This window comes from Podarcis vaucheri, assembly GCF_965113315.1.
Source record: "Podarcis vaucheri genome assembly, chromosome: 2".
NCBI lineage: Eukaryota > Metazoa > Chordata > Lepidosauria > Squamata > Lacertidae > Podarcis > Podarcis vaucheri.
In genome coordinates this window covers 127,008,514-127,076,435 of record NC_138760.1, presented here as the reverse complement: position 1 = coordinate 127,076,435, position 67,922 = coordinate 127,008,514, and the positions used below count along the sequence as shown (strand labels likewise).

General features: G+C 47.3%; 6 protein-coding genes across 15 annotated transcripts in view; 3 read left to right on the top strand and 3 right to left on the bottom strand.

Moving 5' to 3' along the window:
* The window catches only part of LOC309527315 (uncharacterized protein), an 11,315-nt gene extending 5,951 nt beyond the window's left edge, over positions 1–5,364 (bottom strand). The window contains exons 1-2 of one of the 2 annotated variants that reach the window (XM_082214055.1): positions 5,251–5,364; positions 2,848–3,471 (exon numbers count right to left, since the gene is read on the bottom strand). In XM_082214055.1, the coding sequence (XP_082070181.1) occupies positions 2,848–3,306 (459 nt within the window). In that variant the 5' untranslated portion in view covers positions 3,307–3,471; positions 5,251–5,364. The remainder of the gene's footprint in view (positions 1–2,847; positions 3,472–5,250) is intronic. The other variant, XM_082214056.1, reaches the window with a different exon arrangement.
* A 3,079-nt stretch (positions 5,365–8,443) lies between these two features.
* LOC309527309 (uncharacterized protein) lies at positions 8,444–20,543 on the bottom strand. 2 transcript variants are annotated; one of them, XM_082214049.1, is made up of 6 exons: positions 18,807–20,543; positions 15,895–16,500; positions 14,005–14,131; positions 12,848–12,924; positions 11,670–11,796; positions 8,444–10,470 (listed from the first exon to the last, which is right to left on the bottom strand). In XM_082214049.1, the coding sequence occupies exons 1-6, from the start codon at positions 18,999–19,001 to the stop codon at positions 9,563–9,565; spliced, it is 2,040 nt and encodes a 679-aa protein (XP_082070175.1). In that variant the 5' UTR covers positions 19,002–20,543; the 3' UTR covers positions 8,444–9,562. The 2 variants fall into 2 exon arrangements, with proteins under 2 accessions (XP_082070175.1, XP_082070174.1); XM_082214048.1 differs by having other exon boundaries at positions 8,444–10,473; positions 18,807–20,538.
* Positions 20,544–20,830: 287 nt separating this feature from the next.
* Positions 20,831–27,679, bottom strand: LOC309527295 (uncharacterized protein). The gene is made up of 4 exons (XM_082214008.1): positions 27,569–27,679; positions 23,982–24,807; positions 23,694–23,766; positions 20,831–22,356 (listed from the first exon to the last, which is right to left on the bottom strand). The coding sequence occupies exons 2-4, from the start codon at positions 24,750–24,752 to the stop codon at positions 20,942–20,944; spliced, it is 2,259 nt and encodes a 752-aa protein (XP_082070134.1). The 5' UTR covers positions 24,753–24,807; positions 27,569–27,679; the 3' UTR covers positions 20,831–20,941.
* Positions 27,680–28,490: 811 nt separating this feature from the next.
* LOC309527428 (uncharacterized protein) lies at positions 28,491–32,522 on the top strand. Of its 2 annotated transcripts, XM_082214288.1 has the most exons (3): positions 28,491–28,602; positions 30,997–31,116; positions 31,499–32,522. In XM_082214288.1, exons 2-3 carry the CDS (start codon positions 31,086–31,088, stop codon positions 32,284–32,286), a joined length of 819 nt encoding a protein of 272 aa, XP_082070414.1. In that variant the 5' UTR covers positions 28,491–28,602; positions 30,997–31,085; the 3' UTR covers positions 32,287–32,522. The 2 variants fall into 2 exon arrangements, with proteins under 2 accessions (XP_082070414.1, XP_082070415.1); XM_082214289.1 differs by lacking the exon at positions 28,491–28,602 and having other exon boundaries at positions 30,997–31,106.
* A 5,475-nt stretch (positions 32,523–37,997) lies between these two features.
* Positions 37,998–50,353, top strand: LOC309527299 (uncharacterized protein). Of its 2 annotated transcripts, none has more exons than XM_082214029.1 (8): positions 37,998–38,114; positions 38,803–38,886; positions 41,054–41,180; positions 43,372–43,452; positions 44,862–44,944; positions 45,924–46,050; positions 47,328–47,444; positions 47,697–50,353. In XM_082214029.1, the coding sequence occupies exons 2-8, from the start codon at positions 38,857–38,859 to the stop codon at positions 49,247–49,249; spliced, it is 2,118 nt and encodes a 705-aa protein (XP_082070155.1). In that variant the 5' UTR covers positions 37,998–38,114; positions 38,803–38,856; the 3' UTR covers positions 49,250–50,353. The 2 variants fall into 2 exon arrangements, with proteins under 2 accessions (XP_082070155.1, XP_082070154.1); XM_082214028.1 differs by having other exon boundaries at positions 38,000–38,114; positions 38,807–38,886.
* A 2,096-nt stretch (positions 50,354–52,449) lies between these two features.
* Positions 52,450–62,064, top strand: LOC309527260 (uncharacterized protein). 6 transcript variants are annotated; one of them, XM_082213914.1, is made up of 5 exons: positions 52,450–54,351; positions 57,133–57,215; positions 58,676–58,802; positions 59,623–59,724; positions 60,637–62,064. In XM_082213914.1, exons 1-5 carry the CDS (start codon positions 52,599–52,601, stop codon positions 61,794–61,796), a joined length of 3,225 nt encoding a protein of 1,074 aa, XP_082070040.1. In that variant the 5' UTR covers positions 52,450–52,598; the 3' UTR covers positions 61,797–62,064. The 6 variants fall into 6 exon arrangements, with proteins under 6 accessions (XP_082070040.1, XP_082070039.1, XP_082070044.1 ...); XM_082213913.1 differs by having other exon boundaries at positions 52,451–54,351; positions 60,634–62,064; XM_082213918.1 differs by lacking the exon at positions 52,450–54,351 and adding an exon at positions 55,688–55,912 and having other exon boundaries at positions 60,634–62,064.
* Positions 62,065–67,922: the final 5,858 nt, after the last annotated feature.

Here is a 67,922-nt window from a genome sequence, read left to right as displayed (position 1 = left end):
ATTATGAAATCCATCCCATCAATCCATCAATCTTGGAATGTCCCTATTTCCCCTGCCAGTGCTGCTGCCTCCAAGCTCAGGGAGGAGAATGAGCGGGCGCTTGTCCCAAGCAGCAAGCATCCCATCACCTCTCCATGGCCTCTGCTGCCAGCCTCCTCGGAGCAGTTGCTGGAGAGCAGGTAAGGAGGAGAGGCTACGCCACTGAGGACAAGCTCCGTGTGATGCCAGCTCTGAGGGGCAATCTGAACAACAAAACGCAACATGTGGGCTAATAATGTATTGGCAGTATTTATGAAACACTATCAATTGTTTCTTCCAGTAGCACCATAAAGGTAAAGGTAAAGGGACCCCTGACCATTAGGTCCAGTCGTGACCAACTCTGGGGTTGTGGCGCTCATCTCGCTTTATTGGCCAAGGGAGCCGGTGTGCAGCTTCCGGTTCATGTTGCCAGCACTCTGGCGAACCAGAGCAGCGCACGGAAACGCTGTTTACCTTTCTGCCGGAGCGGTACCTTGCACTGGTGTGCTTTCGAGCTGCTAGGTTGGCAGGAGCAGGGACCGAGCAACGGGAGCTCACCCCGCCGCGGGGAATCGAACCGCCGACCTTCTGAATGGCAAGTCCTAGGCTCTGTGGTTTAACCCACAGCACCACTCGTGTCCAAGTAGCAGCTTAGAGACCAACTAAGTTTGTTATTGGTATGAGCTTTCGTGTGCATGCACACTTCTTCAGAATTTTGTTTTTTTATTTTGTTTCGACTACGGCAGACCAACACGGCTACCTACCTGTAACTATCAATTGTTTCTTGATCCATAAACAAAAGCCATATAATACGCGCAAGAAGTCACAAACTATTAGAAGCGGATAGAAGTCAAATAAATATTCCATCAACAGGAATGCTTAGAATGGTGGGTAACCACAAAGAAACACTGAAGTTGAAGCAGAAAGCCTTTCCACAGTTTATATCTATATTGTTTGGTTGAGAATGAACTGGAGCCGGGTGGTGCTATGAGCACAGCAGCAACAAACAGCAAACAGAACAGTTCTTCTGGGATAATGAACTATTTCAATGATATTTCTTCATCAGCAAGTTAATAGTCCCCAGAGGTACGTAAGGTGATCGTGGATCAGCTCTCACTCAAAATCAGCCTACTACACTTTTTGCTGTTTGTTGCTGTTTATGAATTCAGAAACAACTGAGAGTGTTTCATAAATATTGCCAATACATTATCAATTTTGAGGTCTTAGATATATGTTAAATGTTCTTAAGTGTACCAACCAAGCACGTACATAGATCAGCACAGGAAGACGGAACTGGAACAACTTTTGATTCCCAAACTGTCCCAAACTGACCAAATGTTTTCTCTGCAAGGTCAAAGGAAAATGGAAAAGCCTCCCCATTGTCTTTTCCTTCACAAATCCTGTCTTAAGGGTATGTCTGTGTTTGAATAGGGTGTGAGCCTGAGACATGGCCCAGGAACTAAGTATTTATCATTACAAAAGTGTCCAGGCTCCCCAGGCAATCCAATCAAGTGACCATTAATAGGTAACCTAGAATCTTAGAATCCTAGAGTTGGAAGAGACCACAAGGGCCATTGAGTCCAACCCCCTGCCAAGCAGGAAACACCATCAGAGCACTCCTGACATATGGTTGTCAAGCCTCTGCTTAAAGACCTCCAAAGTAGGAGACTCCACCACACTCCTTGGCAGCAAATTCCACTGTCGAACAGCTCTTACTGTCAGGAAGTTCTTCCTAATGTTTAGGTGGAATCTTCTTTCTTGTAGTTTGGATCCATTGCTCCGTGTCCGCTTCTCTGGAGCAGCAGAAAACAACCTTTCTCCCTCCTCTATGTGACATCCTTTTATATATTTGAACATGGCTATCATATCACCCCTTAACCTCCTCTTCTCCAGGCTAAACATGCCCAGCTCCCTTAGCCGTTCCTCATAAGGCATCGTTTCCAGGCCTTTGACCATTTTGGTTGCCCTCCTCTGGACACGTTCCAGTTTGTCAGTGTCCTTCTTGAACTGTGGTGCCCAGAACTGGACACAGTACTCCAGGTGAGGTCTGACCAGAGCAGAATACAGTGGCACTATTACTTCCCTTGATCTAGATGCTATACTCCAGACAGGAGATAAACAACGACAGGAGAAAAACAACATTCAAATTTCTGTTTTAGACCGCTTTTCTGTGATGTCGGTATGATGTTTCTGGGGGTGGTCTTGATCTACAGGGTGGCAATTTCAAAAGTCCATATAAGGCCTTGTGCGCCATTTTTCTGGGTTCCTCCTCCTTTCCTGCGGGTGATGGGAGCACCCCGTTGCAACAGATCAATAAAGATCAAGCTTACTAGCTGCTTTGCTTCTCAATACAGTGGTGCCCCGCAAGACGAACGCCTCGCAAGACGAAAAACTCGCTAGACGAAAGGGTTTTTCGGTTTTGCGTTGCTTCACTAGACGAATTTCCCTATGGGCTTGCTTCGCAAGACGAAAACGTCTTGCACTTTTTTTCTCAAAGCCGCTTGAAGAGGCGCAGTTGCGACGGACCTTGCTTCGCAAGACGAAAAACATCGCAAGACGAAAAGACTCGCGGAACGAATTCTTTTCATCTTGCGAGGCACCACTGTATTCTCTGGTTGACATCTGTTATTCTCTCCTACCAATAGGGAACCTATGTAAGGACTCTATATGGGCTCTTGGATACCCCATAGGGGGAAAAGGGCAGATTTTTGTTTACAACAGCACAAGGAGTCTTGATTTTTTAAAAAATTGCTTTGTGTCTGATTTTGCCCCTTACTAAAATGGATGCTCTGAGCACTTTGGAAGGACCAGGACAAAACTCTCTCTCACCTGCTCCTCCTCCTGTTTCTTCTCCTCTGCCTGACTCAGGAGGAAACCTTCGGCCAGGGCCACCGCCTGGGAACTGGTCTCTGCTCCACATTCCCTGACCCAGTTCTCCATCTCCGGGGGGAGGACAGCCAGGAACTGCTCCAGGATCACTAAATCCAGGATCTGAGCCTTGGTGTGTCTCTCCGGCTTCAGCCACTGACGGCAGAGATGGTGGAGTCGGCTGCAAACCTCTCGGGGTCCCTGGTCATCCCAGTAGCCGACCCCCCTGAAGCCTTGGCACTCAGCATGTGGGCTATGGAGGCCCCGGTCCTTCTGCGCCACCCTTTCCCAGAACCCCCTGCTGCTCACAGTCTTGACATTTGGGGGGGCTCTTCCTGTTTTTGGGGCATCCGTGTCTCTCCCTTCCATCTTCAGGCTGCGCTTCCCCTCGGACCCCCAGCAGGGCTCCAAAAGCCTCATTGACTGGCCACCATCTTCCTCCTAACCATTGGGATTTGGGGGTAAGGGGGACAAATTGGGCAAAGATAGGCCAGACTTTTTGCAGCACAACAGTTGCAAACACCGCCGCCCACTCCCAGAAGTCAGAAAGCATCAGCCAGTCAGCGTTGAGAACGAGGCTTCTTCCTGCAAACAATTGAAATAAATAAATGAAGGTCTTATATATATAATAAATGTTCATAAATGTACCAAGCAAACACATACCGTATTTTTCGCTCCATTGGACGCACTGGACCATAGGAGGGGGAGAACAGGGAAAAAATTTTTTTCTTGTTTTCCCCCTCTAAAACAAGGTGCGTTCAAGGTACATTCACCAGAGCTTGTGGGGCTGGCGGTGGGGAGAAGCGCTGCTTTTCCCCACTGCCAGCCTCAAATATCCCTGAAGCCTTTGGAGCGCAGCGCCCCGCTGCCCTACAGAGGTTTGCGCGCAGCCGTCCCCAAGCTGGAGCAGCGAGATGGAGCCCTCCGTCTCGCTGTTCTAGCTTGGGAACAGCCTTGCTAGCTTCTGCAGGACAGCGGGGTGAAAGCACCGTCCCCAAGCTAGAGCAGCGAGAGGGAGCGCTCCGCAGTGCTCCGTCTTCCTGTTCTCGCTTTGGGCTTAGCGGCACAGCCTGCATTCGCTCTATAGGACGCACACACATTTCCCCTTAATTTTTGGAGGGGGAAATGTGCGTCCTATAGAACGAAAAATACGGTACATAAATATATAAACCACATGTCTGAAGTAGCACAGGAAAACAGCCCTGAAACCATTTTGACTCCCAAATTGACCTCAAATATTTCTCTGCAATGTTGAAGGAAATGGAAAAGCCTCCCCATTGTCTTTTCATTCACAAATCCTGTCTTAAGGGTACTGTATGTCTGTTTATGAATAGGGTGAGCCTGTGACCTGGCTCAGGAACTAAGTAGTTATCATTACAAAAGACTGGCCAGGCTCCCCAGGGTATCCAATCAAGTAAGCATTAACAGGTAACCTGCCAGACAGAGAAAAACAATGACAGGAGATAAACAACACACTCAGATTTCTCTTGAGCTACACCCCTTTCTGTGATGTAGGTATGATGCGTCTGGGGTGTTCTCCAAGGCGGGCAATTTAAAATGTCTATATAAGGGCGGACACACCTTGAATTATATACCCAGCACATGGAACCTTACGAAAAGACAATACAAGTGGACTCTTCCTGCCCTGACCACAGCAAAAAGACTGATACTGATGAATTGGGGGGAAAATTAAAATGTGGCTCCCTTCTATGATTGGATTGAAGACTTATACAAACTCGCAGCATACAAACAACTTCCATACAAACACAGACTTGTCATAGACAAATACAATGACATTTGGAATCCATTCTTACAAATACTGTAATAGGTTTAGATCTGGTGAAGCCCAATAACAACTTTGCAAAGTATACAGTTTTGGGGGTTTTCCCTCTCCCCCCTTTGTTTCCCCTTCTGTTTCTCTTCTTCTTTTTCTCTTTTATTTACGTCTCACCGTGTTTAATGCACATATACTGATGTACTTTTAAAATTCTCAATAAAGATTTTTTTTTAAGCGTTTACCACCGCAGTTTACTACAGCCCTCCAGTTAAATAGGAACACAGGAAAATGCTTTATTCGCAGCAGCCTGGCCACCTGCCCTGAATCGGAGGCAGACCACTGATCCACCCAGCTTGGCATTGCCCACACGGGCTGGCAGCTGCCCTCCAGAGTTTCAGACAGAGATGTTGGGGACAGAACCCCAGGATTTCTGCTCGACCAAGCCAGCTAAGGCACCTGCCTGCCTTTTGTCTCCCTTGCCCTCTCTGGCTCTTCTTCCAATGCCCGCTTCCCAATTTTTTTCTGCCTTGGGCTTCTCCTCCATCAACGCCCCAGTGCATCCCCCCCCCAATGCACTTTGGACTCACCGGATCCCTGGATGGAGAGGGCAGGAGGCGGAGACCATCCGTGCAGCATCTGGGGGGGACCTGCAAATAATAAGAATCAAAGCATCTTTAGAAGGAGGCGGGGCAGGATGTGACCCTTCCAGAGCCTCCTTCCAGGGCTCTCTAGGAACCCAGACACTCTTCCCCTTAACCCTTAGGCTGGATCCCTCTCTTTGAGCAATCAGTTTATTCTCATTTATGAATTGCTTCCCCTCCAAAAAAACAATTATTATTTTTTAAAAAACTACTTTTCAAGTTTATACATTTCATTAGTTTTACAATCCATTCGACATTTCAAAACTTGGCTTCCTCCCCCCCTCCTTCTGCGGTCCCCTAAATTTATTTCTTAATATCTTCCGCATATCCAAGTTCATTTAATTTCCTCATTTAATGATCTACTGTAAATATATACTCTTAGGAAACTGCAGGTTGTTACACTCATCCAGCTAATGTTTTTATCTGTTTACAATTTATCTGTAAATATTCAACAAACCCTTTCCATTCTTTTATCCCAAAGTGATTTTGCAGCAAAAAAGCAAAAAACACACACCGAAACAAGTGAAATTCCGTATGTCAAAACTTGTCTCAAGGAGACAAGTAACTGTACCTATGCCTTCTAGACATCTGAAGGCAAAGCTTTTAAAAAATGTATGTTTTATTGTGCTTTTAGACATGTTAGAAGCCACCCAGAGTGACTGGGGCAACCTAGACAGATAGGCAGGGTTGTTGTTGTTGTTTTTAGTTGGAGGGTATGCAAGGGCAGCCATGGGGAGCCTTGGCTTCCCCAGAGGACCATGGGAGCTGCAAGGGCACAAAGGGTTTTGAAGAGGTTGTTGTCTTGTGTTGTGGGGAAAGGGAGCCATAATCCATATTATCTGGAGAGCACACCAGACTGCGGGAAAATCCAGTCCAAAGTGCAGCAGAAGCAGACATCATGGATGCTTATGTGGGTGGCGCTGTGGTCTAAACCACGGAGCCTCTTGGGCTTGCCAATCAGAAGGTCAGCAGTTCGAATCCCCGCGATGGAGTGAGCTCCCGTTGCTCTGTCCCAGCTCCTGCCAACCTAGCAGTTTGAAAGCACACCAGTGCAAGTAGATAAATAGGTACCACTCCGGCGGGAAGGTAAACGGCGTTTCTGTGCGCTCTGGTTTCCGTCATGGTGTCCCGTTGCACCAGAAGTGGTTCAGTCCTGCTGGCCACATAACCCAGAAAGCTGTTTGTGGACAAACACTGGCTCCCTCGGCCTGAAAGCGAGATGAGCGCCGCAACCCCATAGACGCCTTTGACCGGACCTAACTGTCCAGGGGTCCTTTACGTTTTATGTGTCTGTGTTTAGAATGAGGAAGACTGGAGTGTGAATTTACCTTTAAAGTGAGGGGAAACTACAGTTTGGGGGAAGAGAAAGTACTTTGAATGCAGTGGGCCTCTCACGTTCATTCTCCAGCATCAACTCCAGAGATGTTTTCTGCCTGAAACCCTGGACAGTTGCTGCCAGTCAGCGGAGACAATACTAAACTTAATGGAGCAATAGCCCGACATAGTAAAAGACAACTTTCTCCGTTGCTGTTCTGCTTGGTTCTAATATATATAAAAAAAATTGCTAGGCTTTCTTGTTGTTGTTCTCTTCTCTTATCTGGGGTTGAACTAAATGACCCTCAGGGTCCCTTCTACAATTCTAGGATTAATCAACAAGCAGGGAGAAAGAGGAGTATCACCTCTCTGCTCTTCTCTCCCTGTTTTATTTGTAGTTATCTGACATCAGGCCGACAGGAGTGTACACGCACACCCAAGCTAAGGCCGGGCGAGGGAACCAGCACCCGAGGGTGAGGAAGAGACAAGTGGGTGACCCAGGTGACCTGCTGAGGTTTGGCAACGTCTAACGGGAGGGGTTTTTGGCAAGGAGAGTGGCTTTGGCGAGGAATAAAGAGCTGTGCGGCTGGGATGGGGTTGGGGTTTGGAAGAGCTGCAGGCTAAAGCAAGCAGAGGCACAGCACCAAACGGAAATGAAATTGGCTGGTTTCTCACCTGTTTCCAGGTTTCTGCTTCTCTTCATGTTTCTGCTTAGCTGCATAGAATCGAATGAGTTGGGACACCGGGGGGTCATCCAGTCCAGCCCCCTGCAATGCAGGAATCTCAGCCAAAGCATATATGGCAGATGGCCAGTCAACCTCTGCTTAAACATCTCCAAGGAAGGAGAGTTCACCACCTCCCGAGGGAGACCGTTCCATTGTTGAACAGCTCTTAATGTTTGATGTTTTATCATGTTTTAAATATTCTTTTCAGAATTTTATTATTATTATTATTATTATTATTATTATTATTATTATCATCATCATCTTACTGTCAGGAAGGATACTGACAGGATACTGTTGTTTTATGATCTTATTAATACAGTGGCACTTCGGTTTTCGAACGTCTCGGAAGCTGAACATTTCGGTTTTTGAATGCTAAAACCCCAGAAGTAATTATTTTTCTGTGAATAAGACTAGGTTTTTTTCTTTAAAAATAATCTGCAAAATTTGGGGGCGTCTTATACATGGGGACCATCTCCCCCCATTTTCTTAAATCGGAGTCCTCCAAAATAGTCTTATACATGGGGCATCTTATAGACAGAAAAATACGGTAAATGCTTCAATTTTCAAACGCACCTCCGAAGTTGAACGGCTTCTGCTGTTTTTCCATTTTCTCAGTTAAATTTGCAGGCCACCCTTTGCACTTTGGTTTTCAAACATTTCGGAAGTCAAACGGTCTTCCGGAACGGATTACGCTCGAAAACCAAGGTACCACTGTATGCTATATGAATCTGTAGTTGTAGAGTTGGAAGGGGCACCGGGGTCATCTAGTCCAACTCCGTGTAATGCCGGAATCTCAGCTATAGCATCCGGACAGGGAAGGGGAGTCTACCACCTCCCGAGGGAGAGTTCCACTGTCAACAGCTCTAACCGTTGGGCGCAGTTCTTCCTAACGCTTAGTTGGAAATTTAGAGATTTAATATTGCCTTCCCTTCTGCTGCTTTTACGCTTGTATTCTCTTACGTCTATTCAGTTTACATTTCTGTATAATGAAAATGCAATAAAAATGTGGTGTTTCTTTTTTTAAAAAAAGAAAGCCGCAATAAAATCTATCGCAGCGCTAATATTTTCAAATGCCTGCGAAACAGACACACAGGCTGCAATCCAAGTTAGAGGGGAAATCTTTATTAACACAACACACAGACAATGGAACGCCACAAGCGAGACGATGCTATCAGGCATGGGACCGATAACTCTCGGGGTGGAGAGTTAAAATGAAGCGCACCAGGAACCGAGAGTCAGAAAGTCCAGCAAAATAAATAAATAAAAATATACACCGGCATCTGCCTTCAGACAGCCCAGGGTTACTTCTCTCTCAGTTGACAGATTGTACAGACTGCTCAAATTATGGTTTCTTTACAAAGAATGTGCTGTCAACATTCTGTAAATCCTGGGTTGTCACAGCAAAACATCAGATATTGAAATCTTCCCGATACAGGACTGCCTTCAGATGTCTTCTAAAAGTCAGATAGTTATTAATTTCCTTGAAATCTGTCAGGAGGGCGTTCCACAGGGCGGGCGCCACTACCGAGAAGGCCCTCTGCCTGGTTCCCTGTAACCTCTCTTCCCGCAGGGAGGGAACCGCCAGAAGGCCCTCGGAGCTGGACCTCAGTGTCCGGGCTGAACGATGGGGGTGGAGATGCTCCTTCAGGTAAACTGGGCCAAGGCCGTTTAGGGCTTTAAAGGTCAGCACCAACTTTGAATTGTGCTCAGAAATGTACTAGGAGCCAATGTAGATATTTTAGGACCGGTGTTATATGGTCCCAGCGGCCGCTCCCAATGTTGCCTTCCACCACAGTTTCCTTCTCACTCACTGGTTCTCTCTCGTGATATGGTTTGTCTCCGTTACATTTTGAGCTTAGGATTCTCTGGGTTATTTGTGGGGCCTGCCTGGTGTTTTTACACAAGAAGAATGTGTGCTTTTATTGATAATGCATCTCTGGGTTATTTGTAGGGCATAGGAATTCATTCATTCCCCTCCCCCCCCCAAAATATAGTCTGCCCCCCCACATGGTCTGAGGGACAGTGGACCGGCCCCCTGCCGAAAACGTTTGCTGACCCCTGGTCTACAGCCTTCCTTGCTCCTCAAAGCAGAGCTTTCCGAACTGTGTGTTGTGTTATGCTAAGTGTGTCGGCTGCAGTGTTGCAAAATGATGCATGTCTCAAAAGTGTGTCCCCAACTTGAAAAGTTTGGAAAGCTCTGCCTTAGAGTGAATCCTCCATTATGAAGATCTGTGCCTTACCGGGGGACTTTCTCCAATCCAGGGATTCCTAGGATTCACCACATTCTCCCCCCTGTGGATTCTTTTATGTTCATTAAAGTTTGTACTCCACCTGAAGCTTTTCCCACATACAGGGCACGTATAGGGCTTCTCTCCTGTGTGGATTCTCTGATGTGACTTAAGATACGAACTCCCGATGAAGCTTTTCCCACACTCCGAGCACGTGTAGGGTTTCTCCCCTGCGTGCACTTTGAGGTGGATGGCGTGGCTCTTGCTGTGGCTGAAGCTCTTACCGCACAAGGAGCAAGTGTACGGCTTCTCCCCGGTATGGATTCTGTGGTGCAGAGTCAGGCCCGTGTTGCGCGTGAAGCTTTTCCCGCAAACGGAGCACTTGAACGGCTGCTCTCCTGTGTGGATTCTCTGATGAGAGTTGAGGCTGATGCTGTGGCTGAAGCTCTTCCCGCACAGAGAGCAGGCGTACGGTTTCTCCCCGGTGTGGATCCGCTTGTGAGACCGGAGGTCCGAGCTCCCCCGGAAACTCTTCCCGCACTCGGAGCATTTGAACCGCTGCTCTTCCGTGTGGGTTCTCTGATGAGAAGAGAGGTCTGTGCTCCGGCGAAAGCTCTTGCCGCACTCGGCGCACTTGTAGGGTTTCTCCCCAGTGTGGATTCTCTGGTGTTCGTTAAGGTGCGATTTGCGGCTGAAGCTTTTCCCGCACACGGCACACACGATCCGCTTCTTTTCGGTGTCCGTCTTTTCGCGCATTGCGATTTTGCAGACGCTGGAAGCAAGGAAGGGATTTTCCCTCTTCTCAGTTTCCCTTTTCTGCTCTTCCCACTCTGAACGTCTGGCTTTTTCCAAGGAGACCGCGCACGGTGTTACTTCATTCCCATTCTTCCACCCATCTCCTGCTGAAGGAAGGAGAGAAAACTAATAATAATAATAATAATAATTTTTATTTATACCCCGCCCTCCCCAGCCAAGGCCAGGCTCAGGGCGACTAACAAGCAATAATAAAAACAACTTAAAAACAAGATTAAAATACAACATTAAAATATTGAAACATTAAAATATTAAAATGTAGCCTCATCGCAGGAGGAGAAAGGAAAAGAAAAAAGAAAGGGGAGGGAATCAAATTGGCTCCAAGCCAAAGGCCAGGCGGAACAACTCTGTCTTACAGGCCCTGCGGAAAGAAATCAGATCCTGCAGGGCCCTGGTCTCATGAGACAGAGCGTTCCACCAGGCGGGAGCCAGTGTTGAAAAGGCCCTGGCTCTGGTTGAAGCTAATCTAACTTCCTTAGGGCCCGGGACCACTAGGGTGTTGCTATTTATGGACCTTAAGGTCCTCCGCGGGGCATACTGGGAGAGGCGGTCCTGTAGGTACGAGGGTCCTAGTAAGATCGCAAGGAGAAAACGGAGCCTCTAAATGAGGGAACGTCTGCTGCTGCTCACGTCAGAATGGAAGGTAGATCTGGCCAATATTAAACTAATTTTGCTGATTGCCATTAACTAAAAATGCAGAGTGACAGGCCTCTGATGCTGTTTACGGTGACTCCTGTGCAGGAACTCTAGATAAGGACTCTGTTTACACACAGTTGTACCTCTGGTTAAGAACTTAATTCGTTCTGGAGGTCCGTTCTTAACCTGAAACTGTTCTTAACCCGAGGTACCACTCTAGCTAATGGGGCCTCCCACTGCCGCCACGCGATTTCTGTTCTCATCCTGAGGTAAAGTTCTTAACCCGAGGTACTATTTCTGGGTTAGCGAAGTCTGTAACTTGAAGCGTCTGTAACCTGAGGTGCCACTGTACTGAGAAGAAACATGGTTCTCAAAACAATGTAAGAAATCTATCTGTTAATGTGGCAGCACTTTGGAACTCCTTGCCAAGTGACAGCTTAGCGCATTTTTGTTTAGGCATGTGTTTTACCTCTTAATCATCTTAATGACCTCTTAATCATCTTTTGAATGTTTTAAATAGCTGCTTTTAGTTGCTTTTCTTGATGATTTTAATGTTTTATCATTTTTGTGTGCTTAGAAGTTTGCTTCTTTAAAAAACAAAAAATGCAACCAAGCAGTATATAGGTTTTGTTAAATCAATAAGCCTTACCCAGGGAAGCCAGAATCCCATAATTCTCCACCATGACTTCCCATTGCAGGGCTCTTTGGCCCGGATCCAACAAGGCCCATTCCTCCTCCGTGAAATCCACAGCCACCTCCTCAAACGTCACCGGAACCTGGAAGGGGAAGAAGAAGAAAATAGTTTCTCCTTGCAGACTACAGAATGGATTCTCATCATTAAACAAACAATTATAATCAATTATTGTAAGCCACACCCTGGCATCTCTCACCAACCACAGGCCAGTTTGGCTGGTGGGCGGGGCTTGGCACCAGTCAGTCAGTCAGTCAGTTTTATTGCACATGGCTAAAGGCTGCCGCAATGTAAACAGAATCATTCAACAATTAAAAGAAAATATACTGAATTGGTACAAAAAACTTAAAACATTTATATTATCAAGACATTACCTACTCTAAACAGAGCTATAAAAGTACCTTATACAAATTAAGACATTAAACAATAAAATTTATAAGCTAAAATCTCATGGCTACTAATATATTAAAAAATAATGTTAACTAATACAATGTGCAATTATATTCAGAGTTCGGTGATAAAGAAAGAATATAGCTTGTTGTAGATAGGGTCAAATAAATGCATCTCCTTTACAGTTGGTGGCTACCTCGGCTAAATAATTTGCTCTAATTTTCCTAGCAGCAGTTGCAAAGAGTGCTACACGCCAGGTCACATGCTTATCTGTGTCTGAGAGGAGATATAAAATCACGTCAGTCACCCTGTGACAACTTCAGAAGGGGCTCGCTGTCCGTGCTACGTTGGAATGGCTTTATTGTTGTTTTGTTTCGTTTTTTGGCATTTCAACTCATCACTCTGAAATGCTCTGGAACGGTCTACAAGACTGGAAATGAAATCATCAGGTCTGTTTTTCCACCATATTGGTAACCAGGCATATGATGCCCCGGATTTTCTCTTGAGGGTGTTGTTCTCATCGCCCCCCACCACCAATTTTGACCAATAATAATTCTGGCAGCAGTTAAGAGGTGTTGTGTTCAGTCTGCTCTTCCTTCTAAGGATCCCAGGCAGGAAGGGCGACGCTGAGCAGGTCAGCTTTGCCCCTCAAAGGGTGTCACACAGCCTCTCGCCATGTGTCTTTTGTCCTTTGACAAGAACCCCAGGGACAGAGGCACCCAGCCTGTCCCCAAACTTCTACCTACCTGGTCAGGTGCCACAGGTGCCCCTCTACCAGCAAGAGGAGAAGGCTCAGTCTGCGTGGCCGCTGGCATGCCTCCACCTGAAATGACACAATGTATGGAAGTGAGAGCTGGACCACAAAGAAGGCTGACCGCCGAAGAATGGATGCTTTTGAGTTCTGGTGCTGGAGGAGACTCTTGAGAGTCCCATGGACTGCAAGAAGATCCAACCTCTCCATTCTGAAGGAAATCAGCCCTGAGTGCTCACTGGAAGGACAGATCGTGAAGCTGAGGCTCCAAGACTTTGGCCACCTCATGAGAAGAGAAGACTCCCTGGAAAAGACCCTGATGTTGGGAAAGATGGAGGGCACAAGGAGAAGGGGATGACAGAGGACGAGATGGTGGGACAGTGTTCTCGAAGCAACTAGCATGAGTTTGACCAAACTGCGGGAGGCGGTGGAAGACAGGAGTGCCTGGCGTGCTCCGGTCCATGGGGTCACAAAGAGTCGGACACGACTAAATGACTAAACAACAACAACAACAATGGTGGGAAGCATTGCATTGCTTTAGGAACATCTTTTTTAGTGTTTCAGGCGAGAGAGAGAGAGTGAGAGAGAGAGAGAGCACGCACAGCAGTGTGTTGCAGTGGTTAGAGTCTCAAGCTAGGACTCTGGGAGACACCAGGATTCAAATATGCCAATCAGCGTTGGACACACTAATCTAAGATAGACCCAATGATCTGAATCAGGATAAGGCAGCTTATACAGTGGTATAATAATAATAATAATAATAATAATAATAATAATAATAATAATAATAATAATAATTTATTATTTGTACCCCGCCCATCTGGCTGGGTTTCCCCAGCCACTCTGGGCGGCTTCCATAGAAACCTCGGGCTAAGTACTTACCTCGGGCTAAGTACTTAATTCATTCTGCAGGTCTGTTCTTAACCTGAAACTGTTCTTAACCTGAAGCACCCATTTTAGCTAATGGGCCCTCCCGCTGCTGTCGCGCCACTGCTGCATGATTTCTGTTCTCATCCTAAAGCAAAGTTCTTACTATTTTTGGGTTAGCGGAGTCTGTAACCTGAAGCGTCTGTAACCCGAGGTACCACTGTACTGTTATTATATTCCTACGCACACCCGGCAGAAGCTGAAATGTTCTCTGCCCATTCTTACCCGGGGAGCTGGCGTTTCCTTCGCCCTCCTGCGCGCTCCCCCAGGAGGGCCGACTCCGCCTGGAGTCCGATGGAGGCATCTCGGCTTCGGAGGAAGCGGGGACCGATTCTGCTGGCAGCGTCTGGGGCTGGAAGCGATGTAAGGGACCCAGGTGAGGGAGAGGAGAAAAATAATTTTTAAAAAGGATGCAAGCAAAAGGCAAGGTTCTGAGTTCTGAGCAGATGAAAGGAGGCTTTTCCAGCGTGAGGGCCGAATTCCCATCTGGGCAACATTCTGAGGGCCGCATAGTGAGTGGAGTGGGAAATGCAAATGTTGTTTTTGTGAAGGAAGCGAGTTTCTACACATACATTTAAATTAATATTCATGTCTCCATACATTCGTGTCTCCATACAGACAAGCAGGAATCATGCCCCGAGCTGAGGGACACATTCCACCTAAACATTGTATTTTCTACTGTGGTTTTGTTTTAACTTTTTAAAAGCTGCATTTCCCTCCCCACCCCTCACAAAAAGCATTCATTGCGCTGGGCTCTTGTGAGAGGAAGGATGAGATAGAAATAATCATAATCTCTTTACTGAATTTATTTATTTATTTATTGCATCCCTCTTCTTCCCCCAAGGAGACAAACAGATACACAATTTATTTTTTTTAAAAAACAACACCCAAAACATGGGTAATTTTTGTGATGTTTTGGAACAAGTTCAATTATAATGTCCACCTTCTGCTGCTTCCAACCTGCTGTAATACTTTGGTATTTCTGCATGCTCTTTACCTTTGGCTTATTTTGCTTATTAATAAAAATATATTTTTAACCCCTAAACATTGTAAAATGGTCAAAACATTCTAAAAACCAATTACAACGTGCCTTGCCTTACAAAGGCCCCATCGGCCCTGTGCATTTAAAGCAGTTATCGCACCACTTTGAAGAGCCATGGGTTTCCACCCACAAAGAATATCGGGAACTGTAGTTGGTTCAGGGTGCTGTGTGTTCCAAAGGCATGTTCCTCTCACAGAACTATACCTCCCAGAGTTCCATGGGAAGAGTGACTGATATAAATTTGAAAAACACAAATGAAGTAACATAAACCATCCCTTTCTTGGGTGATTTCCAGAGAAGTTGAGCCACTAGTGGAGATTCTTAGGATACCATCCCACACAAGCAGAGCTCGCTAGAGTTATTACTTACCATTACTATTGTTTAACATTGAAATATACAAAAAAATTGTCCAGTAGCACCTTAGAGACCAACTAAGTTTGTTCTTGGTATAAGCTTTCGTGTGCATGCATCTGAAGAAGTGTGCATGCACACGAAAGCTTATACCCAGAACAAACTTAGTTGGTCTCTAAGGTGTGTGTGTGTGTGTGTGTGTGTGTGTGTGTGTGTATAGACTGCATCAGACCAACACGGCTACCTACCTGAATCTATTTTAACTTTACTACTACTACTACTACTATTAATATTATTATTAGATTTTTTATTATTGGATTTATTACCCGCTCTCACACTAAGGCACAAGGGCAGCTTGCAACATTAAAACACAATATTAAAAAACAGTTTAAAACAACTTGCAATCTCAAAAATAAGGCGAGTCCTAAAAATATTCTGCTTAGGGGCAAAAACAAGGAGGTTAAGAAGAGCCCTGTTGGCGGAATTCAGTGGCCCATTCAGTCCAGCCTCCTGTTCTCACGGTGGGCAAACAGATCCCTCTTCTGGAACATCCACAAACAGGACCTGAGCACAACAGCAGGAATTTCCCCACTTGTAAGTCCCAGAAACTGCAATTCACAGACATCTACTGCCTCTGGCAGGCAGAACAAAACCACAAGCCAGTACAGACTGATAGTCTTACACTGCATGCAAATCAGCTTCTACTTGGATGAATCTCTCACCTGCTGCTCTTCCTGCTCCTTCTCCTCTGCCTGACTCAGGAGGAAACCTTCTGCCAGGGCCACCGCCTGGGAACTGGTCTCCGCTCCACATTCCCTGACCCAGTTCTCCATCTCCGGGGGGAGGACAGCCAGGAACTGCTCCAGGATTACTAAATCTAGGATCTCAGCCTTGGTGTGTCTCTCTGGCTCCAGCCACCGACGGCAAAGATGGTGGAGTTGGCTGCAAACCTCTCTGGGTCCCTCGGGGTCTCGGTAACGGGATTGCCTGAAACGCTGGCGCTGAGCATCTGAGCTGAGGGCGACCTCCTCTCCTGGGATCTCCTGTGCAGTTCTTTCCCAGAATCCCCCACTGCTCCTAGTCTGGGTGACGCAAGGGTCCTGTCTTGCTAGGGACCCCGCCAGCTCCCGCTCTCCCATCTTCGATCTGTGGCTCCCAAGAGGTCGGGAGCGGCTCCTTCCCTTGCTGACGAATCTTCTGACGGCCTGGGATTTAGGGTGGAGGCAAATCCAGCATAGGAAACAGGTCAATTGCACATGTCGCCAAGCGGAGAAGGTACTTTGCAGGAAAAACGGGAAATCCACCTGGTTAAGGATGAAGGTTTCCTCCTGTAAACAAGGCAAGCAAGAGGGAAATTAGAGGCTGGGAATGAGGATGTGGGAGCGAGGGAATTCATCCGGCACAGAATAAAAGCTACAAAATCCAGGAAGGGCCATAGCTCAGGGGTAAAGCAGTTGTCCTGCATGCAGAAGATCCGCAGGCAGCTGGATCGAGGCGGGTCGGGGCTGCTGATTCTTCTAGATCTGTCAGCAGCCTTTGACATGGTCGATCACGAACTTCTGGACCACCGCCTTGCCGACGTGGGGATCCAGGGCACAGTCCTTCAATGGCTGCGCTCGTTTCTCTCTGATCGGGGACAGAGGGTGGCGCTTGGGGGGGAATTGTCATCGCGCCACTCCTTGGTGTGTGGAGTGCCTCAGGGTGCGATTCTCTCCCCGATGCTTTTCAACATCTTTATGCGCCCCCTCGCCCAGCTTGTCCGGAGTTTTGGGCTGGGTTGCCATCAGTATGCTGATGACACCCAACTCTATCTGTTGATGGATGGCCATCCTAACTCGGCCCCAGACACACGGACCAGATGTCTGGAAGCTGTGGCTGGATGGTTACGTGGGAGCCGGTTGAAGTTAAATCCTTTGAAGACAGAGGTCCTCTGGCTGGGGCGGGACGATATGGGATCGAGGGGGCAACTCCCATCTCTTGCGGGGGTGCAATTAGTGCCAGCACTGTCCGTTAAGAGTTTGGGTGTAATCTTCGATACCTCCCTCTCTATGGAGGCGCAGATTACAGCTGTAACAAAGGCGGCATTTTTCCATCTCCGCCAAGCTAAGCAGTTGGCCCCTTATCTCTCTCGCCCTGACCTAGCCACTGTGATCCATGCGACGGTCACCTCCAGACTGGATTATTGTAACTCGCTCTACGTGGGGCTGCCCTTGAGACTGACCCAGAAACTCCAGCGGGTGCAGAATGCCGCGGCAAGACTCCTTACGGGGTCTTCGCTGCGAGACCACATTCATCCGGTGCTGTACCAGCTGCACTGGCTCCCGGTGGAGTACAGGATCAGGTTTAAGGTGCTGGTTTTAACCTTTAAAGCCCTATACGGCCTAGGACCCTCGTACCTACGGGACCGCCTCTCCTGGTATGCCCCACAGAGAAACCTATGGTCTGCAAATAATAACATCCTCAAGGTCTCAGGCCTCAGAGAGGTTAGGCTGGCCTCAACTAGAGCCAGGGCCTTCTCGGCTGCGGCTCCAACCTGGTGGAATGCTCTGTCACAAGAGACTAGGGCCCTGCGGGACCTGACATCTTTCCGCAGGGCCTGCAAGACAGAGTTGTTCCGCCAGGCCTTTGGTCAGGGCGCAGCCTGACTCCCTCCTCTGGCAACCTGCACAAAATTTTGCTTAATCGGTTGCCATCAATTTGATTTTAACTAATTTTATAATGAAATATTTTTAGAATGTATGATTATTTGATTGTTTATTTGATTGTTGTTAGCCGCCCTGAGCCCGGCTCAGCTGGGGAGGGCGGGATATAAATAAAATTTATTATTATTATTATTATCCCGGGTTCAGTTCCACCCAATGTGGGGCTTGAACCCACGAACCTCGGATTCAGAGTCTCTTGCTCCACGGAATGAGCCATGGTATCAGTTCAGACCATACAACATGGGAAAAATGCACAATTGCAGCGCAACAAAAGCAATCATAAACAATAAACGAAACACTCAAAAATACAAAATCAGATTGAACAATTCCTACGTAACCAGATCTAAAATAAAGGTATGAAAACCCCTAAACTATACCCCAGCCCAAGACTATTCTCAAAGAAGGCGACTCTCTGCCTCTCGCCTCTTCTTTGCAGCCCCAAGATCTTTGGATGAAGGGCAGTATAGAAATTTAATTAAAAAAGCGATAATAATGTTGCACATTGCCTATGATAGCAGCGTCCCACACGGAATGTAAATGGCCTGTAGAAATAACTCTATGAATTGAACACAGAGAGGCTAATATGTACTTTTATTATAGATGAAAGTCTGTCAGTGAACAACAATAATGTTGGATATGGACCAGTCAATGCAAATCATCAATTTTGCTGCCTCCGACAGAGGAAAGGGAAGCTAGCTGACTAGAAGGCTGGTGGTTCGAGCCCACCCGGCGATTCCTTGCATGGCAGGGGGTTGGTCTAGATGACCCCGGGGTCCCTTTCCAAGTCCAAGCAGTTCCACGTATCCTCTTTTGAAGCCTGCCTGACTCTGAGGCTGCCTCCTTGCCTTCCGCCTTGAAGCTCCGGCTGGGGTCCCTCCGCGAGGCCCCTTCCGACCTCCCCGGCCCTCCCCTGCCTCAGTTTCCCCACTCACCCTCCTTCCACAACAGCCCCGGGGACCCCAGTTCACCCCGAGGGGTTTGCACTCACCAGATCCCTTGTTTGGAAAGGGGGGAGGGAAGGAAGAGAGGGAGAGGAAGGCTGACGCGCGTGGGGGGAGGGAGATCAAAGGCCGCCTCCGACTGCCCCAGTCGCGGGGGAGGGGCAGGATGCGACTCTTCCCATTCATAAATCCCTTCCTTCTTTCCAGCCGCCTCTCTAGGAAGCGGGACTCTTTTGCTTTAACCCTAGCTTGCAAGCGCGCCGTGCTTTTAAAGCACGACTAAACCCCCCCCGCCCCCAAAATAAGAATCCTGGGGGCCGTAGTTTAAGGGTGCCGGGAACTGTAGCACCATAAGGGGGGGGGAACTATAGTTCCTGCTGCGGGAAGCCACGTGCTTTTCATGTATATGGAGCGCATGCAGCCGTAGACTGCGGTGAAAGTGTATTTAACAGATAACGTGCAATGAGAATGTTTGGAAGTCTTTTTTAAAACCTCAACTACTTTTTCTTCTTTCTTTTATTTTCTTTTTTCATAAATTGTAGTGTCATGTGTATTGTGAGGTATACAAAGTACCTTTGCTTCAGTTGCCATCATTTTCTTTTTTTTGTTACAAACAAAAACAGAGTGTTGTATAAATGTATATTTTTAAAAAATAATAAAGATTGAATTTTACAGAAGAAAATAAAATGTATTTGCCCACTCGACCACTTCTGTCTGCGGAACTGACAGCTGCCACATAATCCCCATTCTCCATTGGTATGAAATCAATCTTTTAGTGCGGCAGGTCCTTCACTTAGGAACTCCCTGCCTAGGGACATCAAGCAGGTGCCTTCACTGTGCTCTTTCAGCACCTGCTAAAAACATTTATTTTTATTAAACCCAGATATGTAGAGTGCCGCTGCATCCGTTTTTAGCTTATTGTTGATTTTATCTTTTGAATGTTTTAAGAGGGGTTTTTTTTTTGCTGATTATTTCACTCTTTCGTTCTCTTTGTAAACCGCTTTGAGGTGTGTTTTTTAAAACATAATCAAGCGGTGTATAAACTTTATGCTACAAAATAAAGGCTTTATAATGGAAAATAAAGGCTTTTATAATGGAAATAGCAATAGTACCTGTCTGCCAGTTACCTGAGGGGGACCCCTCTCCGCATACCATCTGGCCCAGTATTTCCCAAACTTGGGTCTCCAGCTGTTTTTGGACTACAACTCCAATCATCCCTAGCTAGCAGGACCAGTGGTCAGGGATGATAGGAACTGTAGTCCGAAAACAGCGGAAGACCCAAGTTTGGGAAACCTTGATCATGAGGTCTGCTGTGAAGGCTCTGGTGATCACATACCCAAACCTCCATCCTTCCTCCAGACAAGCGAGAGGCGTCCACAGAGTTCAAGGAAATACCCGTGCGAGGCAAAACACACAAAGACACAAACACACTCTTCCCTTTCTCTCTTCTGCATTTTTCCTTTGTATTTTTAGGCCTGAGCCAGTTAATTGTGTATTACTTATTTATACAACGTACTATGGCATGTTTTGCACTGTAAGCTTCTTCTTTTTTTTGCATTTTTCTAAATTTGAAAACCAGTAGTGATGTATGGAAGTGAGAGCTGGACCATAAAGAAGGCTGACCGCCAAAGAATGGATGCTTTTGAATTATGGTGCTGGAGGAGACTCTTGAGAGTCCCATGGACTGCAAGAAGATCAGACCTCTCCATTCTTAAGGAAATCAGCCCCGAGTGCTCACTGGAAGGACAGATCCTGAAGCTGAGGCTCCAAGACTTTGGCCACCTCATGAGAAGAGGAGACTCCCTGGGAAAGACCCTGATGTTGGGAAAGATGGAGGGCACAAGGAGAAGGGGACGGCAGAGGACGAGATGGTTGGACAGTGTTCTTGAAGTTATCAGCATGAGTTGGACCAAACTGCGGGAGGCAGTGGAAGATAGGAGTGCCTGGCGTGCTCTGGTCCATGGAGTCACAAAGAGTCGGACATGACTAAACGACAACAACAACAAATTTGGGGGAAAAAGAAGTCCGAAAATATCCAGTCTAAATTATTTATACACCACCTTCTGGAGAAGGATCATTTGGAAGATCTGCATGCCAGCACAAGTTCTTTCTGTGGTCATTGGGATTCACTCCATTTTCCCTTCCATGGTTTCTTTCACGTTAGTTAAAGGGCATGTGACTCTTTCCGAAACTCTTTCCACGCTCCGAGCACCGATACGGTTCCTCCCTTTGTGGGTTTCCTGGTGAGATGCAAGACCTGTTTTCCGACTGAAGCTCTTTCCGCACTCCAGGCATTTATAGGGTTTCTCCCCCGTGTGGATTCTCTGATGGTAAGTGAGGCTGGTGTTCCGACTGAAGCTCTTTCCGCACTCGGAGCAGGTGTACGGTTTCTCCCCCGTGTGGATTCTCTGGTGGGACCTAAGATTGGTGCTCCGACTGAAGTCCTTCCCGCACTCCAAGCACTTATACGGCTTCTCCCCTGTGTGGATTCTCTGATGTCTCTTAAGACTGATGTTGTGGCTGAAGCTCCTTCCGCACAGGGAACAGGCAAATGGCTTCTCGCCTGTGTGTATTTTCTGATGTGAAGTAAGGTGATGCTTATGACCGAATCTCTTCCCACATACTGGGCACATATAAGGTTCCTCTCCTGTGTGGCTTCTCTGATGAATACCAAGGGTGATGCTGTGACGGTAGCTCTTTCCACACTGCAGACATTTATACGGTTTCCCCTCAGTGTGGATTTTCTTATGAGACCGAAGGTTTGAGCTCCTGCTGAACCTCTTTCCACACAGGATGCACATGTACGGCTTCTCCCCCGTGTGGCTTCTCTGATGCAGAGTAAGGCTAGTTCTTCTATGGAAGCTTTTCCCACACTCCGAACATGTATATGGCTTCTCCCCCATATGGATCCTTAGATGCGAGTTAAGACTTTTGCTCCTGCTAAAGATCTTCCCGCACTCTGAGCATTTGAAGGGTTTCACCCCCATGTGGATTTTCTGATGCAACGTCAGACTTTTGCTCCGGTTGAAGCTCTTTCCGCACGCCGAACATCGGAAGAGTTTGTCCGCCGTGTGGATTCGCCAATGGGAAATGAGGTTTGAGCTGCATCGGAAAGTCCTTCCGCACTCTGAGCACGTAAAGGGTTTCTCGCTTGTGTGTATTCTCTGATGAATGGTAAGCTGTATCCTTTGCCTGAAGCTCTTTCCACAGTCCGAGCATTTATAAGGTTTCTCCCCTGTGTGGATTCTTTGGTGGATAACGTAGCTTTTCTGGCTACTGAAGTTCGCCCCACAGTCGGCGCATTTAAACGGTTTCTCCCCAGCGTGCATTCTCCTGTCTGCTCTAAGGCGTGACCTACTAGCTAAGTTTTTTGCACATAGAGGGAATTCAGTCCTGTCGCTTCCAACGCAATATTCTTCTTTGATCTGAACTTCATGCACATCGTCGCCTTCAGGAGCAACAAGTTTTGTCCTCCACGCCTGGTTTGCCTCAGTTTCCCCTTTCAGCGTTTTGCCATCTTGATCACTTTCTCCGCCAACACCTGCAAGAGGGGAGGGAGATACGAGCCTCAATTAACGGAACAGGAGCAACTTCCCATGAGAAAAGGTTGCAGCGTGAGGTAGAAATCCTATTAAACCCATTATGAGGCTAGAGTGAAAGACAACTGCAGATAAGGTCCGAGAAAGGGTCTCCACATACTGCAAAGAAAGTGGTTTGAGTAAGTGTTTCTAAGGAGTGCAGATGGATTATAGAGGTTGGGACAATGAGGTGCTTGGCCAGAGGATGAAACTGTCATGGCTAAAATCTTTGAGGGAAGAAACTCGAAAATGCTGGAAGATTCTAGTTCATAGAAGGTTCATTTCTGTTGCAAATATTGTTTTGACTATCTCAAGGTCACGCTGAGCCAGGAGAGATAAATTTGTGTGCTCAGCAAGCTTCTCTCTCTCTCTCTCTCTCTCTCTCTCTCTCTCTCTTACTTTTGTTTGTACCTCACACGTTTGCAGTTTTTACTCTGCAGTTGTTGTTTTTTGTTGTAATGAAGCCTTTTTGTCTTTAGTAAAAGTTTTTCTTTTAGTGATGGACCTTTGACTGTGTGTATTATTACTACACGAGGCCTCCATTCCAAATACAGTGGTACCTTGGTTTAAGAACAGTCCGGTTTAAGAACGATTTGGTTTACAAACTCCGCAAAACTGGAAATAGTGTTTTGGTTTGAGAACTTTACCTCAGTCTAATCAGTCTAATCCGATTGGTGGAAGAGCTCTGGTGGCAGGAGGCCTCATTAGGGAAAGCGCACCTCGGTTTAAGAACAGTTTCAGTTTAAGAACAGACTTCTGGAACGGATTAAGTTAGTAAACCGAGGTACCACTGTACACGCTTCTGGGACATCAGTGGACGAAGTGCCTAGGAATTTTAGGATCCAATCCGTCAGAAACAGCCAAGGTGATGTGCATTTTCCTATACAGTTTGAGAGCAATCACAGACTCTCTGGACTCTGCCTTCTAATGGATTACCACATTAAGTCTAATTGTGAATTTGGTGTGAGCTGTGTTGAACCCCAAAACAAATTTTCTCCCACAAGAGTTTGGGGAAAAAATCAAGTAAAAGGTGACACAAGAGAAGTCTATCAAATTATGAATGGAATAATAATAATAATAATAATAATAATAATCCATCTGCCTGGGTTTCTCTAGCCACTCTGGGCATGGAGAAAACAGATAGAGAATTTTTTTTCTCAAGTGACCATGCTTCCTGCAATACTTTCAGACATTGTGATATATTGGTATACCAGGTTGTATTGCGATGTTGAAAACCAGATATCTCCCAGCCCTATCTGACACACAGATATTTTGATCCCATTTTCCTGTAAACTTTTACCTGAAGTCACCCTGTTTTCCTGCTTTTCTTCTTCGGTGACACAAGCAGCCCCCTCTGCAATGGTCCTCAGTCCCTGAAAGAGAAGGAGAAAACATTTTTCCTATTTAGCCCCTGCAGAGCAAGAGAGAACATGTTCACTTCTCGGCATGTATAGCTTGCATTATCCCTGGCATTAATCTCCAGGGAGCCACAACCATTCATTGGGTGATCCAGGAGTCGTGTTCTTAAGCAAAATGGCCACTTCTTTAACCCCTTTGTCGACTCTGGACCCCCAAATGCTTCTCTCACCTGCCCTCCCGCTTTCTCCGCCTCCTGGTGCCTCAGGAGGAATTCCTCTGCCAGGGCCAGGGCCTGGACGCAGCCCTCTGAGCCTCGCTCCTTCACCCAGCTCCCCATTTCCGAGGGCAGCACAGCCAGGAACTGCTCCAGGATCACCAGGTCCAGGATCTGCTCCTTGGTGTGCTTCTCTGGCCTCAGCCACTGATGGCAAAGCTCCCTCAGGAGCCCGTAGACCTCGCGAGGGCCCTGGGCGTCCTGGTAGCAGAGCTGCCGGAAGAGCTGGCGCTGAGCCTCAGAGCTGCTGACGTCCTCCGTCTTGATTTCCTTCGCTTGCCTGATGTTTCCCTGGCTGGCAGCGTCTGGTCTGGAAGGTAGACTGGTCCTGTTCTCTGCTGCTCCAGCCCACTGGCTGGGAATGGCTGCTCCCTCAAATGAGAACCCAGAAGGCTTCACCTCGCCCCATGCCCCATCTCCTGAGAGTTGTGGGCTTCCTTCTCCCCCAGAGTGTGGGGCCTGCACAGTCCGGAGGAATTCCTGCCACTGGGCTTCCCATTGCCGGGACGACAGCTCCTCTTCCGGCTCCTCTTTGATACGCTGTGGCTCCGTCAAGCTCAGATGCAGTCCCTCTATGCCCCCAAGGCAGACAGTCCCTTCCGGTGCCTTCTCTGGTGCCAGCCTTGCCAATTCTGCCTGCTCCATTTTAATTCCTGTCTCCGCACCGGCCTCTGCTGCCCACTGGACCTGGAGACCCAGAGAGGCTGCTGGGATTTCTGCAGCCATTTTCACTCACAGGGTTGGGGGTGCCTGTCTCCCAACTCAGGCCATTTGTCTTGTTCTGCAAATGTAGGAAAGAATGAAATTGTGTATCATTATTCTTGAAACTCTGGAAAGCTGCTGCCAGCCAGTGTCTACAGCACTGAGACAAAAGGACAAATGATCTGAGACAGCAGCTTCCAATGTTAATAATGACCTAGAGAGCCATAGCTCATGGGCAGAACATCTGCTTTGCACACAGAAAGCCACTGGTTCAATCCTTGACCTCTCCTGGCACGGATGGGAACGTCCCCTGCCTGAAATCTTGGGATAGCCTCTGCCTGAATATAACCGCCTCTCCTGAGAAATCTCTATGTGGGACAAGAAGCTACAGTTAGAACTGGATATGGAACAACTGATTGGTTCAAAATTGGGAAAGGAGTACGGCAAGGCTGTATATTGTCTCCCTGCTTATTTAACTTATATGCAGAATTCATCATGCGAAAGGCTGGGCTGGATGAATCCCAAGCCGGAATTAAGATCGCCGGAAGAAATATCAGCAACCTCAGATATGCAGATGACACAACCTTGATGGCAGAAAGTGAGGAGGAATTAAAGAACCTTTTAATGAGGGTGAAAGAGGAGAGCGCAAAATATGGTCTGAAGCTCAACATCAAAAAAACGAAGATCATGGCCACTGGGCCCATCACCTCCTGGCAAATAGAAGGGGAAGAAATGGAGGCAGTGAGAGATTTTACTTTCTTGGGCTCCATGATCACTGCAGATGGTGACAGCAGTCATGAAATTAAAAGACGCCTGCTCCTTGGGAGAAAGGCGATGGCAAACCTAGACAACATCTTAAAAAGCAGAGACATCACCTTGCCAACAAAGGTCCGTATAGTAAAAGCTATGGTTTTCCCAGTAGTGATGTATGGAAGTGAGAGCTGGACCATAAAGAAGGCTGATCGCCGAAGAATTGATGCTTTTGAATTATGGTGCTGGAGGAGACTCTTGAGAGTCCCATGGACTGCAAGAAGATCAAACCTCTCCATTCTGAAGGAAATCAGCCCTGAGTGCTCACTGGAAGGACAGATCCTGAAGCTGAGGCTCCAATACTTTGGCCACCTCATGAGAAGAGAAGACTCCCTGGAAAAGACCCTGATGTTGGGAAAGGCACAAGGAGAAGGGGACAACAGTGGGCGAGATGGTTGGACGGTGTTCTCGAAGCTACCAGCATGAGTTAGACCAAAATGTGGGAGCCAGTGAAAGACAGGAGTGCCTGGCGTGCTCTGGTCCAGGGGGTCACGAAGAGTCGGACACAACTAAACGACTAAACAACAACATGTTTCTATCAGAGCCTGAAGGGGCAGCATCACTATTCTTAGTCGCGGTACAATATATGGCAGCACTTTGTTGTCTTTTGGGTCACAGATGGGGAACCCGTGATGGTTCGAAAATGGCTGGATTATGGAAAAGGAGTGAGGTCCCAACTAAAGAAGAATGGCAACAGTGTAAATAAGTTTTGAGGGATGGAATACTGAATGGTTTAGTTTATATAAACTATGCAGGGATTTATGCTATCCAAAATGAACCATGGAAAGAGAAGAAGGGAAGACATTGATATTATAAGGATGTTTAAATGAGTATTCTAAATTGTAAAAACAGAATATATTATATATAATGGCTGGACTACATCGTTCCTGCAACCTGCACTGCTGGGGGTTGGACTAGATGACCCTGGAGATCCCTTTCTACGATTCTGTGAAGGGACCCGATTCTGCCCAACTCTCCATTTTATGAATAGCAGAAAAATTACTGTTTTGCATTTTTGCATCTAATGGGGCTGTCCCTCCCGTTGCCACGGGTTTCTTGTGGTTGTTGTTATTCATTAAATTTGTATACCACCCTATCCCTGCAGGTCTCAGGGCGGTTCATGAGATAAAATCACAATATAAAAACACAAAACACATAATCAAAACAAAAACAACCCAATAACCCACCCCCAACACATTTTAAAAGGGCATTGGATGTTGTTGCTTGTGAGTCACCCCCTAATTTCCGAGAATCCTCTGAACAAAAGAAGCTGCCTTCTACTGAGACAGACCTTTGGCCCATCTACCTCAGCACTGCTGGCACTGACTGGCAGCGGCAACTCTCCGGGGTTTTGTAGGGGAGGCTGCTTGGGATGCTGCAGACCTGAGACCTTCTACATGCAAGCCGGCACCCCACCCTTGAGCTGTGGCCCCTTCCCTTAAAGGAAGGTGCTGGTCCTCATGGCTCAAAAGGAAGAACTTTTTTAATAGGCTCACTAGTGTCTACACTAGGGACGCGGGTGGTGCTGTGGGTTAAACCACAGAGTCTAGGACTTGCTGATAAGAAGGTCGGCGGTTCGAGTCCCCACTACGGGGTGAGCTCCCATTGCTCGGTCCCTGCTCCTGCCAACCTAGCAGTTCAAAAGCACGTCAAAGTGCAAGTAGATAAATAGGTACTGCTCTGGCGGGAAGGTAAACGGCATTTCCGTGCGCTGCTCTGGTTCGCCAGAAGCGGCTTAGTCATGCTGGCCACATGACCCAGAAGCTGTACGCCGGCTCCCTCGGCCAATAAAGCGGGATGAGCGCCGCAACCCCAGAGTCGTCCGCGACTGGACCTAATGGTCAGGGGTCCCTTTACCTTTACCTATTGTCTACACTGACTGGCAGCATCACTTCTGCACCCCAAGCAGGTGTTCTGCCACTGCACAGTGATCCCTTCCACTGCCATTCATTCTCTCCTCCTCTTGCAGCCGCCCCTCTCCCAAGTCCAACCAGCCCCCTATATTCCCATTTTTTAAAAAATGAATGCACCTTTAACACTCAGCATCCACAGGCATAAGCCTCCTCCAATTTTCTCCAAAAAGGGAACACAAAAGCCCAGTTCCTAGAAGGAGAAGGTGCAACTCTCATTGAGGCCCCCCCCCTTGCTTTCCATTTCCTTCCTCTCTAGGGGGGGGGGAAATGGAGAACTCTGTTCTCCCCTTAACCCTTAAAGGTCCTTTTCTGCTTGAACTGAACACAAGCAGGTTGAATATTAGCTATCTGCCAGCTATCTGCCAATCTCCCATTCCCACCACCCTTCTGAGTAATACCCCTCCCCACCTTCTCACTATATAGAGGGATCTGGCTACTTCTGTTTCAGTGTATCTGAAGAAGTGTGCATGCACACGAAAGCTCATACCAAGAACTAACTTAGTTGGTCTTTAAGGTGCTACTGGAAAGAATTTTTTTAGGTTGAATATTATCACTGTATTTTTATACATTAGAGTTCTGTCCCAACTTTTCTCCAAGGAATTCATGGTGGTGGCCAAGGTTCTTTCCCCCTCCCCAACAAACTCAATCCGTGGGAATTTGAACCCTGATCCCCTCGGTTTCTCCACCCCGGCTCCAAGGTGCCGCACACCCCTTTAAACACTTCGTAGAATGTGGAGTTGGAAGGGTACAGAATGGTCATCTAGTCCAATAACTCAACACTTCCGAAAGGGGTTGCCACACGTCCGGATTTTCCCGGACACTCGGCTGGTTGTGTATACAGCACTGTACAGTGCAGTGTATAATTTCCTGCCGCTTCCCGGAAATCCCACCCCCATCCTCTGTCCGGGAAATACCGGGCGCATGGCAGCCGCATGGGAAAGCTAGGAGAAGGCAGCCTCTGGCGCTCAGTCATCCGATGGTTAAAAACACTGAGCTGCGGCTCCTAGAAGGGCAGGAAGTTTGTCAAGTTGAGGGGAGGGGAGGCCAGAGTGAGCCACTTGCTTTGGTCCTCCAGGAAGGGGAAGGAGGCCCGGCGACGTCCCTTGGCCGGGAGGCAGATGCTGCACAGGGCAGGACCAAAGAGGTAAAGGGTTCAGAGGCTCAGAGTTTCCTTTTGACCCAGGAGCTCAGGTTGCAAAATGGGGGTCCATCAGCTGGGTGCCCCCCTTGCACAAGGCTCTTTTGAAGCCTCCCTCCCCCTCCCCAGGGGGCTGATTTGGTGCAGAAGAAGCAGCCTTGCTGGTGGAAGAGGAGAAAATGAGGATATAAGGAAGGCGACTCCACTGTCCCAAGAATCTTGGTTTTTGCAGCTGCAAAGTGCCATAGAATCGTGTAGAATTGTAGAGTCGGAAGGGACCCAGACTAGTCCAACCCCCTGCAATGCGGGGATAATAATAATAAAAATAAAAAAATTGATTTATACCCCGCCCTCCCTGGCTAGAGCCGGGCTCAGGGCAGCTAAACACCAATAAAATCATAATAAAAAAATTAAGGGGGAAAAGAGAGGGGGGAAAACACAATTTAAAATGCAGCCTCATTTTAAAGTAGCTGATAAATCAAGACCATAAGGGGAGAGAAACTTAAGGATCAGACCTAGCCCAAACCAAAGGCCAGGCGGAACAGCTCTGTCTTGCACGCCTTGCGGAAAGATGTCAAGTCCCGCAGGGCCCTAGTCTCTTGTGACAGAGCGTTCCACCAAGTCGGGGACAGCACTGAAAAGGCCCTGGCCCTAGTTGAAACCAATCTCTTTTAACCAACGTGGGACTTGAACCCACAACCCTGGGATTAAGAGTCTCCTGGTCTACTGGCTTCAAAACTGCATTTTTCTCAATTGCAGGATCTTCCTTCCTAAGAGCTCCATCCAGTCCCTGTGGGGGGGGGGGGTGTATCGTGGAATTGTAGAGTTGGAAGAGACCCTGAGACTCATCTAGTCTAACCCGCTTGCAATCCAGGAATCTCAGTTAAAGCATTCAGGACAGACAGATGGCCATCCAACCTCTGTTTAAAAACCTCCAAGGAAGCAGAGGCCACCAGCCACACAGAAAGAGGTGGAGCGGCTTTCATGCTCCAGAGCCAGAGGGAGAGCTGCTTTTGGAGTTCCTGAACCTGAAGAGAGCCTGTTCGGCTCCAATTTGCCTTCAAAAGCTCTAGTCTAAAGGCAGTTGTTGTTTAGTTATTTAGTTGAGTTCGACTCTTCATGACCCCATGGACCAGAGCACGCCAGGCCCTCCTGTCTTCCACTGCCTCCCGCAGTTTGGTCAAACTCATGCTGGTAGCTTCAAGAACACTATCCAACCATCTCGTCCTCTGTCATCCCCTTCTCCTTGTGCCCTCCATCTTTCCCAACATCAGGGTCTTTTCCAGGGAGTCTTCTCTTCTCATGAGGTGGCCAAAGTATTGGAGCCTCAGCTTCAGGATCTGTCCTTCCAGTGAGCACTCAGGGCTGATTTCCTTAAGAATGAATAGGTTTGATCTTCTTGCAGTTCATGGGACTCTCAAGAGTCTCCTCCAGCACCATAATTCAAAAGCATCAATTCTTCAGCGATCAGCCTTCTTTATGGTCCAGCTCTCACTTCCATACATCACTACTAGGAAAACCATGGCTTTTACTATATGGACCTTTGTTGGCAAGGTGATGTCTCTGCTTTTAATGATCCTGTCTAGGTTTGCCATCACCTTTCTCCCAAGGAGCAGGCGTCTTTTAATTTTGTGGCTGCTGTCACCATCTGCAGTGATTGTGGAGCCCCAGAAAGTAAAATCTCTCACTGCCTCCATTACTTCCCCTTCTATTTGCCAGGAGGTGATGGGCCCAGTGGCCATGATCTTAGCGTTTTTTAAATGTTGCGCTTCAGACCATATTTTGCGCTCTCCTCTTTCACCCGCAATAAAAGGTTTTTTAATTCCTCCTCACTTTATGTCATCAAGGCAGTGGCAATAAATAAATTATCCCCCTCCTTCCCTCTGAGGTTGCTGCTGTTCAAGGGGGTAAAGGGTCTTCTCCAGACCCCCTCTTGAGAGTTTGGCTGGACTCCTTTGCTCTGGAGGGGAAAATAAAAGCTGATCTGGTGGATCCTTTTGCAGAGTTGTCACTTGGGAGCTATAAGGGACCCCAGAAGTCATCTACTCCGACCCCTGCAGTGCAGGAAGACGCAGGTGGCATGCTTTACTTACAAAGTTCCTAAAGTCAGGTTTGTGCATTTATCCATGCAGCAACAAACAAACACAGACAGAAATATTGGGATGTAAAATATAGTGAAATAGCGGTCTGAGTTTGTAGCGAGCAAGGTGGGTTCACAAGATGAAAGAAAATGAACAGACTAGGAAAATTAAGTTCCTTCCAGATGAGGGACATGACCTGAGTCTAGGAATACACTTCTGTGGTCTTAACCCCTTCATGCATTAACTAGCCCTACGCTTGCTAGTTATATTTGACTGCAATTTCCCACAACCATTTCAAACTGAAAGCCCTTTTTTCTTTCTTTCAGTAACGTGGAAGGCAGCAGGTGTGCACACCCCCAAAGAGGAGTGAGATCTCCTGGATCCAGGCCAAATAACTCTTTACAAGGAAGTCGTGATGGAGGGTTTTGGTAATGAGGTCTGTACAGGTAAAGGCACTTTTTCCATGGCTGAGGGCTACTGAAGGGATGGATTTCTAGCACAGAGCTGCATGATATCCCCCAAAGAATTCTCAGAACTGTAGTTCGCTTCTCACAGAGCTACAGTTCCCAGCAGCTTTGGGACAACAGTGGTGTACTAGCAAGGACACCGCATCTCATTTACACCAGTGTAAAATGGGAAGGAGGGAATCATGTTTGCCACCTTAAACTCCTTGGAGGAAAAGGCTGTATGCAAATGTAATAAATGATTTCTAATTGTTCTGAATTAATTCGAGTTTCTTTGGTGCACTGTTCTTTTTCCCCATGTTTAACTTTTCCCCATGTTTATTTTTCCCCATGTTTATTTTTCTTTCCTTCCCTCTGCCCCCAGCGGGTGATTGGCAGGAGACTGAAAGTGAGAAGGAACCTTCTATTGAATCAATGAAGCAAGTAGCAGGACAGGAGACGTTCAAGGATCCAAAGGCATCGAAAAGGCAGAAAGCGAAGCATTCGAAGAACGAGAAAATCAAATCCTCCCTTTCCAAGGCGGCCGAAGGCCGTGAACTCCTGATCCCAAAACAAGATCCCAAAGGCAAGCGAGGGATCCAGTGTCCCGTGTGTGCGAAGATCTTCAAATGCAGATCGGACTACAATCGGCACCGCGTCACCCACACAGGGGAGAAACCGTATCAGTGCGTGGAGTGCGGAAAGAGCTACAGCGACAGCGGGACTCTTACTGCACATCAGAGAATCCACACGGGGGAGAAACCCTACGAGTGTGTGGAATGCGGGAAGCGCTTCAACAGGAGCGGGACCCTTAAGAGACATCAGAGAAGCCACGCAGGGGAGAAACCCTACAAATGCCTCGAGTGCGGGAAAAGCTTTGGACGCAATTCCATCCTCATGGCGCACGAAAGAACCCACACCGGCGAGAAGCCCTACAAATGCCTCGAGTGCGGGAAAAGCTTCAGTCGCAGCATCAGTCTCAACAGGCATAAAAAGAAACACGCTCAGGCAGAAGCGCCGGAATGCGTGGAGTGCGAACAGGGGCTGAGCCCGAAATGCGTGGAGTGTGGGAAGGGCCTGAGTCCCAGCCAGCTCCTTACGGCTCATCAGATAATCTACACAGGGGAGCACGGGAGCAACCATGTTAAGTTATGGAGGGTGGAACGGGCCTGAGACGAATCAGTGCCGGAGAAACCACATAAATGTTGAGAAGGGGGGGGGGGGCTGAATATTGCAGCGGAAGACTTAGCAGGACGAGGGAGATGCCCTAAAAGTGAACAGACTGTGGAAAGGGGTTCAGGAGGAATCCTACTTCACATCAGAGAACTCACAGGGGAGAAACCCTCTTTGCCAGAATGTTGTGTTCGAACGGTGTTACAGTGTTGTACAGAATATTTCAAGATTTCTTTTTCCTTTTCTGAAATCTTTATAACGGGGGGGGGGGGAGAGATCACCCTGCTTTGGGGTGGGAGGCACTAAATACACCACTCTTCCTTCCCCCCAGTGGGAAGGGCTTAATTCTCTTGGTACCTCACAGCTCTGAGTGCCTGAATCAGATTATCCCCCACCCCCAAAATTGTTCTCTATCCTGCCCATGGATCTCACTTCCCTGGGTTGCGAGTCTTGGGAATTGTCATTCCCATGGAAATGTGCCCTGGGCTGCTTGTTGATCATAGAATTATAGGGTTGAAAGGGATCCACGGGTCATCTAGTCCAACCCCCAGCGATGCAAGGATGATGCTTGCCTGTTCCCTTTCCTGCCCATCTTTGCCACATTGCTAGACAGGCAAGACAGAAATCCTGTTCTTCCAGGCCCCTTTTTTTCCAGCAGAGAGAACTAAAAACGACTTAGGAAGAAACTGTAAAAGCAAGAATACAAGCTAGAAGAAATACGAGCCGATCCAACTCAATCCCGCCCTGTTAAAAACTAAGCTTGTGTTTTAATTGTTGCAACCCGCCCTGGGGACTTTGGGTGAAGGGTGGGTGAATAATAATAATAATCCCAAGGTCATTTTCTTAACATTTCTAAAATGGGCAGGTAGCAAAGGATGAGGTAGCCGTTTTAAAAAAATAAGTTGATGGCAGCTAGATCTGAATGTGCAACGCAAACCTGGTACCCAGACTTGGAAGCTGGGATATGACAGACATCATGAATTTGGCACCCTCCAGTTGTACTAAAACTCCCACCAGCACCAGACTACATGGGAATTCTAGTCCAAAAGCTCCGGAGGGCACCAGGTTGGGAACGACTGGGAGAAAATTGGAGAAAATTAACCTGGGCTCGTCAGGGAAGCTGTATTTATTCCCCACTCCCCCCAGGTTTGAACAAGGCTGGAAGAAAGTTTAAACAACTTTGGAACGACCAGATGATTTGAAATGTTTGTTAATATCCCCCAAGCCCCTATAACCTCCCCGGTTTTATATTAACAGTTTTGTAAAGCTATTGTAGAGACGCGGGTGGCGCTGTGGGTTAAACCACAGAGCCTAGGACTTGCCAATCAGAAGGTCGGCGGTTCAAATCCCCTTCTCCTGCCAACCTAGCAGTTTGGAAGCGTGTCAAAGTGCAAGTAGATAAATAGGCACCACTCCGGCGGGAAGGTAAACGGCGTTTCCGTGCACTGCTCTGGTTTGCCAGAAGTGGCTTAGTCATGCTGGCTCCCTCAGCCAATAAAACGAGATGAGCGCCGTAACCCCAGAGTCTGTCACGACTGGACCTAACGGTCTGGGGTCCCTTTACCTTTACCTTTACGGCTATTGTATGAATGTCTGTATATATTTTTGGTAGCAGCTAAGGGAAATAGTTTCCCGGTGAAGAATCCTGAGAAGGATAACTGGCATCAATTTAATACAAGGAGGACTAAAGTCAATACGTTTAAAAAGGGTCAATGTGGGAATTTTATACGGAGAACATGTAAGGGGTTATTTTCCATTTTCTTTCCTTACCGCCTATTCTTCTCTATTTCCTTTGCAAAAACCTGGAAATTTGGTGGTGATGTAACAGTTCCCTGTCTTGCTGTTTTACATATTATGGGTGACATTCAGCTCAATATTTCCAGGAGTTGTCCACAAATCAGCTCTGGCGGGTTGGGGGGGGACCCAGAAAATATTTGAGGTGGGGGAGGGGGCATATGGAAGAGAAAAGGATTTTTGCCCCCACAAAAATAAAATGACTTTTAAAAAGAGTTAATCTTGGTTCAGTTGTTTCTGAAAATTCCATTAATAACTGTCACCTGTTTTCCCCATTCTTCTTTCAATGTTGCCATTTAATCCATCTTTCTTTCTTTGGGTATTCGAGGGATGAACCGGGACAACGGCAAAAGTGTGTAGCAACTTGCCTGCCTTATGTTTTTAAATAACAGTGGAACAATGAGTGGGGGAAATAAGCCCCGCAGCACCTGAAAGAGCAACAAATGCATTGTGGGATCAGGTTTCATTGTGTAGAATCCAGTGATGTTTTTATTATGGGATGTTAGGGGATTCAGAGAGTTGGATAACAGCCCGGATTGGAATGGAGCCAGATGAAGCTGCGCTAGCAAAAAGACAGTCGGAAAAGTATATTACACAAATAAAGTTGTATTCAGCGGACGAAAGGATACTATGATTTCTGACACGACTGAGAATCGTAGAGTCAGAGACAAGACGTCAGAGTGTTAAAATCGAGATGTGGGAAATATGGAAACGACAACGAGAGGCAGGATTGAGATTTGGAGGTATGCTTCAAGGTCCAGACTATGGGAAGCCCAAAAAATTAAAAATTATAATTTGGAAAATAATTCAACCTTTTTTATTTATTTATTTTATTTTTATTGGATTATGATATATGTTAATTGGATATTTTTTATTGGAAAATTAATAAAAATGATTTAACAAAGGAATGTTAGGGGAGAGGTGGTACCTGGGGGGGGGGGACGGGACACCATGCTCCTTCTGGGGTGGTTTGTCCACATTTGGTCCCCAACCTGCACTCAGATCTCACCTGTGGCTCCTAGAAGCTGTCTGCATGCAACAGCGGCCACAATCCCAGGAAATGGCTTTGACTGGCTGGCTAAACCAGGCGAGGGCAGCTGATGGGTCTCAAAACCTCGGTGAGTTAGGGATGCCCCCTGCATGCGAAGACAGGCGGCTTGAGTGGATAAGACCAAGAGTGGTTCCTTTTTTAAAAATATTTTTTTTTATTAGGAATTTCAACATAACAATTTATCAAAATTTATCCTTAATTTATCTATCTATATACAGTGGTACCTCGGGTTAAGTACTTAATTCGTTCTGGAGGTCCGTTCTTAACCTGAAACTGTTCTCAACCTGCAGCACCACTTTAGCTAATGGGGCCTCCTGCTGCTGCTGCGCCGCCAGAGCATGATTTCTGTTCTCATCCTGAAGCACTATTTCTGGGTTAGCGGAGTCTGTAACCTGAAGCGTATGTAACCTGAAGCATATGTAACTTGAGGTACCACTGTATTACCAATACAGTGGTGCCGCGCAAGACGAATGCCTCGCAAGACGGAAAACTCGCTAGATGAAAGAGTTTTCCGTTTTGGAGGTGCTTCGCAAAACGAATCTCCTATGGGCTTGCTTCGCAAGACGAAAATGTCTTGCGAGTTCCTGCGGGTTTTTTTCCCTCCCCCCCTTTTTCTAAGCCGCTTATCAGCTGATCCGATAAGCCGCTAATAGCGCTAATCCGCTAATCCGTCAATGGGCTTGCTTCGCAAGACGAAAAAACCGCTAGACGAAGAGAATCACAGAACGGATTCTTTTCGTCTTGCGAGGCACCACTGTAAAAAGTTTGTGAATGTTTATTCAAAACCTGCCAAGAGACCAAGACAGGTTCCAACGGTCAAGAAGGTGGTTTCTGCACGTGCTGTTGGGGCCGTCTTACCCATAGGCATTGGGGGTGTGGGGCACCCAGGCTGCCAGGGGTGCCAGGCCAAGAGTCCGGGGCTGAGATTTGGAGTCCGGGGATTGGGAAGAGTCGACAGCCGCTGCTGAGCGGAGCAGAACCCATCGGAGCTCCTGGGATTGGCGGACCATCGAGAGAACCTGCCCAGCGCACGCTGCTCACACAAGGTGCCTGGCTTCACTCAGTCGCCACCACCGCCTCAGGCTCGACTGTTGTTGCGCTGGGCTGTGCTTGCCCACCCCCAGGCGCCCGGCCTTGCGCTGCTGCCACCGCTGCCGCCTCAAGCTCCTCTGTTGCTGCTGAGGCGGGCGGTCAGGCCAGCTGTGCCGTACGCGCTTTGCCAGCCCGCCCTATAAAAAGGTCAACAACTTTGGTCAACCTGGAGGGGCGGATCTCTGCACCCCGGCACCACATATGCTTAAGACGGCCCTGTGTGCTGTACAGTGGTACCTCTGGTTGCGAACAGGATCCGTTCCGGAGCCCTTTTTGCAACATGAGCAGAACGCAACCCATATCTGCGCAGGTCGCGATTTGCCGCTTCTGCGTGTGCGCGTGATGTCATTTTGAGCGTCTGCGCATGCGCGAGCGGCAAAACCCAGAAGTAATCCTTTCCGGTACTTCCGGGTCGCAACCTGAAAACGCGCAACCTGAAGCAAACGTAACAAGAGGTATGACTGTATAGGGAAGTGAGGGGCAAATGGGGCTCCTCCACCTAGGATGGGAGCCCATCTAGGAGAAGGAAAACACTGATCGTAAACCGCCGCTGCCTTGTGGGATATTTTTGGGAGAAGAAAAACTATGGAGTAAATCCTACACAAATCCAGAGTGGAGTCCCTAAGACAGTTGGGTGGCGCCTTGAGACCTCCTTCCAGAAACTTCTGCAGCCAAGCTGGTGCCAAACATATTGTTCTGCTTTCCTTTGGGCCGCCTCAGAGAGAGGGGGACTTGCTTTAGGGTTGTCATAGGTCCAGAATTTCCCGGACGCTGCCAGGATCCGGCTGTCGGAAACAGTGTCCCGGCGGAAATCACTTTAATGTCCGGGGAAATCCAGCAACCAATGTCGGAAGTGTAGATTTTGGTTAAAATAGCTCCAAAACACAAAAAAGCAACTTGGGGAGGGGGAACTCAACAACTTTTGTGCCTGAAATACTGCATTTACCCATGTATAAGACTATAAAGTACAGTGGTGCCTCGCAAGACGAAAAGAATCCGTTCCGCGAGTCTCTTCGTCTTGCGGTTTTTTCGTCTTGCGAAGCAAGCCCATTAGCGGATTAGCGCTATTAGCGGCTTAGCGGATCAGCTGATAAGCGGCTTGGCGGCTTGGGGAAAAGGGGGGGGGGAGGAAAAAAACCCCCGCAGGAACTCGCAAGACATTTTCGTCTTGCGAAGCAAGCCCATAGGAAATTCGTTTTGCGAAGCACCTCCAAAACGGAAAACCCTTTTGTCTAGCGGGTTTTCCGTCTTGCGAGGAATTCGTCTTGCGGGGCACCACTGTAAAGGTAAAGGGACCCCTGACCATTAGGCAGAAACAACAAATTCTCTTTGTGGGATTGGAATAACACTTGTAATGCAACGATGAGCTATGGACATAATGGAGGTATAAAAATGTGGGTTAATATAAAAGATGCAGAGGGAAAGGATTAACAAAAAGACCCACAAAGGGAAGGAGGTAAGTTCAAGGGATTCTTTGGAATATTGTTCTTATATATTATGCTATTATGTGAATGTAAATATTAATTTGGAAAATAAAATAATAGATTTTTTTAAAAAATCTCTCTGGTTGCAAGGGAAGGGGGTGAAATAAGGGCTTCCAGGAGGCCTCTCTCACCGTTTTCTCAGGGGAGAAAAACCGAGGAGGACCCAGCAGATAAATGATGCTTCAGGTGCAATAATTGCAAAGCAGCTGGCAGGCAGGGGAGGGAGGGAGGGATAGAGAGAGAGGCAACCTGGTCCTCCAGGGGCTTCCTAGAGAGGCAGGAAGTTCTGAAAGTGAGGTTGAGGTGGCGGAAGACAATAGGGAGCCCCCATTCCCTGTTCCTTTCAGGCAGGGAAGGAAGAGGCCTGGTGACATTCCTTGGCCAGGAGGAAGACATGGTGCGGGCAGGTATCTTGCATGGGGAGGGGAAGAATTGGCCTTTTTTTCTTGGGGGAGGGGGGAGAGACATAAGATTCCCTTCCTATTGAAATCACACAAATACACCCCAAAAAATGGGAGGGTGTGGGTCTGACCTCTGCAACCCAGGTGCAAAAATGGGGGGCCTTTGCAATGCTTTACTTGTTGTTGTTAGGGTAGCTCAGCCGGTTAGAGCAGACCTCAGGTTCGACCCCTTTTGGGGGAGCTGCAGATTCCTGCATTGCAAGGGGGTTGGGCTAGATGACCCTGCGGACCCCTTCCAACTCTGCAAGTTTATGACTCACTTTTCTCCCACCACCACCACCACCAACTTCATCTTCCATGGAAGATGGGGAGACCCTCTGTTTGCAGAGGAAGCAGCGTGGGCGGAGGGGGCGGGGAGAGAAAGGACGTGCCTGCCTCGCAAAAAAATAAAAGAATAGGATTATCCAGTTGCAAAGAGCCCCCTTTCCGCCCCAAAATGCATTGATTGCATTGCAAGATCTTCCTCTCGCGCTTTCTCTCTCTCTCTCTCTCTCTCTCTCTCTCTGTGAGCTCTGTCCAATATTTGTAGGTGCTGCAGAGGAAAGCTGTTTTTTCACACCAGGGACTTCCAAGGGAAACAGACACACAGGATTAAAAAAACTATCCCCTTCATCCTTCTTTGTCTCCCTTCCAGGCAGCAGAAAAAGCCCCAGAGAGACCTTCTGGGTCTCCTCCTCTTCACAGTGAAATGGGAAGAGACTCTACGCAGCCCGCTCAAGTAAGAGATGGGGGGGCTTTGTGGGCTAACTTTTATGGGATGCATCTCTGAAGACCCTTGCCATGCATTTAAAGCTCTTTATTAGTAGTAGTAGTAGTAGTAGTACAGTGGTACCTCAGGTTACATATGCTTCAGGTTACATACGCTTCAGGTTACACACACCGCTAACCCAGAAATAGTGCTTCAGGCTAAGAACTTTGCTTCACGATGAGAACAGAAATCGTGCTCCGGTGGCGCGGCAGCAGCAGGAGGCCCCATTAGCTAAAGTGGTGCTTCAGGTTAAGAACAGTTTCAGGTTAAGAACGGACCTCCAGAACGAATTAAGTACTTAACCCGAAGTACCACTGTAGTACTCTGCCCATCTGACTGAGTTTGAAGGCACTAGTGAATTTCACTAGTTTGCTCACCTGGACCTTTTGAACCACAGCAAAACAAACAAAACAAAAGAAACCCGAATCATTATCGTTATTCTTATTTTCATCAAAACCTCCCTCTCCTCCCCTTGCCTTCTGTGGCAGGAAGATGTCAAGGCTGCCCAATGTAAATCCTGGGCAGTTTTGCTCAAAAACGGCCCATATGTTGCCAGGCCACATACAAGGTTCATGTCATTAATTTACAAGGCCCTCAAAGGCTGCTTTATCCCTTATATCTCTGCTTGACCACTGAAGTCTTCAGGGGAGTCACTGACTCGGTTGTGTGGCTCGGATCCACCAGAATTACAGGCCCAATCTTGTGGAAATCCCTTGCAGTTGAGGACAGAGTAGAACTCCTTCCCTGTTGAGGTCTAGGCACTTAACTGAATACTTTTTTTTATTCCGGCAGGTTTTTTAAATATTGAACTCCCGATTGTATAATTTTAATTCATGTTTTAGTCTTGTTGCATTGGACGACTAATAAAGTGGTATGCAAACAGATTTCACAGTAAAAACATCCAACAACAGAAACGATTTCTGGAGAGTTTCCTATTAAATAATTAAAAACGATTGCATTTCAGACACAGTGACGGATAGGCCTCCCTGGTTTCTGCTTCTATGTGGATAAGTGAGGCAAGACCTCCCCAGGCGTAGAGCAAAAGAAGCTGGGATGAAATCGTATTTAGGACTAGTTAGCAGGATCAGTTCAAACAAGGGCAGAAAAACAGAACGCTTGTTTGAACCAGTTGCAGCTTAATCACACAGTGTATACAGTGGTACCTTGGTTCTCAAACCAGAAGTCTGTTCCAAAACCAAAGCATTCCAAAACCAAGGCACGCCTTCCCATAGAAAACAATGCAAAATGGATTAATCCGTTCCAGACTTTTAAAAACAACCCCCAAAACAGCAATTTAACATGAATTTTACTATCTAACGAGACCACTGATCCATAAAATGAAAGCAGTAAACAGTGTACTGCAGTCACACAATCAATTAATCAGTAGCTGAACTGGGTTCCACACAGTCATGAAAACAAACAAACAAAGCCACAAAAACAAAACGCAAAAACAGGCAGACCTCAGTGTAACACTCAAAATGGAAGCATAAAACCGAAGTGTGGCACTCAAATCAGAAGTGTAACACTTAAAATGGAGCATCTTCGGCCTCCGAAAAAAGTTCGCAAACCGAAACACTTCCGAGTTTGCAGTGTTTGGGTTCCAAGTTGTTTGAGTACCAAGGCGTTTGAGAACCAAGGTACCACTGTAGTATCTTTTGAGTTGCCTGCATTGCTTCCCCTCTCTTCCGACTCTCCTTCCTTGGAGGTTTTGAAGCAGAGGTGGGATGGCTATCTGTCTTGGATGCTTTAGCTGAGATTCTAGCATGGCAGGGGGTTGGACTAGATGACCCCAGGGGGTCCCTTCCAGTCCAAAGATTCTATGATTCCATGAATAACATAAGGGACCTGCTGGATCAGGCCCCTCTAGTCCAATATATCTCTCCTACAGTGGCCAACCAGATGTCTCGAATGAAAGCCCAGAATCAGGACCTGAGTGCAACAGCGATTTCCCTCTGCTCCTGAATCCCAGTTCCCGGGAATCCCAAGTGAATCTGCATTCAGGTTCTGCTTCCTACACACACTGTGAGAACCGGATGCTGAACTAGACAGACCTTTGGCCAGGTCACGTCTGCTCACCTGTCTGACGGCCTGTTTCTGTGTGTGACGAGACATACCGGTACCTTATTTTCCACTTTAGGCTCCCGCGACCTTTGAGGAGGTGGCTGTGCAATTCTCCAAGGACGAGTGGGCGCTGCTGGATCCAGCCCAGAGAGCTCTGTACAGGGAAGTCATGCTGGAGAATTATGGGGAGGTGGCCTCTTTGGGTAAGCACCCCCCTCCCCGTTGCCTTTCTTGCGGCCTGGGACCCACGTACCTACGGCACCGCCTCTCCTGGTATGCCCCACAGAGGAACTTAAGGTCCACAAATAATAGTAGTAATAATAATAATAATTTATTATTTATACCCCGCCCATCTGGCTGGGTTTCCCCAGCCACTCTGGGCGGCTTCCAAAAGAATATTAAAATACTGTGATACATCAAACATTAAAAGCTTCCCTAAACAGGGCTGCCTTCAGATGTCTTCTTAAAGTCTGGTAGTTGTTGTTCTCTCTGACATCTGGTGGGAGGGCATTCCACAGGGAGGGCGCCACTACCGAGAAGGCCCTCTGCCTGGTTCCCTGTAACTTGGCTTCTCGCAGTGAGGGGACTACCAGAAGGCCCTCGGTGCTGGACCTCAGTGTCCGGGTAGAACAATGTGGGTGGAGACGCTCCTTCAGGTATACTGGACCGAGGCCGTTTAGGGCTTTAAAGGTCAGCACCAACACTTTGAAATGTGCTCGGAAACGTACTGGGAGCCAATATAAGTCTTTCAAGACCGGTGTTATATGGTCTCGGCGGCCGCTCCCAGTCACCAGTCTGGCTGCTGCATTCTGGATTAGTTGTAGTTTCCGGGTCACCTTCAAAGGTAGCCCCACGTAGAGCGCATTGCAATAGTCCAAGCGGGAGATAACCAGAGCATGCACCACTCTGGCGAGACAGTCTGTGGGCAGGTAGGGTCTCAGCCTGCGTACCAGATGGAGCTGGTAAACAGCTGCCCTGGACACAGATTTAACCTGTGCCTCCATGGACAGCTGTGAGTCCAAAATGACTCCCAGGCTGCGCACCTGGTCCTTCAGGGGCACAGTTACCCCATTCAGGACCAGGGAATCCCCCACACCTGCCCGCCTCCTGTCCCCCAGAAACAGTACTTCTGTCTTGTCAACTAACAACTTTTTGGAGGTCCAAGTCACAAGGTGGTTAGATTGGTCTCAACTAGGACCAGGGCCTTTTCAGCACTGGCCCCGACTTGGTGGAACGCTCTGTCCCAAGAGACCAGGGCCCTGCTGGACTTGACATCTCTCCACAGGGCCTGCAAGACAGAGCTGTTCCGCCTGGCCTTTGGTTTGGACTCAGTCTGACCCTTATGTTGCCCTCCCCTTATGGTTTTGATCTATGGGCTATTATTAAAATGAGGCTGCATTTTAAGTTGTATTTTTAACCTGTATTTTAAATTGTCCCCCCCCCCCATTATGTTTTTATTGTAATTTTACTGGTATTAGCCGCCCTGAGCCCAGCTCTGGGCGGGGAGGGTGGGGTATAAATAAAAATTTATTATTATTATTAGACACGGAGAACTCCTGTTGCTTTCTCGTTTTATCTGCTTCACCTGACCGCATTTGTGCTAAGCTCATTCCTCTTATTCCAGATGGGGCTCTTTGCCAGCTCCGTATGAGAGAGCAGCCGTGATTGGCTGGCAGCCCTTGCGACTGATAGGGCAGAAGGCAGTGAGGCCTGACAATAGGTGGCGCCAGAGCTGGTTCATTCTGCTTTTGCCCCAAAGCTTTTCCCTGCATAGTTTTACCAAAGCAGGAAGAGGAGGCTGGCAGGCAATGCCGACCCCTGGTCTGGTTGCCCAGAATGCGGCAGCTGGACTGGTGACTGGGAGCGGCCACTGGGACCATATAACACCGGTCCTGAAAGACCTACATTGGCTCCCAGTATGTTTCTGAGGACAATTCAAAGTGGTGGTGCCCTGACCTTTGAAGCTCTAAACAGCTTCTTTCCACTTTTGGGCAAGTAACATTCTTGCTGCTGTAGTAGCATACATAAATAAATTTCTATACAATTTGGGTAGTGTTGTCCCTATAATTCCCTCCGCTCCTGCTCCATCTTCTGCTTCTGGGCTGCTCTCTGCCACAGCCTCCTCCTGCTCACTAAGCCCTGTCACCTCTCCATCTTCCGACACCTCCTCCTCCCAGTCTTCTCCATCTGATCACCCATTGTCGTCCCACCACCAATCCCTGGGCTCTGAGCCATCTTCCCTTAGGGGTTCCCCGACTGGTGCTTCCCATCATTTCCCTGTATCCAGTGATGGCACTACCTCTGTCTTAGGAGGCCGGTAACAGAACCATTCTAGTCTGAAATTCTGGACTCCTAGAAGGAAAAAAATATTTTCTTCTTCTTCTTCTATTCAAGATGGGCCTCTGATTCTTCAACCTCTTCTTATCAGCTGGTTGGAAGGAGAGGGAGAGCAATTTGACCCGGAGCGACTGGCAGGTCGGTGCAAGGATGATCTGGGGAAGGATTGTTACCTTGCCAGGTTGTGGTCTTGTTTGGTGTTTCTCAGAAACGGTGTTTTTTCTCCTTTAAAAAATGTTTAGGGGGTACTTTCATTTTGACTCAAGGAAATCACCATTTTATAGTTCATGAGTCCAGTATATCTTAAGCAGCATCTCCACCCCCATTGTTCGACCCGGACACTGAGGTCCAGCACCGAGGGCCTTCTGGTGGTTCCCTCGCTGCGAGGAGTGAGATTACAGGGAACTGGGCAGAGGGCCTTCTCGGTGGTGGCACCCGCCCTGTGGAACGCCCTCCCACCAGATGTCAAAGAGAACAACAACTACCAGACTTTTAGAAGACATCTGAAGGCAGCCCTGTTTGGGGAAGCTTTTAATGTTTGATGGATTACTGTATTTTAATATTTTGTTGGAAGCCGCCCAGAGTGGCTGGGGAAGCCCAGCCAGATGGGCGGGGTATAAATAATAAATTATTATTATTATTATCATCATCATCATCAACATACAGTTGACTTCACACATTAAACGCTTGCTTCCATCTGAGATTCAGGAAACACCATGACAGGAAATGAGGCCACCGTCGGGCGTAGCAATGAAACTGACAATTCACCGTGCTAGAGAAGAAACTAATTTTTTTAGTTTCTTATCCTGTTACATTCACAAAATGTTTAGTTTCTTATCCTGTTAGATTCACAAAATGTTTAAGGGTATGCGTACCCCTGCACCACCCCAAAAAAAACACTTTTCAGAATAGCCTGAGGCTAGATGCCTTGACACGGGACGCGGGTGGTGCTGTGGTCTAAACCACAAAGCCTAGGGCCTGCCAATTAGAAGGGCGGCGGTTCAAATCCCCGTGACGGGGTGAGCTCCCGTTGCTCGGTCCCTGCTCCTGCCCACCTAGCAGTTTAAAAGCATGTCAAGTGCAAGTAGATAAATAGGTACCACTCCGGCGGGAAGATAAACGGCGTTTCCGTGCATTGCTCTGGTTCGCCAGAAGTGGCTTAGTCATGCTAGCCACATAACCTGGAACCTGTCTGCGGACAAATGCCAGCTCCCTCGGCCAGTAAAGCGAGATGAGCGCCGCAACCCCAGAGTCGGCCACGACTGGACCTAATGGTCAGGGGTACCTTTAGATGCCTTGACACCCATTTGAATGGTTTTCACCCACTTTGATTCCTCACAAAATCAAGGGGGGGCATTGCAGGGGCTTAGACTAAATTCCATTTGAGTCCCTTCCATCTCCACAAGGCTACGATTCCATGAACTGCAAATCAAACCCAGAATCATGGCTTGAATCTCCCAAGTCAAACAGGATGACGTGGTTGCCGTGCAAGGAGCCGGCATAGAAAATATTACCCTGCCAACTTTTTTCTCTCGTCGCCCTTGCAGGTGGAGGGGAAACCACCATGACGTGCTTAAGGCTCTCGCCTCTTTGTCACCGGGTGGAAAGAGCCGTTCTGCCCTTATCTCAGGTAAGCAAAGCTCCTCCTATCCGTGGCAGAGGCGATCCAGGAAAAGGCTGCTCCCATTTTTTAAATGACTTTAAAAAATAATAATCAGAATTTTAAAATTTAAATCAGAATTTTAAAATTTAAATTGGATTTTTAAAATAAAATGCTGTTGGAGGAAAAGTCTTTCTAAAGATAATTTTCTGTTTAAGTTGCATTATAGTCCAAAGGTTATTCATCAGGAAATAAGGATTTGTTTTAAGTTTTTCTTGTGTGCTAAAACTTAGTCTGCTTTTTTTTTAAAAAAAAAGTTTAACCACATCAGTTAACAAACATGCTATAATGTTATTGTTTTAGTTAAATAAATTGTTATTAAGGAAATGATTATTAGGAAATGATTATTTTTCTCCTTCCAATAACATGCAGCAGAAAAGTTGTCCAAATATGAACAGTTAACTTATTAAACCTGACAATAATTTCATAATTATCTGTCTATGTATGTCTAATAGTAAAACCAAATCAATAATTTTTGATATAACTGCAAAAACTACTCTGGAAATTTATTATTCCAAAAGTGAAACCTTCCATCTGGTTGTAAATATTTAGATTATACCAGCAAGAATGAGTCTTTCTGTAAAAAAAATGATTTAAATGAAGTCTTACTGGCTAGTGATTTAAATTGTGGTTTTAAACAATTTGATTTAAATCAAATCCACCCTGGTTGCTCCTCCCACTTGCTCCTGAGGCGGGGCTATGCGAGTGGCCCAACCAATCGGAGCAGGCCGCAAAGAGAAGGGCAGTAGCCCCTTGGCACAAATCCTGGCAAGGAGATGCCAGCATCCTGTGTGGCAGATTTGTAGGGTAGATGGGTGCTCAGATCAATTTCTTCCTCCTGCCTCTGCATGGATTCTTGTTTCAGTTGGGTTATTTCTTTTATCTAAAGACATGAGGGGATCGTCCATCAGTTTGGTGCTGTTGAGAAAACACATCCTTCTTTTCCCAGGGTTTGGTCTCCTTTGAGGAAGTGAGCGTCTCCTTCGCCGCAGAGGAGTGGGTTCTGCTGGATCCAGACCAAAGGGCGCTGTACAAAGAAGTCATGCTGGAGAACTACAGGAATGTGGCCTCTCTGGGTGAGGATTGTAAGGGGAAACATGGAGTTGGAAGGTGTGGACATGCAGAGGGCCCAAAATCAGCGACCCAGACTTGAGAAGCCAGGGCACGCTATTAGCAGAGTGTATAATAATAATAATAATTTATTTATACCCCGCCCATCTGGCTGGGTTTCCCCAGCCACTCTGGGCGGCGTCCAACAAAACACTAAAATACAATAACCTATTAAACATTAAAAGCTTCCCTAAACAGGGCTGCCTTCAGATGTCTTCTAAAAGCCAGATAGTTGTTTATTTCCTTGACATCTGATGGGAGGGTGTTCCACAGGGAGGGAGCCACTACCGAGAAGGCCCTCTGCCTGGTTCCCTGTAACTTCTTGCAGGGAGGGAACCACCAGAAGGCCCTCGGAGCTGGACCTCAGTGTCCGGGCTGAACGATGGAAGTGGAGATACTCCTTCAGGTATACTGGGCTAAGGCCATTTAGGGCTTCAAAGGTCAGCACCAACACTTTGAATTGTGCTCGGAAATGCACTGGGAGCCAATGTAGGTCTTTCAAGACTGATGTTATGTGGTCTCGGCGGCCACTCCCAGTCACCAGTCTAACTGCCACATTCTGGATTAGTTGCAGTTTCCTGGTCACCTTCAAAGGTAGCCCCACGTAGAGCACATTGCAGTAGTGCAAGTGGGAGTTAACCAGAGCACGCACCACTCTGGCAAGACAGTCTGTGGGCAGGGAGGGTCTTTGCCTGTGTACCAGATGGAGCTGGTAGACAGCTGCCCTGGACACAGAATTGACCTGCACCTCTATGGACAGCTGTGAGTCCAAAATGACTCCCAGGCTGCATACAGGTACAGTCTCTGATTGCTTGGGGAAAGCCCTGGATGAGGAGACATAGATGGCTGTGGGGAGGTGGGGACTTTAGTCTCGACAACTGATTTCCATGGAGGAAGACCACCAGGAAGGAGGTGCTCTACTCATTAGGCCTGAAACTCAGCTAAATCTGTGGAGACTGTGTTTTTGCTAACATAGTGTTAACTCCTACTTGGAACAGTGTGATTTACTGCTGGCTCGCTCTTTGACAGCAAGGCAGATGCCCTACCACCAAGCTGTGCTCCTTCCCCTCCTGATACCCGGTCCACTTGTTTCTTCCTTTTTAAAATCCATTTTCTTCATTCCATTTGCCCTTTGGGGTGGGATGGAGGTACAACACCGGCTACGTGGCCTGGGATTTCTGGACGCGCAGGTCACAAGTGCCATAAATACTTGTTTTTTCTCTCTTTTCTTAATCCCATGAAGAAGGTCCTCTGATGCCCAAATCTGACCTTGTCTCCTGGCTGGAAGGAAAGGAAGAACTGCTGTCCTGGGAGGAGCCTGCAAAGAAGGACGAGGGATTTTTCCAGGAAAAATTGACTGGTAGGTCCTTAGATGAAAAATATCAATCAGAGAAAGAGAGATCTGTGCCCGGTGAAATTGATTGAGGGAATCAACCAGAAATGAATTTGTGCTATTCTCTCAGATATTGGCAAATGCAAAAGATAACCTAGCAGGGTGTGTAGAGAGAAAAGGGAAGGATTTTGGAGACTGTGAAATAACTAAAGCAGCCAGTCCTCAGTTTGTGCCTTGAAGCCCAATCATGTTTTCTTTTTGTTTCCTTTTCCCAAACAGAGGATGGACTTGGCTTTGAGAATTATAAGGAGCAATCTGTGGCGTCATTGGAAACAGCTAAGCAGCAAGCAGCAGCAGAGGCCTTTGGGACGCAAAGGGGACCTACGTATCTTGAGGGAAATGAATCTTCTCCTTCTCTGCATGATGATTTTCATGAAATCCTGAGCGTACATCTACCTCAGATGGGAGAGAAGTGCCCAGTGTGTGGGAAGACTTTCAAAGATGAATCGAGCTTGAATAAACATTGCAGAACCCACACAGGAGAGAAACCATATCAATGCCTGGAATGCGGAAAGTGCTTCAGTGGTAGCGGAAAACTTACTAGACATAAAAGAAGCCACACAGGAGAAAAACCTTATCAGTGCCCTGAATGTGGAAAGAGCTTCAGTGAGAGAGGGACACTTATTAGACATCAGAGAATCCACACAGGGGAAAAACCTTACCAATGCCTTGAGTGTGGAAAGAGCTTCAGCGACAGCAAAACACTGAATAATCATCAAAGAACTCACACAGGAGAGAAACCATATAAATGCCTGGAGTGTGGAAAGAGCTTCAGCTACAGTAGCATCCTGAATACACACCGAAGAACGCACACAGGGGAAAAGCCATATCAGTGCCTGGAGTGTGGAAAGAGCTTCAGTCGGAGCACCCACCTTTCTGCCCATCAGAGAACTCACACAGGGGAGAAACCGTATAAATGCCTGGAGTGTGGAAAGAGCTTCAGTGTTAGCTCAAACCTTAGTTGTCATCAGAGAACCCACACAGGAGTGAAACCATATAAATGTATGGCATGTGGAAAGAGCTTCAGTGCTAGCTCAAGCCTGACTTTACATGAGAGAACTCACACAGGGGAGAAACCGTATAAATGCCCTGAGTGTGGAAAGAGCTTCAATCACAGCTCAAACCTTACCTCACACCAGAGAACGCACACAGGGGAAAAGCCATTTAGATGCATGGAGTGCGGAAAGAGCTTCAGTCAGAGCATAAGTCTCACCGCCCATCAAAGGGTCCACACTGGCGTGAAACCATATACTTGCCTGGAGTGCGGAAAATGCTTCAGCGACAGCAAGACGCTCACTACTCATCAAAGAATCCACACGGGGGAGAAGCCATACAGATGTGGTGAGTGTGGGAAGAACTTCAGCGTCAGCTCAAGCCTTACTTCACATCAGAGAACTCACACCGGGGAAAAGCCCTTCAAATGTGCAGAGTGTGGGAAGGGCTTCAGTCAGAAAGCCCACCTTTGTGCCCATCAGAGAACTCACACAGGGGAGAAACCTTACCAGTGTCTGCAGTGTGGGAAAAGCTTCAGCCAGAGCACGAGCCTTAGCACACATCAGAGAATTCACACAGGGAAGAAACCGTACGAATGTCTTCCGTATGGAAAAAGCTTCAAGAAGAGCTCAGATGTTCCTTTGTATCAAGGAAGCCACACAGGACAACTTTGGCTATATGGCCCTTTGCTTCAAAACCAAGATGATGGTGTATTGCCTAGATTCTGTCCATCTGGCAAGGAGACGGATTTTGATGACAAACTCCTATGTTTTGTTTAAAAGATGAACAATGCAACTATTTGACTCTTGGTTGGGTGCCGTTTAGTCCCACAGGTTTGCGGCTTCCTGTGTTTGCTAGTAACAAAATCCGCCTCTTGCCTTCATCCTCTGCTCTTATTGTTGTCAAACGTTGGAGGCAAGAGTGTGGCGGTTCTCTATTTCATTTGCATCTTGTTTTAAGAGGATTCTGATGAGGCTCTGAGCAGGCTGTCCTCTGAACGGAGGCTAAAGCAATTTATAAACTGGAACAATTTTGGAGAACGCTGAAAAAACCCTCCTATGACTTTCTTGCTTGTTTTGGAACTCTTAACGTGTAGTGGGGAGCTGTTCGTGTAAGATAATCTACAGCAGGGAGTGATGGTTTCGGTGTATACTCTAGTGCCCAGTCTTTTAAGTGTTGTTAATAAAGTTTCACAACTATGATGCCAGTCGTTCAGATTGTGACCATATGGCAGGGTGGAGGAACTTTTTTTCATTGTGGAGGATGGAAAGTGCTTTAGTGATAAAAGGAGCACTTCCTACATATATAAAAAACATAAAAAACTCACAACAGGTTGAAATATTTTCAGTGTGTGGAAAGAGCTTTAGTCAACACCTTACTGTACCCCAAAAAGCCCATGGGGGGCGCTATGGAAATGTATGGAGCAGGGGTCAGCAAACTTTTTCAGCAGGGGGCCAGTCCACTGTCCCTCAGACCTTGTGGGGGGCCAAACTATATATTGGGGGGGTGAACGAATTCCTATGCCCCACAAATAACCCAGAGGTGCATTTTAAATAAAAGGACACATTCTACTCATGTAAAAACACGCTGATTCCCGGACCGTCCGCGGGCCGGATTTAGAAGGCAATTGGGCCGGATCCGGCCCCCGGGCCTTAGTTTGCCTACCCATGGTATGGAGTATGGAAAAAGCATCAGCCAGAGTCAATGCGTTGCTTGAAGGTCCATCAAAGAACCATTTCGAAGTATTAAAGATTAAGATGAACGTGACAATGAGAAGAAAAGGGAGGGCAAACTGGATGACCAATAGGTTTTTGCTGCAACCCTTTTAGTGCTTGAGATTCATGCAACTGCAGCTGTTGAAATAAAAACTGAACTTGCTTTCATTGGCGTGCCTGATCACTGATAAAGAACAAATCGCCTATCCTTTATTAGAAATCCTAGCTTTCAAAGTATTGAATGTGCACCCTGTCTACGTTCCGGAGACACCTCTATTTATTTGACCATGCCGCCTCTGCTTTTTGAGCTCCCTCCACAAAGCAGCTTCTTTATTAATTGCCCCTTGTTTGAAAAGGGAAGTGGCTTATTTCATTCGTAAGATTTCTCACCTTCTTTCAAGGACGTAGGAAGAACTCTGCTGGATCCATCTCAAGGCTCACTCACCTGGCCCAGGAATTGGTTCTCACAATGGCCAACCTGGTGCTTCAGTGGGGAGCCCACCATCAAGACCTGAACACAACAGCCACTCTCCCCACTTGGGATTCTCACCACATTTAGAGCCATTTATAGCCTTCCTGCATGAACTTGCAGCAGTTATGCAGGTTGTTTCTTCTGTTTTTATGATGTGTGTTTACAGTGGTACCTCGGGTTAAGTACTTAATTCGTTCCGGAGGTCTGTTCTTAACCTGAAACTGTTCTTAACCTGAAGCACCACTTTAGCTAATGGGGCCTCCTGCTGCCGCCGTGCCGCCAGAGCACGATTTCTGTTCTTATCCTGAAGCAAAGTTCTTAGCCTGAAGCACTATTTCTGGGTTAGCGGTGTGTGTAACCTGAAGCGTATGTAACCTGAAGCGTATGTAACCTGAAGCGTATGTAACCCGAGGTACCACTGTATATTTGTTTCTAATCTATTTCAGTGGTACGCGGGTGGCGCTGTGGTCTAACCCACAGAGCTTAAGGCTTGCCGGTCGGAAGGTCGGTGGTTTGAATCCCGACAGGGTGAGCTCCTATTCTTCAGTCGCAGCTCGTGCCCACTTAGCAGTTTGAAAGCACGTCAAAGTGGAAGTAGATAAATTTGATCAGGGCATCCTGATCAAATTTGCAGATGACACCAAACTGGGAGGGGTGGCTAACACCCCAGAGGACAGGATCACACTTCAAAACGACCTTGACAGATTAGAGAACTGGGCCAAAACAAACAAGATGAATTTTAACAGGGAGAAATGTAAAGTATTGCACTTGGGCAAAAAAAATGAGAGGCACAAATACAAGATGGGGGACACCTGGCTTGTACATGTGAAAAGGATCTAGGAGTCTTGGTTGACCACAAACTTGACATGAGCCAACAGTGTGACGCGGCAGCTAAAAAAGCCAATGCAATTCTGGGCTGCATCAATAGAAGTATAGCATCTAGATCAAGGGAAGTAATAGTGCCACTGTATTCTGCTCTGGTCAGACCACACCTGGAGTACTGTGTCCAGTTCTGGGCACCACAATTCAAGAAGGACACTGACAAACTGGAACGTGTCCAGAGGAGGGCAACCAAAATGGTCCAAGGCCTGGAAACGATGCCTTATGAGGAACGGCTAAGGGAGCTGGGTATGTTTAGCCTGGAGAAGAGGAGGTTAAGGGGTGATATGATAGCCATGTTCAAATATATAAAAGGATGTCACATAGAGGAGGGAGAAAGGTTGTTTTCTGCTGCTCCAGAGAAGCGGACACGGAGCAATGGATCCAATCTACAAGAAAGAAGATTCCACCTAAACATTAGGAAGAACTTCCTGACAGTAAGAGCTGTTGGACAGTGGAATTTGCTGCCAAGGAGTGTGGTGGAGTCTCCTACTTTGGAGGTCTTTAAGCAGAGGCTTGACAACCGTATGTCAGAAGTGCTCTGATGGTGTTTCCTGCTTGGCAGGGGGTTGGACTCGATGGCCCTTGTGGTCTCTTCCAACTCTAGGATTCTATGATTCTATGAAATAGGTACCGCTCCAGTGGGAAGGTAAACGGCGTTTCCGTGCGCTGCTCTGGTTCACCAGAAGTGGCTTAGTCATGCTGGCCATATGATGTGGAAGCTGTCTGTGGACAAACACTGGCTCCCTCGGCCTATAGAGCGAGATGAGCGTGCAACCCCCGAGTCGTCTGCTCAGCCGAAAAGCACCAGCCCTTTCCCGGCCTTGCCCCGCCCCCAGCTGGTACCAAGGTGGGTGGCACCTAGCCAAGTAAGCCCGCCCACCCTGTGGGAGGGGGGGAGTGGAAAATAGTAGGATTCTGCAAGGGATTTTGGGATTTGTTTATGTGAGTCTGCCGCATGTGCCTTTGTCTCTGCTTTGCTCCTTCTTTTGGGGGAAGCTGCCTTCTGCCGTTGTTTTGGGGATTGCGTGGCACCCAGTTCAGCCTCCTGGGACTGCTGACATGAAGGAAAGCAGCAAAGGCAAGAGAACCGTGATAACTGTCGAGGTAAAGAAGGAAATTATTTCCGTACACGAAAGTGGGGTCCGTGTAGGTGATCTGGCAACGCAGTTTGGGATGCCCAAATCTACAATTAGCACCATCATAAAAAAGAAGGATGCTATTAAGGGGGCCGATGTTGCAAAGGGTGTTAAAACACTCAAGCAACGGACACAGACAATGGAAGAAATGGAAAAAATGCTTTTAATATGGATAACTGGAAAACAGGAGGCCGGCGACAGCATTTCTGAAAGCATAATTTGTGCAAAAGCTTTACAGTTGCATGCTGACCTCGTCGCAAAGGCCCCTGCACCAAGTGCTGAGACTGAGAGTTTCAAGGCAAGCCATGGGTGGTTTGAAAGATTTAAGAGGAGAACTGGGATCCACAGTGTTGTGAGACATGGCGAAGCTGCCAGTGCCAACCAGTTAGAGGCTGACCAATTTGTTTTGGAATTTAAAGATTATGTTGAGTCGCAGGGCTTCGTTCCCCAGCAAGTTTTCAACTGTGATGAGACAGGTCTCTTTTGGAAGAAAATGCCAAAGAGGACTTACATAACAAAGGAGGAGAAAGCATTGCCAGGACACAAGCCCATGAAAGACAGGCTGACACTTTTATTTTGTGCGAATGCAAGTGGAGATTTTAAGTTGAAGCCTTTGTTAGTCTACCATTCTGAGAACCCCAGGATATTTAAGAAAAACAAGGTCATAAAAAGCAAATTGCATGTGATGTGGAGGGTGAACAGCAGAGCTCGGGTAACCAGGCATTTTTTTACTGAGTGGGTTCATGAAGTGTTTGGGCCAAGTGTGAAAAAATACCTCCAGGACAAAAATCTTCCACTGAAGTGCCTGCTTGTTATGGATAATGCTCCAGGTCACCCTCCGGGCTTGGAGGACGAGTTGATGGAAGAGTTTCGTTTTATCAATGTAAAGTTTTTGCCCCCCAACATGATTCCTCTCATCCAGCCCATGAACCAGCAGGTCATATCAAATTTTAAGAAGCTTTACACCAAAGCACTGTTCCAAATGTGCTCTGAGGTGACCTCGGACACAGATCTAACCCTAAGAGAGTTCTGGAAGAATCATTTTAATATCCTCCATTGCTTACATATGATAGACAAAGCATGGAGGGATGTGACTCAGAGAACACTGAAGGCAGCATGGAAGAAATTGTGGCCAGATGCTGTCCAGGAACATAGAACGGAGGCTGTTGAAGAGGATGCTCCTGTTGTTGAGGATATTGTGTCTCTGGCAAATCCCATGGGCTTGGAAGTGAGTGGTGCTGATGTGGAGGAGTTAGTGCAGGAGCACAGGACTGAGCTCACCACAGAAGAACTTCAAAACATTCTGACGGAGCAGCAAAAGCCTGCAGCTGAGGAAATTAAGCCAGCAACTGAGGAAATAACTTCGTTGGAGGAGGAGAGCAGAGAAAGTGCACCTACAGCAACAATCAAAGAAATGCTTGCAAAATGGGCTGAAGTGCAAGCTGTTGCTGAAAAATATCACCCTGATAAAGATGCTCTAAGTCATGCCACTAACATCTACAATGATATCGCTATGTCTCACTTTATAGAAACCTTAAAACAACGGCAAAAGCAAGTCTCAATTGAAAAAAAATTGGTAAGGAAAAGATCCAGTGAGTCTGAACCAGGTGGTAGTGGTGTAGGTGGCAGTGGAGGACCCCAACCCCCCATCCAAACAATGACTATCATCAGTGCAGGTAAGAGGGGGGGGGAAATCACATTTTAGTTTTTAAAAAATCATCAATACGCTCAAGGATGCTTAGATGAGCTGGCCAAGAGATGGCCTACCAGAAAAGAATGGCAGGTCAAGTTGATGGATTATGCCGAAATGGCTAAAATGACCAGAAGAATCAGAAATCAGGAAGACCAAAGTTTTAATAAGGAATGGGGAAAATTTATAATTTATTTTAAAAACCATTGTAAACAGTTAAAATTGTTAGTAGGATTGGAATAACACTTGTAGTTTAATGGTGAATTTTGGACACAGTGGAGAGGTAAAAGATTTGGATTATCATAAAAGATGCAGGGCTCACTGGAAGGACAGATCGTGAAGCTGAGGCTCCAATACTTTGGCCACCTCATGAGAAGAGAGGACTCCCTGGAAAAGACCCTGATGTTGGGAAAGATGGAGGGCACAAGGAGAAGGGGACGACAGAGAATGAGATGGTTGGATGGTGTTCTTGAAGCTACTAGCATGAGTTTGATCAAACTGCGGGAGGCAGTGGAGGACAGAAGTGCCTGGCGTGCTCTGGTCCATGGGGTCACGAAGAGTCGGACACGACTAAACGACTAAACAACAACAAAAAGATGCAGGAGGAAATGATTAACAGTAAGACCCACAAAGGGAAGGAGGGGAGTCCAGGAGATTTTTTGGAATCTTGTTTCTGTGTTGTATGTTGGATGCGACTGTAAAATTTTAATCTGAAATGGATCCTATAGCTTTGATCCAGCAGGTTTTTTTCCTTATGTCCAACCAGGTGGACTTAAAAAAAAAGTCTTCTGGGATTATACTAGCTGGAGATTTGGGATCATGTCCTCAAGAGCTGGTGGCCCCAGGCATAAGAGCCCAGCTGCCAGAACTTGATTTTGGGAGACCTATCGGACAGAAATAAGTGAGCTGCCTGTTATGTTCAATATCTGGGCATTCTCTCTCTGGACCAGCCAACCCAACTCCTTCCAAACGAGACAAACACACCATTTTTTAAGAAAGCCTGTTGCAGGACAAGGACAAAAGAGTGTGATTTAAAAACTTTGCTGGGTGGCTCCGAAAAAAAGTCCACCCTCCTCCTCCCTGTGTGGTGGACTCCCCTTCCTTGGGGGTTTTGAAGCAGAGGCTGGGTGGGCATCTGTCAGGGATGCTTTAACTGAGTTTATTCCTGCATTTTAAGGGGGTTGGGCTAGATGACCCCCGGGTATCCCTTTCTATGATTCTCTGAAATGTTTCTGGGCGCGAGACAAAATGCAAGCAACTTGTCTTTCGTTGCTTTTGAGCAAAGAGGAAAGCAGAGGGGGATCGCTCCCGGCTTCCCCAGGAAGGATCCGGGCGCGATGGACGAGGACCAGGCGGCTTCTGCCGCTGCGTCCCTCAAGGGTTAAACGCACTGAGTCCCGTTTCCTAGAGGGGCAGGAAGTTGGAACGTTGCGTCGGTGGGGGAAGGCGACGGCAAGCGCACAGGTCGGGTATTGGCTTCCGGAAGGGTGACGTTCCGGGCGGAGGTCTGAAGCGTCGGAGAAAAGGGCCGGGCTGAGGAGGTGAAGGTGCAGCCTCGGAGGGGGGAGCGAGGGCAGTGCTGGGGGGGGGGAGAGGAGAGACCCCCCCAACCTCCCTCTCGAAATCCACAGGTTGTGGGGCTGGGGCTTGCAACATGGCTGCAAAAAGGGACCTGCCCGCTTTATAGCTGGCTCTGCAAGGCTATCGTATATGGGGGTTATTATTACAGTATCAGTGCTTTTTTTTCTTAAAAAAATGTTTAGGGGTACTCTCATTTGACTCAAGAGAATCGCCATTTTATAGTTCAAATTGGGAAAAATAAATAGAGTAAATGGAGAAAAGTACAAAGATTAACAAAAGGTTTAGAGGTATGCGTAGCCTTGCGTCCCCCCAGAAAAAAGCACTAGTTGTTGTTATTATTATTATTATTAATCGTATATGGGGGTTGTTGCTGTTGCTGTTGTTATTTAATTCATCATATATGGGGTTATTATTAGTATTATCGCATATGGGGGTTATTAGTATTATTGTTGTATATGGGGGTTTTATCATTAGTCGTATTAGTATCATCATCGTAAAGGTAAAGGGACCCCTGACCATTAGGTCCAGTCGCGGACGACTCTGGGGTTGTGGTGCTCATCTCGCTTTATTGGCCGAGGGAGCCGGCGTACAGCTTCCAGGTCATGTGGCCAGCATGACTAAGCTGCTTCTGGCGAACAAGAGCAGCGCATGGAAACACTGTTTACCTTCCCGCCAGAGTGGTGCCTATTTATCTACTTGCACTTTGACATATTTTCGAACTGCAAGGTTGGCAGGAGCAGGGAGCGAGCAACAGGAGCTCACCCCATCGTGGGGATTTGAACCGCCAACCTTCTGATCGGCAAGCCCTAGGCTCTGGTTTAACCCACAGTGCCACCCGCATCCCATCATCATCATAGGATCATACTATTTTAGAGTTGGAAGGGACAGGGAGGCAAGGCATGGAGAGCTCAGCAGGCAGCACTAATCATACAATTGGAAGGAACCCCGGGGTCCTCTAATCCAGCCCCCCTGCAATGCAGGGATCTCTGCTAAAGCATCCATGGCAGGTGGCCCTCCAGTCTCTGCTTGGAGATCTCCAAGGAAGGAGAGTCCACCACCTCCTGAGGGAGACATTTCCACTGTTGAACATCTCTTACTGTCAGAATTTTTTTCCATATGTCTGGTTGGAATTTTCTTTCTTGTGACTTGAAGCCTCTTGTTTACATCTTCTCCGTCTCCTCCCCAGGCAGCACAATGGCATTGAAGGCACTACCAGGATCCTCCCTCCTTTGGGATGGAGCAGAAAGAACAGGTGTGCAGCCATCTCAGGTAAGTTAGAGACCACCTGGCGGAGATGCAGGGGGCAGCCTGGACACCTCCGTTCTGTCTCACTATGCTGCGGGAGGCAGGGACTGAAAAACATTCCCCTTTCTTCTTGATGCCCAAATATATGAAGATGATCAAGCGAGAAGGCTGTGGAAATGCCTTTTCTTGAGAGTCTTGAATCTAGCAAAAAGAAAAAAATAGTAAGGCGATAGCAAAACTGATTTATTTAATTTGTATGCCGCCTTTGTATGTTGAGAAATCTTTAAGCCGTTTACGTAGCAGATGGGTGATTTCAATTATCTTATTCCGTCAGCTCAGGGATTACTGCTAGTGTGGCAGGATTCCACCCTGCTCATGTGTTGTCCACTCCCCATATGTGTTCCAGAGAGTTGGGAGACCCCCTAGCACAGATTTTTTTTTGGGGGGGGGAAGATGGGGGGGAATTCCATTGCACCAATAGAAATTCCTGCGCTCATGGAATGAGTGCCTTATCACGATGTTAAATGCAGCCACTGTTGGCTATTTGCAGACTAGTTGCACTGCAGAAAGCTTGCTGGGCAGACCACATATTCAACTATTCAAAACTAGGTGCGTCTTGTGGTCTGGTGCGTCTTATAGAGTGAAAAATACGGCACTTAACATAACAGCACCTGCTATACTGCTTCACAGCTGTAAAACTAGGTCATGTTATTTGCTTTGGCCCTTAAAGAAAAACACATCTTGTGGAATGATAAGAAACCTTCAAATTTAAAGAGACCATTCAACAATTGTGTGTGTGTAAGTGTAAGTTAAAAATAAAGCTTATATATTAAATACAACTCACCTTTCAAGCAACTCAGTATAACAACGCATCGTTCAAAACAATGCACAGAAAAATTACAAAAAGACCCACATCATTTTGTTTATGTTTACTATTCTACTGGGGAAAACAAATAAAATACATACCTCAAACAAAATCGTATCTCAAAAGAAAAATACATCAAGCTACAACACTGGAACACAACAGAATCGCAAAACACACAATAACACACAAACATATAGGGGTTATATATATATATATATATATATATGTAGGTTTTGGTGTCTTCGGGTGTCTTCCCGTGTAAGAGTCGGGGTGTCTGTGCGACGTTTCGACGAGGTCTCACTCGTCATCTTCAGGCTGGTGCTTTCGGCTTCTTGACAAGAAGCCGAAAGCACCAGCCTGAAGATGACGAGTGAGACCTCGTCGAAACGTCGCACAGACACCCCGACTCTTACACGGGAAGACACCCGAAGACACCAAAACCTGCATTCCTGTACCCGTGAAAATCTACGAAAGCATATATATATATATATATATATTAATTATAAATGAATAAAAAAAATCCCACAGTTTAGTAGCTTAACTGCCCCTCATTTCAAACTGGGAGCAATGGTGTATGTAGGGAAGAATATTCTGAGTACAGAATATGTGCTTCTTTCAGTGTCTGGTGTCCTTTGAGGAGGTGGTTGTGTCTTTCACGAAAGGGGAGTGGGATCTCCTGGATCTGGGCCAAAGAGCTCTCTACAAGGAAGTCATGCTGGAGAATTATGCGGCTTTCATCTCTTTGGGTAAGGACAATCGTCCCTTGGTGGACTGACGCTAAAGGGGTAGATTCCTATTCTTGGAATTTGTCACTGTACTGTAGAGATGCCAGTGTGGAAACAGATGGCAAGGCTGTGGGACCACAGTGCGTCTCCTGGGCCATAATTTCCCGGACCTGACTAATGCCATATTGAAAACTGGCAAAACTGGAGATGTGAAGCTTAGGGGGTTTCCCTTTTCCCTAACATGAACACAACATCCCTTTTTCACCTCCTCTTTGTTGGAAATATGAAGGCATGGGAAAACGTGGGGCAGTTTTCTCCCCAATTTTTCCTTTCTCCCCCAATTTTTTTGAAACAAATTCAGAAAAAAACCTTGGAAATTCCCCCGTTTTTCTGCCTTTCCCCCAGGCCTTCATAGCTCTCCTCCTTGTTCCCTCAAACAACAGATGGGTGTGTTTGATTATTTGACCAGAGACTAGACTAGATCTGATAAGCCTTTTCTGTGATTCAACAGGGTGGTTCTTAGGTTCTCATGGGGAGGAGAAATGACCATCAGGTTGTGATGTCCCATACGCAGAAATATCCCCAAACTAAAACCAAGTATCAGATGAATTCCACTGAGTTCAGATTCCCATCTCCTATTTGTTGCCAGCATATATAAGAACCTGCCTTTCCCTGATTTGGGAGGACATAGGAATGGGTGGGCTTGGAATGCCAAAGTATTTTCTACCCCAAAACAACGTTTCCTGCTTGGCAGGGGGTTGTTTCCTGCTTGGCAGGGGGTTGGACTCGATGGCCCTTGTGGTCTCTTCCAACTCTATGATTCTGTGAACGTGTCTTTCAGTTCCCTTGAAAGCATTTCCCAAACCAGACCTCATCTCCCGGCTGGAAGGAGGAGAGGATCCATTTCACTGGGACTCCAAGGAAGAGGAGATGTTGGCAGCAGGTACTTTCTTGGGAGTCTTGCGGGGCCATTTCATTCCCTGGGAATTGAGGAGGGGGTTCCTTCGTGAATTTTTCAGCTTCTGCTTAATCTCACCGAAGACTGACGGACTCATCCGGCTGCGGGTTCTTCCTCGTAGACACACCTTGAGGCTTCACCCTCTTAACTCATGTCGCTGGCTCTCACCCCAAAGCTCCTTTGAGGTTTGCCTCTCAGGTTTCTTCAAGTTGGTTTATTTGTTTATTATAGATCTATATTTTTATGGGCAATATTGAGTTGAGTCCTCCTCCCCAGGCTCCTTCATTGCATATTTAGGCACCAGGCAAAAACATTCCTCTTCTCCTTTCTTTCTAAGAAAGGAGATTCCAGCTAAACATCAGGAAGAACTTTCTGACAGTAAGAACTATTCGACAGTGGAACAGTCTCCCTCAGGAGGTGGTGGACTCTCCTGCAGAAATCAAGTGGGGAATGGATCTGAAATGAATGTGTGTTGTTCTCTGAAATACTAGCATACGCCAAAGGTAACCTAGGTCTCAGCGCAGTGTGTAAAGAGGAAAAGGGGAGAATATTGGAGATGTTGACCAAAGATAAGCTGCTAGGTCAGGGGTCAGCAAACTTTTTCAGCAGGGGGCTGGTCCACTGTCCCTCAGACCTTGTGGGGGGGCCGAACTATATTTTTTTTGGGGGGAAATGAACAAATTCCTATGCCCCACAAATAACCCAGAGGTGCATTTGAAATAAAAGCACACATTCTACTCATGTAAAAATATGCTGATTCCTGGACCGTCTGTGGGCCGGATTGAGAAGGTGATTGGGCCGGATCCAGCCCCCGGGCCTTAGTTTGCCTACCCATGTACTAGGTCTTAGTTTTTACCTTGAACCCCTAATGAGATTTTCTTTCCTTTTCCCCAGCAGGTGAAGGGGAAGAATATGAAATTTACAAGGAGCCATTTCTGGTGCCTTTGGAAAGAGTCCAGCAGGAAGCGGGGAAAGGGGTGTTTGCAAAGCGAAGGAGACCTAAAATGCTGGATGGAAACAACTCCAGGGATGAGAGGACTGGATCCTCTGCTTCTCTGGGTGAGGAAATCCTGAGCTTGCGTGTATTTCACAAGGGAAAGAGAAGGAAAAGCTATCCATTGGGTGGGAAGACATTGACAGAGGAATCGAGCTTCAGTCACCCACACAGTGCCCACCCAGAGGAGAAACCGTACAAATGCCTGGCGTGCGGAAAGAGCTTTAGCCACAACGTGAGGCTTATCGCTCATCAGAGAACCCACACAGGGGAGAAACCGTTTCAGTGTCCTGAATGTGGAAAGAGCTACGCTGAAAGAGGGACACTCATGATACACCAAAGGATCCACACAGGGGAGAAACCTTATAAATGCGAGGAGTGTGGCAGGAGCTTCAATCACCGGTCCAATTTTACTTCACATCGGAGAACTCACACAGGGGAGAAACCTTTTAAATGCATGGAGTGTGGGAAGAGCTTCAGCCAGAGCACAAGTCTTGCCACCCACCAGAGAATCCACACAGGGGAGAAACCGTTTAAGTGCACTGAGTGCAGGAAGAGCTTTAGCCGGAGGTCGAGGCTCACCTCTCACAAGAGGACTCACACTGGGGAAAAGCCGTTCCGATGCCCAGAGTGTAGGCAGAGATTCAGTCAGAAAGCCCAGCTTTATTCCCATCAGAGAATCCACACGGGCGAGAAGCCGTACCAGTGCCCCCAGTGCGGGAAAAACTTTGGTCACAGCACAAGCCTTAGCGCTCATCAGAGAATGCACACAGGGGAGAAGCCGTACGAATGTCCACAGTGTGAGAAAAGCTTCACTTACAGGGGGAGCCTTATTGCTCATCAGAGAAGCCACTCCCTGGAGAAGCCAAAGGAGTGCCTGCAGCCTGGGAAGGGCCTCAAGGAGAGATCAAGCGCTACTTCACATCAGAGAGGCCACACAGGAAAACTCTGGATATACGGTCCCTTGCTTACAAACCCAGCTGACGGTTCAGCGCCGGTTCCCTGTTCATCTGGCAAGGAGACCGATATTAATGGGAAATTCTTTGTTTTATTAAAAAGATGAGCAGTTTGACTCTTGGGCAAATGCTATTCAGTCCCATCGCTTTGTTCCCTTTTGCGTTTGCGAGCTACGAAATTCCCCTCTTGCCGTCATCCTGTGTCGTTATCGTTGTCAAATGTTTGGGGCAAGGCTGTGGCTAGGCAGTTTTTCATTTGTATCCTGCTTTAAGTATATTCTAGTGGTCATGTTGCACATTGAACCTCTCGGGTGGTGCTAAGGCCACCTTCAACAGTACATTTTGAAGCACTTCGAATAGCCATGGTTTCCCTGCAAAGAATTCTGGGAGCTGCAGTTTGTCATGGATGAGAAGAAGAAGAAGAAGAAGAAGAATACACCCATCCAACTGGGTTGCCACAGCCTCTCTGGGCAGCACCCAACAAAATTTTAAAAGGACCATTAAAAAATCAAAGATTAAAAACTTTCCGATAGAGGGCTGCCTTCAGATGTCTTCTAAACATCAGATAGTTATTTATCTCCTTGACATCTGATGGGAGGGCATTCCACAGGGAGGGTGCCACTACCAAGAAGGCCCTCTGCCTGGTTCCCTGTAACCTCAATTCTCGCAGGGAGGGAACTGCCAGAAGACCCTCGCAGCTGGACCTCTGTGTCTGAGCTGGACGATGGGGATGGAGACGCTCCTTCAGGTATACTGGGCCGAGGCCATTTCAGGCTTTAAAGGTCAGCACCAATACTTTGAATTGTGCTGGAAACGTACTGGGAGCCAATGTAGGTCTTTCAAGACCGGTGTTATATGATCTCGGCGGCCGCCCCCAGTCACCAGTCTACCTGCCGCATTCTGGATTAGTTGTACTTTCTGGGTCACCTTCAAAGGCAGCCCCACGTAGAGCATCGTTAGGTGATGCCCCTGTTCCCCTAGCAGAGCTACATTCCCCAGAGTGGCTAAAAAGGCTATCCCTCTTGCCAGGGAACTCTAGGATTTGTGGTATCACGGTGATTTAAATGCATTGTGGCTTTAGGGTTGCTGGGGAAAGGTTGTTATGTTGAAGGGAGCTGAAAGCAGTGTCGTCCCCGTCCCCCCCATGGAACAACTGGAAATTTTTGGAAAGCTCTGCAGATGGGGCGGGGTATGCTTTTTTTGTGTGTGTGTGTGTTTTGTAACTCTAATGTGTAATAGCAGTTTTTAATGTAAGACAATCCATTGCGCTGGAGAGTGATTATTTCTGTGCACACTATAGAGCTCAGTGCTTTCAATCTCTTTCTGGATTCCGCAGCTTGAATTTTACACAATTGCATTTGTTTAAATAAAAGCAGAACTTGCTTTCAGGACATCCCCCCTTCATTAGAAATCACTGCTTTCGAAATTCTGGGTTTGCGCTTTTCCCATGTTCTGGAGCCACTTTTGTTCCATTTATTTCAGCACCTGCACTCTGCTGCTTTTTGCAGAACTTCCGTCATGTAGTATCTGGGGTTTTTTTATTAACTAATTGCTCCTCGTTTGAAAGGGGAAATGAATATTATTTTTAAAATTTCCTAAGGTTTCCTCCCTGCCCATCACCGTATGGTCACAGGGAGGGCAGATTACAACCATTTAATAGGCAATCAGTACTTTTTTTCTTTAAAAAAATGTTTAGGGGTACTCTCCTTTGGACTCAAGAAAATCACTATTTTATAGTTCAAATTGGGAAAACTAAATACAGTAAATGGACAAAAGTACAAAGATTCACAAAATGTTTAGGGGTATGCAGAGCCGTCTTTCCCATAGGGCTTAGTGGTTCGTTGCGCCAGGGCGATGGCCTCTCAGGAGCGCCCCAGGGAGTGGGGGAGCTTCGCAGCTCTGCCGGCGGCCTCCCCTTTCCCTGCACGCCCGTCAGCTGCACCTCGCCAACCATATGGCTGGCGGATGTGCAGCTTGCCTCCCAAACCTCCGCGGGAGGAAAGCGATCCCTGCAGAAGCTTAGGATGGAAGCTGCGCCCCGCCAACTACCGTTTTTTTCGCTCTATAAGACGCACCAGACCACAAGACGCACCTAGTTTTGGGAGGAGGAAAACAAGAAAAAAAATATTCTGGATCTCAGAAGCCAGAACAGCAAGAGGGATCGCTGTGCAGCGAAAGGAGCAATCCCTCTTGCTTTTCTGGCTTCTGGGATAGCTGCGCAGCCTGCATTCGCTCCGTAAGACGCACACACGTTTCCCCTTACTTTTTAGGAGGGAAAAAGTGAGTCTTATAGAGCAAAAAATACGGTATATGGCTGGCTGGTGTGCAACTTCCTTCCCAAGCCTCCCTCCCTCCCTCCCTGACCCCACACCCCCAGTCTTCCCTCAGTAAAGTAGCATTTATTACTACTTGGGAGGAGGCAGCAGCAGCAAGATGAACATTTGGAGGCACTGGGTGGATCTTTGCACCCCGGTGCCGCATATGCTAAAGACGGCCCTGGGGGTACGCGTACCCCTGCGTCCTATCCAGAAAAAAGCACTGTATGCAATTATAAAGCAAGTCAAAACTGTTCCAGGCATAACAGAACAGGATGAATTCAATAAACAATGTGGGTCCCACAAAGAGAATGCCTTCTCTGTCAAGGACCAGGAGGAAGAGATGGCATCTTCTGCACCAGTGAAGGGGTGCAGACAGGGTGGCATTGTTCCCTCCCACACACTTGTGTTACTGTGGGTTCCTCAGAAAATGGGTGGCAAGGCATGGGGGCCTCAGCAGGCGGCATCAGTAATAGAATCGTATCTCCTCTCAGTCTCTTTTCCAGGCCAAACATACCTAGCTCCTTCAACCATACCTCTCAGGCTTGGTTTTCAGACTCTTCATCATCTACACACCTCCCAGCTTCTCAACAGCCTTCTTAAATTGTGGCACCCAGAACGGGGTCTGTTTAGCCTGGAAAAGAGGAGACTGAGAGGAGATAGGATAGACATCTTCAGATATCTGAAGGGCTGTCACATGGAAGCTGGAGCACGCTTGTTTTCTCCTGCTGTGGAGGGTAGGACTCGAACCCATGGCTTCTGAGATTCCAACTAAACACCAGGAAGAGGTTTGTGACATTAAAAAATGTTTGTCAGTGGAACGGACTCCCTCGGTAAGTGGTGGAGACTCATTGGAGGTTTTTAAGCAGAGATTGGCTGGCCATCTGCCATGGATGCCTTGAGATTCCTGCATTGCAGAGGGTCAGGCTAGATGACCCTCGGGTTCCTTTCCCACTCATGATTCTGCGATTTGTGCAGTACATAGTTAAACTATGGAACTCCCACAAGAGGCAGGTATGGATTAGACACAGAGAAGTAGACAATTTCATGAAGGAAAGAGCTATCCAGGTACAAATTCAGATATGTTCTACCTCCCTGTCGGAGGCAGTAAACGCTGCTTCTGAACACCAGTTGCTGGAAGCCACAGGATGGGGCGTGCTGTCGCACTCAGAACCTGCTTTTGGGCTTCCCATTGAGGCTGGGACCAGAATGGTAGACTAGATGGGCCACTGGACTGGCCTGATCTCAGCAGAGATCTTCTCATGTTCTTAAACCAAGCAGAATTAAAAACCACACACACAAACACACAAAATCAGAGTGGGAGAGAGAAGGCTGCTGCAGCTCAGCCGTCCAATGGTTAAATGGACTGAGCTCTTGTACCTAGAGAGGCAGGAAGTTTTGAAAGTGAGGTGGGAGAGACTATGGGGGGAGGGCACACTCCTTGGTCTTCCAGGGAGGCAAACAGGCCCAGTGACATTTTTTGGCAAGGCTGATGGGTGGAGCGGAGACCTGGATCCAAGGAGGAGGATGCATTGGGGGGAAGTGGCGCAGCAATAAAACTGTTGGCACGTTTGCAAAGCTAAGCAGGGTCCAGTATGGTTTCAAATTGGATGGGGTACCTCCGTTGATTCCTGCATCGCAGGGGGCTGGACTGGATGACCCTGAGGGGTCCCTTCCAACTCTACCATTCAGTGAAAGAGAATCCCCCTTCCCACCATGGGGTGGTGGTGCTGATCCGTGCAAGTGGGCTGCAAAAACTCAGCTGCATTGATCTGCCAGACTGCCTGGAAAGCCCCGACTGCAATATATGGGGTGGGAAGAAATGGATTTGTGGGGCAGAGGTGGACGGGTGAAGGAATTATTTAAAAATAAAAAGGAGGAAGAACACCCCCCCAAAAAAAAATCCACACCCATCCAACTACAAAGTGCCCCCCAAAACCCCTGATTGGGTTTTAAAGGATCTTACTCCCCTCCTGCCTCTACTCTGAACTCTTAACCAATCTGTGTAGGGGCAGGAGAGGAAAGAGCCTTGCGGAGGGAAGAGGGGAACGTAGCTGTGCAGCTTTTCAGTGCCAGAGGTGGAGGGGAACTACTTTTTTGGTTTCCTGAACGTGAAAAGAGGCTGCTCAGTTTCTCTCCTGCATCATCATCATCATCATCATCATCATAACAACAATAATTTATACCTCACACACTCACACATGGGCATAGTCAGGGTTTTTGTTGGGGGGCAGAACCTCAGTTAGCTGTATTTTTTATTCATTTCTATTGGTTGGGGAGGCAGCTGCCCCTCCCTGCCCCCCTTGGCTACGCCCATGATAAAACATCAATCATGAATTTATCGGAACTGTTTCTTCCTTCAATTTTCAGGCATAAATCCTTTGGTAAGGAAGGGATCGTATTCCCCTTTCCTTCTAGGGGTCAAATATACAAATATGATTGACTGGGAAGAAAACCTGCCTGTTTAAACTGTGCAACGAGTTCCGGCATTTGTTACTGAAATGTGTTTGATGGGGGAAGTCTTCTCTCTGGTCAGGTGCAAGTCCGTTTAACTGTCACTGTGGGAACTTTGACGGACAGCTGAAGAGGGGCTGGAGCGATGCGTATTCTGATTGGCGGTTGCAGGTTTAGAATTCTGAGTGAAACGCTGTGATTGGCTGGGTTGCCCCAAGGAAGTGTATATATAGCCAGGTGCTATTCAGCAGAGTTAGTTGGAGCTGTTGGTGCTCCTGGAGTCAGATAGAAAAAGACAGAGGAAGAGGATGGGGAAAGAAGATCCAGAAGGAAGGGCAGAGGGGCTTGGAGGCCAAAGGCTTCTTGGGCTAGCCATATAATTTGGCTCAGCCTAAGGCAGGGGTGTCAAACTCAAATTCATTGGGGGCTGCATCAGCAGTTTGGTCACCCTCAAAGGGCCGGTTGTATCTGTAGGACTATGTAAAGGACATGTAAAGTGGAGGTTTCCTGTGTAGAACGGCCAACACCGCTAGAGGGCAGACGTTCTCTGGCTTGTAGGCTGCCGCGCATGCGCTGAAGAGGCGGCTTTCTTGTGTAAAAAAAAAAAGTGAGAATAAAAGGTGAAGGCTGGCGGCCGGCGGCGGCTACACGGGCCACATGACGAGGTCTGGCTGGCCGGATTCGGCCCGCGGGCCTTGTGTTTGACACCCGTGGCCTAAGGAGTCTACAGCACTGAAGGAGAAGAAAGGAGAGGTGGTTTGCAATGCTGGGCTCTGGTGCCTGGTAGGAGAGCCAGAGGAAGATTCCAGGACAGCAAAAACAGGCCTGGGGTTTCATTTGTATGAGTTAAAATCTAGTCCCCATTTACAGAGTTATGCGGAAGAGAGCCCTTTAATTTGACCCTTTAATTGGTTCCCTTTTTCCTCCTATAAAAACTATGCAAGACCACCTTTGTTTAGAGTTTAAATAACAAATAACTTTTACTCAGTGCAGACCCTCCAAGTGTCCCTGTTTTCCAGGGACAGTCCTAGATTTATGGAAGCCGTCCTGGTTTCCGATTTGATCCCGGCATGCCCTGCTTTTCGTTAGGACATCCCTATTTTCATTGGAGAAATGTTGGAGGGTATGGAGTTGTCCGACTCCAGAGCCATGGGTTCTGGTGTTATGGGGAGAAAAACTTGCCTCTACCCATTTTCCCCTCACTGTGAAATGTGTGATGTGAGCCACACAGAAAAAGGAATATGCATCAATAGAGATGGACGGACAAGAGGATGAAGGACTTGACACAGAAAGTTTCTCTGTGCGATCCTCTGCATGCCTGCTCAGAAGTAAATCCCACTGGACTCGATGAGGTTTCACTGCCAAGTCAGTGTGTGTTTGGCTGATAAAAATATCTTGGGTTCTTAGCAGACTTAAGCTTAAGACGAGTCATAGAATCATAGAATCATAGAGTTGGAAGAGACC

Excerpts from the sequence above, each read along its gene's own strand:
- LOC309527309 (XM_082214048.1), bottom strand. The coding sequence starts at position 19,001 with ATGAATGGGAAGAGTCGCATCCTGCCCCTCCCCCGCGACTGGGGCAGT. Across the intron at positions 14,132-15,894 it reads AGGAGCAGGAAGAGCAGCAG|CCCCAGACGCTGCCAGCAGA; the intron begins GTGAGAGATTCA and ends CATCGCTTCCAG. Across the intron at positions 10,474-11,669 it reads TGGGATTCTGGCTTCCCTGG|CAGGAGATGGGTGGAAGAAT; the intron begins GTAAGGCTTATT and ends TCCTTCCTTCAG.
- LOC309527295 (XM_082214008.1), bottom strand. The coding sequence starts at position 24,752 with ATGGCTGCAGAAATCCCAGCAGCCTCTCTGGGTCTCCAGGTCCAGTGG. Across the intron at positions 23,767-23,981 it reads CGGAGAAAGCGGGAGGGCAG|GGACTGAGGACCATTGCAGA; the intron begins GTGAGAGAAGCA and ends CTTCTCTTTCAG. Across the intron at positions 22,357-23,693 it reads GGAAAACAGGGTGACTTCAG|GTGTTGGCGGAGAAAGTGAT; the intron begins GTAAAAGTTTAC and ends CCCCTCTTGCAG.
- LOC309527428 (XM_082214288.1), top strand. The coding sequence starts at position 31,086 with ATGGAGGGTTTTGGTAATGAGGTCTGTACAG. Across the intron at positions 31,117-31,498 it reads TGGTAATGAGGTCTGTACAG|CGGGTGATTGGCAGGAGACT; the intron begins GTAAAGGCACTT and ends CTCTGCCCCCAG.
- LOC309527299 (XM_082214028.1), top strand. Across the intron at positions 43,453-44,861 it reads TGACCCGGAGCGACTGGCAG|GTGGAGGGGAAACCACCATG; the intron begins GTCGGTGCAAGG and ends TCGCCCTTGCAG. Across the intron at positions 47,445-47,696 it reads TTTCCAGGAAAAATTGACTG|AGGATGGACTTGGCTTTGAG; the intron begins GTAGGTCCTTAG and ends TTTCCCAAACAG.
- LOC309527260 (XM_082213913.1), top strand. The coding sequence starts at position 52,599 with ATGAAGGAAAGCAGCAAAGGCAAGAGAACCGTGATAACTGTCGAGGTA. Across the intron at positions 57,216-58,675 it reads CAGGTGTGCAGCCATCTCAG|TGTCTGGTGTCCTTTGAGGA; the intron begins GTAAGTTAGAGA and ends TGCTTCTTTCAG. Across the intron at positions 59,725-60,633 it reads AGAGGAGATGTTGGCAGCAG|CAGGTGAAGGGGAAGAATAT; the intron begins GTACTTTCTTGG and ends CCTTTTCCCCAG.